Below are 53,931 nucleotides of genomic sequence, written 5' to 3' on the forward strand. Positions count from 1 at the left end.
CCCGCATCAATAAAAAAAAAAAAAGAAAAAAAGAAAAAAAAAAGTATATAGGAAGGATATATCCCACCTTGCCCCAGACCCTCACTAACTCTACCCCTCCCAGAATATAAAACAAAAAGAGGATCAAATTCAAAACCTGATTCTAAGAATCCTTTTGACGTGTTGCCTTAAGTCCAATCTGCTGTTATATATAGAATCTCAAATGACCGTCTTCTATGCCATGTTAGCTAAAGCATCCCCAGCCTTGTTAATTCATTTCCCTGTAAGCATGAGACAATTAAAAAATGATATTTTTATTGTAGACCAGACCCATAATGCTTTGAAAGCAAATAGTGAATTTCCCAGGCCTACACATCATGGGTTGTTTGTTTGGGCTTAAATGCCTCCTAAACATCAAAACATAGAGCAAATTAAGCCAAGTCAAGAGCCAATTTATCGAGGAATAACTAACCGAATTCGAATGGGATAAGGTAATATTCAAATTCAAATCCGATTAAAAAAAATTGATATCCGATTTTGATTTGAAATTCGACGGATATCAAAAATTAATATTTTAATTTGAATGTGATTAAATATTCGAATATTCGATTCAATTCGAATTCAACTAATTAATTATTTTAGGTAATTAATAAATATTTTATTTATATAATTTAATTAATATATGTATACATTATATAAAACATTTAAAAATTTTATATATTATATATAAGAATTAAATAATCAGTTGAATTCAGATATTTATCGAATCGAATCAGATTATATCCAAATTCGATTCGATTATGTTGAATCTCAAATTCGAAATCGGATTTTCAAATACCATTGACACCTCTAAGAATAACGAATGCCATCGACACTTGAACCCAGCCCTATCTTGGTAGGTTCATCAACGTTGGAATCGGAATCGCTTTGGTTTAATGGTTTGACCATCCTGTTTGAATGAATGATCAGCTACAATAAAAAAATAAAAATTGGCTAAAAGACATTATTCGAATCGGGTTGATGATTCAAGACTTCAAGTGGTCGAATTAATGAATTATTGACAAAATCAACGGTTTTCGGCAAAGTAACGATTCATGGATGAAACGAAACCGATTGCTTAAGTTAATTGATTTGCAGGCCGAACAAGGGTGGCCTTTGCCAATTGCCATATAGATGTGCAGAAACTTCTGACTGTTGCCCGAATTGACCAAATGCTGGGCGATTGGACGCGGTGAGAGACTGGGAAAAGAGAGATAATCAGATATACCAAATTCATACATCAACCAAAACCAGTTCTTCTCGGGCACCATTTTTCTTTCTCTGACTCCATTTTTCTTGAAGCTTGACTTGTTCGTTCATGGACCGACCGACGTGAATAAAATGCATGTAACTACAGAAAGGTGGGTGTCCCATTTTCAAGCTGTTGAAAGAAATGAGATTCTAGATTATAACAATACATAGATTAGGTAAGTTTGGAAAGGTCAAATATTAATTAAAAATTGTGTTCTTTTCTATAATGACTGACTGAAGAGATCACTATATAAAGGGCTAGCACATATCCCTCATTTCAAGTCATCATTAAGCAGTTTTCTGATCTTCTCTACTAAAGGAGTTCGGTTCAGCTCTTGTTTTCCCTGAACAGGGGACTTGTGGTTCTTGGCCTGGTGGCCATTTTGGCATTTTCAGTTGCCAGCCATGGCCCAGCTTTGGCCTAGTTTATTGTATTCCTTGGTGTTTGGCTTGGTAGTCACTAGCGTCGCTGCAGACGATGAGCCTTATGAGTACAAGTCCCCACCACCACCATCTCCATCTCCACCTCCTCCCTACTACTACAAGTCTCCACCACCTCCTCACTACCATTACAAGTCACCCCCTCCGCCATCTCCGTCGCCTCCTCCTCCCTACTATTATAAGTCTCCACCTCCTCCATTCCCATCACCTCCCCCTCCATACCATTATAAGTCACCCCCACCACCTTCACCCTCACCACCTCCCCCATATCACTACAAGTCACCACCTCCACCTTCACCATCTCCACCGCCTCCATACTACTACAAGTCGCCTCCTCCGCCATCGCCATCTCCTCCTCCACCGTATTACTACAAATCTCCACCTCCACCTTCACCATCCCCTCCCCCTCCATACTACTACAAGTCCCCACCTCCTCCATCCCCATCACCTCCCCCTCCATACTACTACAAGTCCCCACCTCCTCCATCCCCATCACCTCCCCCACCTTATTACTACAAATCACCACCACCTCCTTCACCTTCACCACCTCCTCCTTACTATTACAAATCTCCACCTCCTCCATCAAAATCACCACCTCCACCAACCTACTACTACAAATCTCCTCCACCTCCCGAAGATGACTAAGACATATAGTTAACTCTATGTCTAGTGTTTAATTCTTCATTTATAATATTTTCTATGTTGCAGAGAGATCGATGATTGTCGGAGCTAATAAGGATAAGGACATTTGACCCCTGTCCTTCTGATCTCTGATACAGGAATAAAGGATCTCTAAGCATATTACTGTCTTGCAGTTCTTTTACATACACAGTACTATAAATAAGTTAGAATTATTTATATATAGACAATAAAGCATAATGTAATTAACTTTGGTTTTGAGTGAATTGAAATAATATTGGAGCTCAGACTCCTTCAGTCATTTTGGTATGTTTTCATTTTCCATGATTCTAGAATTATACGTCACACTTGTTTTAGTGCTGGAGTTGTTGATTTTTCTTTATATAATTAATAATTTGCTTTGCTTTTATTTCTTCCTTATAATTGTCAAGGTTTGAAAAGGGGATAGATTGACCAATTAGCACTTTTTTTTCTTAGGATTGAGTCCAATTTGTGCCATGACCGTTGACCATGTAGAAGCCTGTGTATGGCTACTACGATTACCTACTTAATTTAATATATAATACACCCGAATAAATTAATAATAAACTAAATTGTTAAATGATAATTAGCATACGAAGCAGAGATATATAGAAGCTAGCACACTCAGAACCACGGACGGCTGTTGATGAGAACGTTTACAAGGGAACTCTTTTCTCTTGATCATTCTTTTGACCCAATTCGATCTAATATCGGAACCAGTCGGTATAATAATCCTGGCAAAGGTATAATAATTTCACAAGGGTGCATGTTTGAGAATAAAAATCTATTCACTAACAACCTTACCTAAGTCCTCGAAAGAACATCGGGCGATGAACATCCATACCTCATGCTCAAGTTTAATTAATTAGTCAATTATAATAGGGCGATGAACATCAAACACTATATCACTTGGTTTTGGGGGGCTTTGCAGTTGTTCTAACCTAAAAAGTTCCTAGTTATTAGATGAAATCGTTGAATAATGGTTTCTTGATATTATCTAAAAATTCTTGCGACTCCAAAAGGGGGAATGTTCTGTGGGTAGCCCAACCGAATTTCTGTCTGAACCCTTGGGGAAAGCTTGATAGAACTGAAAGGCGGATGACAGTATATTGGATTGGACCCCATCCAGTCCAAAATCAATTTGAACGGACCAACAAGATATATTGGATTGGACCTGGTCTGTCCGTAACAAATTTATATTAGATTGGGTTGGATTAAGCTGATATCAGATCCATTGATATAAGATAAGAATATATTTGTCAATGAATCGGTTTTGGGTTGAAAACAATCTAAATCAAAATGAATCTGAACAGATTGAACAGTCCAGACATTGAATTGAACATTCATTAGATTGGATTGCACCCGGTCCATTTATAATGGACTCACATTGGACTGGATCGGATTGGACCAAATCCAGTTCAATATTTGATATATAAATGTATATATATATATGTATATACACCAAAATAAGCATGTTGGGTGCTGAGAATATGAATAACGAAGGAGAATGGAGATGGAATGACAACTTTTTGTTCTTTCAATTATGATGCCATCTCCATGACAGCACACGACATGGCACATTCAAACTAGACAAGAATTGAAATCCCGTGAGCCATAGCAATTATTAATGGGAGGTCCCATTTGGCTTCAAAAATTCTTTCATTTTTTTTTCCAAAATAAAAAATGGTATCTACAACTAATGGCTATCTGGACATGCAAGAAAAGAAGTAAAGACAAAAACCATTTTCACAATAATCACAAGTTACACGTACTAAGCTGGCAATCCAATTGTTTTCTCGTTTCTGATCAACTTCAGAGTATATTTCACGCAGTCGGATGTTGTGCAGTAAGAGAAATTATATTAAAGGCAGTCCACAGGAGAGAGAGGTTGCAAATGGAGAATTTATTTCCAATTAATTAGTTCCAACATCTTCAAAAGATGTAGAATGCACATTCAAACAAAAGCGAGACGTACAATAACTATTTTCTAAACCACTGATACCAAAACAAAATAACAAACCAAATGATGATTTCCAGGCTGAATCTGGATAGCTCCTTTTAATTTCACCTGATCAGTTCTCTTGCCCAGTACATCATCATCTATGCTTAAAAGCCGTTTACAACTTCTTTATTCTCAAATAGGCTCTTCTCCAAATGGAACTGATGTAATCCTGCATTATGCATCATCTCTTTGGATATAAATTCATGTTATTAGATATACATATATAGACCAGTTGAAGGTAGAGTAGGAATTTGCAGTAAAATATATATGGAGGAGGAGGAGATGGTGTGTAGTAGCATGGAGGATGCGGAAATGGTGATGACTGAAATCAGACTTTAGTAATATAAAGGCAGCAACCAATTAGGTTGATTCTTTAGTAGTAGGGTGGTGGAGGTGGAAGTGGTGATTTATAGTATGGAGGAGGGGAAGCTGAAGGTGGTGGTGGTGACTTGTAATAGTATGGAGGGGGAGGTGAGGGTGATGGTGGAGGTGGTGATGGAGGTGGCGGTGAGGGAGGTGGAGGGGATGGAGATGGTGGTGGTGGGGATTTGTAATAATATGGAGGAGGAGGTGATGGAGATGGTGGTGGAGGAGATTTATAATAGTAGGGAGGAGGAGGTGATGGAGATGGTGGAGGTGGTGAGGGAGGGGGAGGTGAAGGAGGTGGTGGGGATGGAGATGGTGGTGGAGGAGATTTATAGTAATAGGGAGGAGGAGGTGAGGGAGATGGTGGAGGTGGTGATGGAGGGGGAGGTGAAGGAGGTGGTGGTGGAGGAGATTTATAGTAATAGGGAGGAGGAGGTGAGGGAGATGGTGGAGGTGGTGATGGAGGGGGAGGTGAAGGAGGTGGTGGTGGAGGAGATTTATAGTAATAGGGAGGAGGAGGTGATGGAGGGGGAGGTGAAGGGGGTGGTGGGGATGGAGATGGTGGTGGAGGAGATTTATAGTAATAGGGAGGAGGTGATGGAGGGGGAGGTGAAGGTGGTGGTGGGGATGGAGATGGTGGTGGAGGAGATTTATAGTAGTAGGGTGGAAGCGATGGAGACGGAGGTGGCGGAGAAGGGGATGGTGGAGGTGGGGATTTGTAGTAGTATGAAGGGGGAGGTGATGGCGGAGGTGGAGAATGGAAATAGAATGGTGGAGGTGGGGATGAAGGTGGAGGTGGTTTGTGAAATAAGGGAGGTAGCACAATCTCCAAAGCCACAACCCTGCTGGCTATCAAGCAAAATGCCATGGCATAAAATAGGATAGGCCAAAGGGGAGCCATGTCCGGCCACTTCAAATGGATAACGACCAGTCCCTTGTTCAGAAGCAGACCTGAACTTCTAAGTAGAAAAAGAAAAGGAGATAGAAAGACTACTAGTTAATGATGAATTTGCAATGGGAGGCTAACCTTTTATATATAGTGATAAATCAATGAAGACAAGAACAGTGGATTAACATTAGATATCTTCAAAGGAATAGAATCTTCCTATAGTTCCACAAATTTACTATATATGTACATTCTCAAAATTACATGCTTTATCTAGCCTAAATGGATACAAAATAAATGCATAGTAGTCGTTAGTTTTATGTTGTGATAAGCAAAGCATTCTTGCACTATCAGATTGTGTGTATTGATGTGGTGAACTGGGTGATTCTAAAGAGGTCAATTGAATGTGGGAGACATAATTTGAGCTTGAAGTGTAAGTTAAAAGAGTTGGGTGTTCTTCTAGTTAAATTGTTTGAGGAATCTCCATAAATAATGCTGGAAAATTCCATGTGTAAAATGGGTTTGAAGTCCAAAAAAAGACCTTATATTAGAAAATAAAAAGTCATGAACAATTAATTAATTATGGATTTTTTGAAAACTTGGATAATTCAAATACTATATGTTAATTTCTTTTTACCAAAAAAAAAATACTATGACTGTGTTTGGAAATGATGCAAATGGAGTGTAAACCTCGATTCAAGATAAATTTGCACTCTGGTTCACTTTTGTATGTATTTGGCAACATTACATTTATGCATTGCCAAATGATAGACCAATACATATTTACATTGATAAAAAAGAACTAAATTTGCATTCAAGTGGGCTTTTGATAATATATATATATATATATATATATATATATGCTTTATTGAAATTCATATTTGCATCCATTACAGCTAAAAGTATGTTTGGTAAGAAGGTAAATTTGTCAGTGCAAAACTAACCCAACTTTACAATTTATATGAATCGTTTTACACTCTACATATTTGCATTCACACTTACTTGCATCATTTCCAAACACAGCCTATATGTTTATTATGAAAAATCTACTTTTAATTTTTCATATTTTTAAAAGGTATGCATTTTCTTCAGAAATGCATATTCTACTTTCAGCATCTATGATGCATACATACAGAAAAGGAGTTTGCCAGATTCTTATCCCTGCCTAATAACTAAAAGCTATTCAAGTAGTGATTCCTAATTTACTAAGAACAACTGGCAAATTTGGAGAAATCATGCAAATTTCTCCTTCCTCCAATATTAATAAAGAACACAATCTTTATCATATGAATACTGGGCATATATTAACCAAATTGAAATGTCTCTGATCAACATATTATTATAAATAGCAAGTAGTCATCTTGTACCGAGAAAACAAACAATGTTACAGTTTGAATGAATCAAGAACCGAACTACAAAGCTGGCAACTATGTTCCAAATTTGAAGTTTGAAACTGAACTACCAAGCGAACCCCACCTTTTGTTTTAATGAGCCCACTTGCTGCACTCATCACCCCTAATAAGTCAAGCGTCAAGCAACTGAACACTACTATATTGCCTGTATCATCAGCTAGTCGTATAGGTTCTCATTTCACTGTGCCTGGGCGAGATAAAACTACAAAGGCATGATATCATTTAATTTGTTTCCAGGAATGCAGACTAAACGACATCCAAGCTTTGTCTTGCATGTATTTAGTTGGTGAAGCCATCCCCAACCCACCAACCTCTACCAATGGTTGGTGAACGATCTGGGGTCTATGGATTCAGTGCATCCCGTGACACATGGCCCAACAAAAGCCATTTCATCTCGGTGCCACAGATTTGATACGTCATGTATCCCCCATTGTTTTAGCTGCAGGTCAATAAAATTTTGATTGACATCCTTCAGCCACGTCAAGGATCTCACCTAATAATTTAAGTTTTTAGGTTGAATAATTCTTTGAGATGGTATCAGAGTTATTTTGATCAAATGGTCTAGTGTTTGATCTCCATCTTCCTATTATAATTAATTAAGTTTTAGTACAAACTATGAATGGCCATGTGCTTGTTCACACTTTAAGCCCGATGGCCTTTCGTGTAAGGAAGCATATTAGAGAATAACAATTTATTCAAGGGCCAAGCTTTTAGGTTGAATGGTTCTATGAGACTGATCACCCTAGAGAGGCCATTACCCAATGTTGATTCTATCTATGATCTATCTATCTTGTGTCTTGGAAGCGTAGATTGGATATATATAGTTCTAATTTTTGTTTTTTTTTTCTTCTTTATTTTCCTTTTTTCCGCATAAAATGGCTGTCCTCAGACTTGAACTCACATTCTCACGCTTGCCAGTTTAACAATTCTAGGGTTTGTGATAAGAGATCCAGAACCAGCCCAATTGTTAATCGGGACTATTAAGTTAATCAACAGCTTAGTCAGTTATTTTGACATGCAATTTGATAATAAACTTACTCATTTAATAAATTGGCACATTTAAACAATATAATGCATATGATATTATTAGTACACCTTGAAAAAATTGGGACTACTTCCATAACATAACATGCATGGTTGGTTCAGGTCTTGTTTGGTTCGGGATAATAACCAAATTCAATCCAGACCCAGTTATAATTAGAACATATAATGCGACCCCATATAATTGGATTGGTTCAATTCGGTTCTGTCGGGTCTACCAAAACCTAACACCAATCAACTAATGGTCAGAAACATGATTGTAATCCTACATATTTGAAGGAGCCAGAGAGTGTTGATTTCGATTATTGGTCTTCACTGTTGCACAGAGAAAATTTGGCCCATCGGCTGAAGCCTGAAGTTGACTTGGGAACGCAAATGGACGCGGCTACATTTGGAAGGAAAGAAAAAAAAGTGGATAAGAATTACACGGCCAACCAGAAGAGGGTATTCATTCTGGGCACTGTCCTTGACCTGTCCATGGACTAAGAGACGAGATGGTGGGATCTCAAATTACCCCGATACAGAGCTTTCTGTGTGATATATTATTGTCAAGGCCAAGTCTTTTCCGAATGGAATCGAAAGAAAGAGTAGGTTCGAGAGCTCAAGTTGCACCTTGTGGGACAACAAGTTGCACCTTACTCGTTCACAATTTCAGCCCTCGGTCCCACTTATATCTACATGGGGTCGCATCGATGATCATGTATTCACCGCGTGATACAGGAGCCCAATCTCCAATGGCAATTCGTTACAAAAGAGAATGTTTGTTTATACTGCAATTTGCATTAATATCAACTTAAGATGGAGTAGTTGGGGTAGACCAGAATACCAGATTCAGTGAATATCATCAAAGAAACAAGTTGGGATCAGTATGAAAATAACTAATTTTTGTTAAACAATTATTCAGTCTACAGGGATTGAAAATATCACTATATAAAGAAAGAGTCATAGTTCATAAGTCTGTCATTGCAATTTGTAAGTCAGCTCTAAGGAGTCCTTTGATCTTGTTTATTAAACAACTTGAGGTCTACTTCCTTCTAAGCGCAAGGGGTTAATTAAGCCCGGCTGCTGGCTCTTTCTGAGTTGCCCAACATGGCACGCCTTTGGCCAAGCCTGTTGTATGTTGTGGCATTTTGCTTGGTAGCCACCAGCTGTGCAGCTTTGCAGCTCCCCCCATTGTTTTATGAACCACCGCCACCTCCGCCCTACTATAAGTCCCCACCTCCACCACCATCATCAACATCTCCCCCTTCATCCTACTACCAGTCCCCACCTCCACCCCCTCCGTCGCCACCATACTACAAGTCTCCACCCCCACCATCTCCATCCCCTCCTCCTCCCTCATCTCCACCTCCATCACCACCTCTACCATCTCCACCACCACCCCCTCCATACTACAAGTCCCCACCACCACCGTCTCCTCCTCCTCCATCACCACCTCCACCATCTCCATCACCTCCCCCTCCATACTACAAGCCCCCACCACCACCACCACCTCCACCATCTCCATCGCCTCCCCCTCCATACTACAAGCCCCCACCACCACCTTACTCTAAATCCCCACCCCCACCACCACCCCCCTATATATAACTAGAAGTCACTATCTACCATCTCCAAAGATACCACTGCTGCCTACTCTATGCTAGTTTAAATCACATCTTCCAATCCAGTGTGAGAACCTCCTCTCCCACAATCACCACATTCTCCTTAGTAGCACAACTCACCAATCCCTCCATATCTATCTCCACTGCCTCTTTATCAAGACAATGCCCACCTCCTCTGTCTCCATATCTCCATGAATGTACTAACAAAGTTCTGTTACCACTCCCCAAAGTCTACAAGAAGTTACCTCTGCATTTCCAATAGCATGAATAAGGATATCTGAATTCTGAAATAGTGCGTGTTTCAAGCAAGCTTTCAGCTGCTCTAAAGCTTTGATTTGCGAATAAAGTAAAGAGAAGTTTGTGTTCTATTCTGCGTGCAGTATACAATATGTAATTTTCATTAAGAAAAATAATTGGCTGAAGCCAGAAGCTGTTCAAGCAAAAAAAAAATCATTTCGAACCGTTGTTTTTCATTTTTCACAAAATAGTAATTCGAATGCTTTCACTGGTTTAAATAGCCAACTGCCAACTACTGCTGGTGAAGATGTTTGGACCGTGGGAATGAAATCATTGTTTGTGTTGCGTATGTCTATTTGTGAGATTCTTATTGGTTTTCTTGTTCACTTGGTCAGACAGAGAATTCCCCTATTAAAGCATAGAATCAATCGATCAAACGTGAACAAATGAATACACCAGGTGACATTTTTAACATAATTGCACGAAATTTTGATGAACTATGTGCAAATGTTCATAAACGCATCGAATTGGACTTTGGAATAAATACAAGTACTTGGTCTATAAATACACATAAGTCGTGAAATTCTGATTGCAGTCTACAGAAACGATTCATTATTCATTCATTTTGCAATCTACGACGTTTTGTTACATCCAATAATACTCTGAATCTCTGATTAAACTCCAATTTCTTCTTACATGGGAGTAAAGATCCGATCCAACAACAACCAAGGGTTGGTTTTGAGAGGTTTGCTTCTTCGTTCATTCCGTTGGTAATTTGGTAATTGGAAGTTTTACTGTTGTTTGGACATTGGACTTCTCAGCTCAGACCATAATCAAAATGCCTTGTCCAGTTGAAGACGGAGGGGGGTGAAGAAGTGGCAAATGTAAATCTGACATTTAGTAAATGATCTTCACAAGGTATTATAGTAAATTTACATCTGCATGCGGCATTTTCAATCTGAAAAGTTAACGGGAGATAACCGTCTATGTATTTTAAAAAAAAAAAAACTTGGGAGAGATTTTGCTAGGGTCAAAAACATGAGAAGTTTATAATGATAATCAGAAAACCCAGGGAGGATTTCATACTTTACCCTAAAAATAATCACATAACAAGACCAAAAAGTTAAAAGAGCTTGATCTCTGAGCAGCAATAAGCAAAATTGCAAAAAAAGCTTTAATTAACTTGAATTTACAATGCTAGATGGAAAGTGCATCCTCGGGAAAAGAAGGGGGGAGGGTTAAGGCTATAAGGTCCTAAAGAAAATAGAATAACCTTGAGCAAGAATAAGCATGTTCTTTCAGACAGAAGTGGCAGCAGAGCAGCTGCATTACCGATCATCAAGCACCTAAATATTTACTCTTTAACTATGACATTTCACTGAATCTCGCAATAGCCTTCTTCTGCACGAGGATTCGGTAACTGTCACCTGCCTGCACCTCTAGGCTCGGGTCCAGCTTCTTCTGCTGCCTACTCCCAAGTCCTGCTCTATCTTCAACAGCTTGTGCTTGGACTGGTTCAATTATGCCACTGCCATCCTTTCCTAGTCCCTATATTTGTCAAAGAGCAATGTAGCAAACATCAAAAAAGGCCTCAAATCTCCAAATTAATGTCAAACTAGAGCATCAATCGAGTAACTGGAAGTCTGGAACACCAATAAAATATGCAGCTAAAACATTGAATTTCCAAAACATAAAATAATACAATTATATTACGACTAAGCTCAAAATACACAACTTAAAAAAATAGACCAAGTCCATCGGCTGCCATGGGACCTTAAAGTAGGACCACAAACACTCCATTATCATCTAGTTGCAAAATCCATATAACATTCTTTCCAGTGATCAAGAGGCCCATGACAGCCATGGTTCGTAAGGCTAGCAGGAAGGCTCTTACCAAATAATACTGCAACCAGGACACCAGGGCATCTTGGTCAGATATATGATATCACTGTTATTCTATGGTATGAAGCCATAACCATTTCCTAGTATGTTTCCTCACAAAATCAAAAATTTCAATTGATAAAGGTCAGTGACCATATCAAAGAATAATACAAACGAGGGTGAGCTCACCAAGCCTTCTTGCCAACCCATGCTACGGAGCATTCGGTTACCCACATTGCTCTCATCAATGGCTCTATCAGCTGTGATCACTTCATAGCTCTGAACATTAACATCACTAGCACCACGTCCTCCAACACCAGGGGGAAATGGCATTGTACCAACATCTGAACCTTTTCTATATGCCAAATCCCGATCTTCACAAAGAATTGTAAACACAGAACTCATTATAATGTTAATGAAAATCTTCAGTGAAAAGACTGAAAACCCACAGAACTGGTTTGACAGATTTCTCGTTAATCAAACTAAATATTTTCCCAGTTTAGAGCAATCTACTGTGGCACTTGTAAGCACTACCTCATGCCCTAATACATTGATGGCATGTCTTGCATATTATTCTTTAGCAAGACTGGCAATGGCATTTGATATATTCCTAGAGAGGAATGCATAACATGGGAAACCACTCAAATTAAACTGTTAAGCATGCTTACTTGAATCTCCAAGTCCAAGGTCTGAGATATCATCTCCAATAGAGGATGATGAAGATCCATAAAGGTTCCTCCTTTCAGCTGCACGGTCCCTATATGTTGTATGAGGTTGTTCCCTATGAGAAGAAACTGGCTGTTGTGGCATCTCAGAAAACCTCCTTTTACCACTGCCCGCAGCCACAGGTGAAACATAAGAACCCAGTGCAGATGCATCCGTTCTAAAGGGAGTCACAGTCATTGGTCCATCTGAATTTGCTGCTGATAATGCCTCTCCACTGCTTGAAACAGCCGTTAATGTTGAAGCCCCAGTAGAAGACCCAGAATATATTGTATCTGACTTTACTATTCCTCTTCCGGAACCTCTAATTACACCCATTAGGGTGCCTCCTAAGCTGTTACTTACAGGTTGTGGCTTAATCTGAGATTCCACAACAGTCTGCCCCAAAATAGGTGTAGTTGAGGCATTACTATTTCCACGAGCAGCAGCAGCAGAGGCTGTTGTCACATTTTCCTTTACCGAAACAGAATCCGTTCTGAATTTACCCTTTCCAGACACTCCTGCAGCACTGGACCTGTCATCTGTTGAAGCCAATGGCTGACTATCATCAAGAACAACACGAGCCGCCTGACCCTCATGATTTCTTTGTTTCCACATGGTTAAGACATTAGTCATCTTCTTCTTGCTTGCCAGAATACTGCTCTTTGATGCAAGCCTTATCTCTTTCATCTTCTCCTTCTCTTTCTTCTCTGCAGCTAGCGCTGCAGCAGCAGCAGCCTGGACAGCATCTGGTAGTGAGGCTTTCTCACTTGATTTTATGGTAGCAGCAGGAGCAGATATAACTACTTTTCCTTTACTGGTGCTATCTGATGTTTTTGAAGCTTCACTTGTTGCCTTGTCTGCTGTCTTGTTATCATTCTGATCACCACAGGGAACGTACTGCTGAGTTTGATGATCATAAGAATACCATGTTCCATTGTTACCATCATAATATAGGCCTGCATTGCATTTCAAAAAATTAAAACTGATAAACAGCTACAATAAGATGCAACTTGTATTATAGCATAGAGGACCAGTGATAACCTTTGACAACCATTTATGCACTTCTGGAAAAAGAGTTTATCTTTCTTTCATCATGTAAGACTAATCAAAGAAGTATCTTTTTACGAACAAATCAAAGATGTAAATTTAAATGCCAAAATAATACAGATAGAATGAAATCGTCAAGCTTGATTTTAAAACTATTCTTTGGGGTGATTGGTGAGGGAACATTTAAAGACGCTACTAATTTGTCTCAAACAATATGGTTGTACCAACCAAATATTAGGGAACATTAAGAGCCAATTCAATAGCATAATTCCTCTCTACAAATCCTCAAGAAAATTCTAGCACAATTTATAAGAACTGGGATCATGAAAAAGAAGACAGGAGGCTGATGCACAGCAATCTGTGTGACAAACTACATAACACATTAACCCCCTCCCACCCAACCAGCCACCAGACAAGTAAAGATGGTTTTATTTGGCAACATTTCGGGAAAAAAATTGCCTTTCTGTTCCAGGGAACAGAAAAATAACTATTTTTATCTTGCTTGGATCAATAAAAACATGGGAAACATGTAAAATTATCAAATGCTGGTGCATGTAGACACTCACCTGGACTGAAGCACAGAGTGTCCAGGCACATGTCTTTGCTCTTTCAGTTCATGCATATTTTGTTATATGCTTTACACTATTCTAATGGTCCACTAGTGTTAAAAGCATTTGATATTCTTGCTTGGAGCCTTGTACTATGTACACTGATAATAATTTATTAAATTTTAAAATGAACAAAAGCATAGAGATGTTTATTGTTGAATATTTCAAGGCAATAAGCTCTTTGGTCCAGGAATAGATCTACTTTTTTTTTTGATAAATACAGGTACATACAATTTTCTTTGCTTCTTTCTTTGCTCTCCTCTTAAATGTTCAGAGTCGCATTCTTTTTTCAACTTTAAATTTTTTAATAAAATAGTAATTGAGTTGTTTAAGGTTATTAAACTGTTGAACATGCTTCATAACTTGAATGCTTTGTTTTTCTTGTTAGGTATGTCAAATCTTTTATTTTTTTTTCAAAAGTCACACCCCACTTCATTCTAGCTTGTACCTTGCACCTCATTTATTTCAACATTTGGAAGCCACTTCACTTTTAAAGGACTAAGAAAGTGGGACATAGTTGCAGGTCTACTCGAAAAAGAAGGTTGTTTGACCAAGATTAGATCGTGCCAAACGGTGGGAGGACCAAATTTAATGTGCTTTGTGCAGCCTTGGAATCGCAGGTACTGGTGGGGTTTTCAGAAGCCCTGAAGGTACTGTTCTCAAGAATTTCTAAGGTATAATCAAGGTTCAAAATATCAACATGAAGCTCGCATTTTTTTCCGGAGGGGGGTCGGTTTAGAGTCCTACCCCCTGAACTAGGTGGGACTCCAAAACACCAAGTATAGAGGTGCATCGGAGACCCTCCGACATGATACGTATCAGCCGATTTGTCCCAATATGTTGCAATATTCCGATCCTTGGGTATAATAGGAGAATGCAATTTCCCAAGAATCGAGTTGCTTGCTCTAAGCTAATGGAAACAAAGTAAAATTACCAGAACTACAAAAACATTATAAAATATTGGAAACCTAATATAAGTTATTAGAAAAATACAGACTAAACATCAGTATACACTTAGGAGTCGATAACCAAAACAACTATTAAAAATAGGAAAGATAAAATATAGAAAATGATGTACATCACTGCACATATCCAATAATCTTAACATCAAAAGAATATATAAATAGCTATAGTCATGATGATAAAGTAATGCATCTACTACAAACAAATATCCATTTATGGCCAATTGAAATTTACAGATAATTTTATTTTCTACAGTTTCCTAAGGTTTTAAATAGAACCTAACATTTTTTATTACTTTTTAAAAGTAGACCCTTCTTTCTCAAAATGTTTTTTAGGCTTTTTAGTTGGTACATTATTGTGTTGCGACAGAAATTATGTATTTTTATTATACAATTGTAAAAATTCAATTAGAACAATCAAAACTTGTTGTAACTTTAACAGAAGTTATGACAAGTTAGACTTAAAATTCAACCAGGTGTTCCTTAAGAACTAGAAGCATCCTGGTAAAATTAATTTGGTTTTAGAGCAAGTTCAAAGCCATGGACAGTGGTTGAAATGATTAATTGCTTGGATTTCTTGTAATAGCCTCATTCAACAGAAAGATGGGCCAAACAGACTTTAATTTAGCAGACTCACTTGAAAGACAGGTACTGCACTAGTTGCAGACTTGCAGCTGAAATACTTGAATTCTCTGGGGAGCTTCACATTATCGTGAAATTCAAATAATGTTGTTCATTCAATCATCCTAACAAAATGTCTTCTTAAAAAGCAATTAAAACTATAAAATTATTCATTTTTGTGTGAAAACTAAGAATTTCAGACCTAATGTGGACTTGTTTGGGGGCTTGCCTCTAGGGGCATGGCCGCGTGGCACAAAGGCGGCTCGTAGAATCGGGAATGTAACATGTTTTACATTACATTAGCTACTTGAAGTAATGCATATGAGTGAAAAAAGAGATTAGAGGTTTTACATGCTTGAAAATGTTTTATATGTTTGATTTTATTTTTAAATTCTCATTTGAATATGCTTTAGATCTTATGTTTATGTATTTTAATTTTAGATAATAGGTTTTTTAAAACATTATTTTCAAATTTAAGTTTAGATTTTTTATTATTATTATGTTTAATATTTTTATTATTTTGAATTTTTTGGCTTTTTTAATTTTCTGACATTTTTTATATTTTAGCTTTTTTTTTGTATTTTTGCACCTTGCTTCAAAAAGGCGTGCGCCTCGCCTTGCGCCTCAGGCACAAATTGACCCCTGCGCCTTGCGCTTTTAAACCACTGACTGCACTAGTTGCAGGCTTGCAGCTGAAATTCTTGAATTCTCTGGGGTCAGCTTCACATTATCGGTTGTTCCCTGCCATTAAGAGTCCCTTAACAGCAGATGTTCACTCTAATAATATCTTCATTAATAAAACCCCTCTTGATTCTTGTGATTTACTATGATTTGAATCAATTCCTTAATCAGAAAATCATTTATTTACATTATTTGAGACCATATATTGGATTTATCTTTCATATATGTAGGTTAAAGAGTCGTTGGATGTATATTATTTGAATTTCAAGTCAAAATTGATTATATCATTTAGGCTTCTATTGTAGAAGTGGTAAATTCTAATGCTTTAGGATATGATTATGATTTTCAAAACATTGTTGTACTCTTTTCTCTTTTAGCAAAAAACCCTTTGTTGATTTATTACTTTCTAGTAACAAGATAGCATACATTGGAAATATCATTTAATTTTCTAGTCATAATTACCATTCAAGTGTAAGAAATTAGGAATCATTTGTATGAAAGTTGGCCTCTTGCTCTTCTTTCCTGTAAGAGTGTCTCATTTGGGTTTCTTGATTTCAAGCAAGGTTCAAAATATCGATACGAATCGATACAGTTTTTCAGGCCTTTTTTGTATTTTTTTTTCGCAACCAGTTCAGGGGGTCTGGTTTAGGTCTCCCCTACCCCCTTAACCGGTCAGACCTCCAATACACCCACTGTAGGGCGTACCAGAGGGGTCCTGGAATGATACGTATCAACCGATACGGGCCGATATGTGTCGATACTTTGAACCTTGATTTCAAGACACCCACGTATCGACTGATACAGGCCGATAAAGCTCATGATGGGAGACTCAAGAGAAAAAGGTTAAGATAAGATGGAATAATGAGTAAAGCGTAAATTCTACCTGCAACTACTTCATAAATGTAATAAAAAATAGACACCAACCTGTATTTCCATCATAGTAAAATCCAGAAGCAGCATCATAGTAATAGCCAGATGCTTCATCCCATACAAACCCAGATTGAGGGGCTGAGCCATCTTTATGAACAGCATTATCAACACCACTTTTCTCCTGCCCAGATCCAGATTGTTTATCATCTGGATTATACTCTTTTGGTGCCCATCCAACAGCATCATACTAAATAGAAGAAAAAAAAAGGAAGAGATATAAAATATAAAGTTAAAAAAATACTACCACGCAGTCTATGAATGATAAACTAATAAAAAATAACAGTTTAACCTCTAACCTCTAAAAGGGTGGAAAACAATCAAATGCTATACAAGGAAATTGGACATATAGGACAATCAGCATTAACCCTACTAGAGAGCTGTACCCAGTGCTTTTTCCCTTTTTCACATCACCTTTTTTATGGATAACAAAATTCTATAATATTACAAAAAGAATGGTTTAATTATATAAGATACACAAGTGTTTTTCAATCTTTTCATGAGGCTGGCAAATGTCCCCTCCCTTGACCATATATTTGTTCCCTTGTAACAAAGAATGTCCCCATTTACCTTTGTCTAACCAAAGCAACGGCCAGCCCATTAGCTGATCAGTAGATCACATAGAAACAAGCTACCAGTCCTGTTGAAATAGCTCTCATCTCTCTCAAGTATTTTCAATAGTTCCAGGGCCATTGCTTGTTTTATGCATTCCCATAGAAGCCTGCTTTCCTAATATTCAGGTTCTTTGCCAATCTTAGACCATGCCATGTTGCCAATACCCCATTGTTATAAAGTCGCCATTACCTATTGGTCTTGAGTATATGACCATTATTACATTCCCAATTATAATCTCAGAAGACACCACCAATACCTAAAGCTCCAAGGTTGCCCATGCTACAGCTATGAAATTTTAGTTTAGCTTAACTACACCTTCTTGAGGAGGGTATCAAAGGTGAGAAAATAGCAGACCTTTTTTGTAATTAAGAATTATTGTCATGGAGCAAAAAAGAAATATACAAGTATTTGAGTTTTGACACTCCAGCAGCCATATAGGAGACTCCCAATTATTACCTACAAAAAAGTGAAAGAAACAAAAACACAACCAACAAATCCAACATCCAAATCCCGAATTTACATACCACACCAACAGCCAAAACAAAGAATGACAGAAAAACAACTTCACTCCAGACAACATCCTCATCAAAAGTAATTCTCCAGTAAGAAACACCATTCCCAACTTTGACATAATGAAGAAGAACCACTTCCCAATCTCAATTATCAAAAAAAAGAACCACTTCCCAAATAGATGCCTCTGGATTCTTCACTTATCCACTTTGTCCATACAATCAATTTTAAGCTGTCCTATGGTACACATATCATATGATTTTGAATTTGTCACTCTCTCATGTCTAATACCATAAATACTCTTGTGAGTCTAGAAAAAGCAAGCCTATTTTCTCATCATCAACAACAAAGAAAGCCTTAAAGAATGAGAAAAAATAATAGCCCCACCCCTATAAATTGGTCGCAGGATCAAATAAGGTAATGTACAACTACAAACACAGTCAATTTGAAAAGACTATAGCTAATCGGAACAATAGAAGCCCAGGGCTACAAGCATCTTCAGGAAGTTATTGAACAGTAAACAGATTTGTCTCAATGCAATTACATGGAAGTTGATCTCAATCATGAGACCATAACAAATTGTCTATCGTCACTGATGCACCAAAAGAAGTTTCTAACTAAGCTCTGAAATACCATAGAAAAGGCAACTACATTTCATGCAGCACTCCCCAACAATAACTACATAAGTCAACAACATTAAACATCTACTGAAAGTTTAAAATCATCCTTCTGATAAAATCAGGATGTGAATAGACAATACAAGTACAACAACAAAACCTGTTGAGCAAATGTTGCAGCCTCAATTGCAGCAGCAGCAAGGCTGCTTGAAGCCCCAGATGTTCCTGACCCTGGACCATGGATGCTTTTAGCATATGCAACACGTAAAACTTGACCATTCTTCTCCAAGGTCATACCATTTGCAGCTTCTAGAGCTTTGGTAGCATCCTCTACCTAAAACAAACACATACAGGAGGGATGAAATAGACATAAGAAACAACCTCAACTTGAGAGAGAGAGAGAGGAAAAAAAGAGCTTAGCTAAATCAGTGGATACTGAAGAGTAGACCTACCGAGTGAAAATGGACAAATGCAAAGCCCCTAGAGACATGGGTAAATTTGTCTCTAACAAGTCGAAGGTCCTGCAGATAAAAATTAGTAAACTTCTGTGATCTTGTCAGAGGAAAATGCACTAGATGATCAATTAACGAGCATTTACTACCTTGATTGGAGCATGTTTTGAAAACTCATATCGAAGCATTTCCTCGTCAGCATTTTCATCCAGCCCACGGACAACAAGCACATGAGTAGGACCTGGTAAAGGTAACCATTTTTGTTATCAAGACAACAATAAATATAAAATGCATAACATATCAGAGTAGTAACCTGAACCTACCAGCCTCTGGTCCCTTTTTTCCCAATGTTGCTGGGTTAGATGATCCCACATCAGCTGCTGGAGCATCATCAGCTCGTGCCTCGTTACACTGCATTTGCAAGAAAGAAACAAAGATGACATTAATGCAGTGCTAGCCAAACACGAACTCATTAACAATGCAATTATATACATCTTATGTCAAAGAAAGCTAGTTACATTGTTATGTATCATAGATTTATATGGCACTTTATCTAAACCCAATATTTAGGGGAGCCACTGAAAAACAGCTTGTCTAGGCTGTAAAATCATCACCAACTAGATACAAACAACTTAGTGTCATACAAGGAGGCATATTTAAAACTTCAGCAAGCAAGATCTTAACAATTTATATTAGAACTTCAGCAAGTGAGATCTTTAACAATTTATATTAGTCCAATTGGAATGAGTAGTCCAATACATGCTGAATTTGGCTAGCTTTATGTTATCACTTGAAATAGAAGGGTACTAGTGTTGTAATAGGTTGAGTAATGTGAGTACCTTGGATCCATAATCATAGTACGACAAAATCAGTACCTTGAGTAATGTGACACGTGTTTTATCAGTAAAAAATGTATAATTACTTTATAGATGTGGTATATGTATATATATATATATATGTTTAATTTATATTTTTAATTCAGTTTTTAATTTTTATTTGTAAAAAATGTTAGCAATTGCAATTTGAGGCAAAAAATAGGGTTTTTTGGGGGGAAATAGCGGGCCAAGGTGTCTTTAGCACCTTTGGATGCATAGATCTCAAAATGTTACCCGAAATAAAAAAAAAAAAGTCAGTCAGATTGGACATCCAAGCGGACCTCCATAAGTTTGCACATACATTGAGTGTGCAACCCATGACTTGGTGACCGGGTCGAATGGGTTGAACGATTCAACCAGCCAGATTGAACAGCTTTTGACCAAAGACCAGGTTTTGGGAGAACCGGACCTAGAATCATGGTCGGGGTGATGGTTGGAACGGTTCAACCAGCAAGGTCAACAGTGCGTTGAAAACACTGGATAGGACATCTCAATACAATGGATTCTGGGAAGTACAAATTTCTAGGCTGACTCCATGGCAAAGGAAGAAGCTAACAGGACTGAATTATATTGGGGGCCTGACCTCAGACTCTCGGAGGCATGCAACTGTAATAGTTTTAACTCTGTACTTGAGACTTGAGAACCAAGTCAAGCTAAGCATGCCATATTTTATCATTCTTTAATGAAATACAATATAACAGTTAATGATAAAAAATGTTCAGGCAAAACAATTAACATTACAAGAAACCCCAAATAGAAAGTTAGAAACTCATAACATAAAATCCTGATAACTTAGGATCCCAGCTTCCAAGTCAAAACGGTTAACATTAGGAAACATTTCAACCATTCTCAGATCCTTTAGTATCACAAATATTCAAACATCCGAGGTATGAGAAAGAGAGGGGGGATAGATGGAAGGAGGGAGCTCAAGATTTTTAAACGCTAAAAAGCAGGGGTGAGACAGCTAGACTTGGAGAGAAGAGGCATAGATCCCCATGTGTTTTGAATAAATAAAAAAATATGAATCTAAAAAGGAACATGCAAGGTTTGTTAGTGATAGGACTAACAATAGGGCTGTAAATCCAATCAGGTGATCCATTATCCACGAGAGATGTCTATAGTACCATTTTTCAACGTTTTTTTGTGAAACAGATAAATTTTTGTACTAAGTATAATGAGAAAATATTTTTTATCTTATTTTTATTAGGAAAACATATTAGATAAATATACTTTGAATAAGTTATATAAAAACCTTTTGAGAACTTGGTATTTAAAAGGTGGCTTCATTAGTCAGAGGTGTACAGCACCAGCAACCTGAAGTGATTTATTACAAGTTGAAAGAGATAGTAGAGCTAGGGGCAGACAAAAAACATGCACTAAAGTAGTGAGAAACGAATTAACGACCCATAATACAATAAATGACATGGCACTGAAAAGGATAGAATGGTAGAACAGGATTCATGTAGCCAATCTCATATAGTTGGGACAAGGCTTAGATAGTGATAGCGATGGCGACGATGATATGTTAAAAATTAAAGAGATTTTAAATAATATATAGCAATTATGTAATTGCATTTTATAAAGGAATTATAACTTAAATAGAGATTTCAGGAAAAAGAGAGATGCATAAAGAAAGAGTTAAATGAAAATGAAAAGTGGGATGCATACTGTAATAATATCCACTGGATAAGTTTTAGAACCCTCTTTTCAAAAGGAGATTGAGACTTTTTTATTAGAAAAATGAGATTGACAATACGAACTTAAGATATTATGTTCTTTGAATTTTGATTTTTGATAAATTTTGTATTTTGATTTTTAGGAGACATTAAAGAGAATATGTATGGCATTTATTGAAGCAATGACCATGTAAGAACTTCTATAAGCTCTTTTCCACATACATTAGATTAGATCAAATCCATAAATGAGAGTAGTCATGGTTTGGTTACTGCAAAAATCTGCGAAGTGTCAACATGCATGAAACAAAAAATAGCTTTCTTTATTTTAAAAACAAAGCTTCCTTTTAGAGGTACATTCCTCTTACTATTTCAGCCAAAAGGCTAGAGGTTCATGACTTGGAATTTCTGTGGCCTGAACCTCTTATGAATTATGCAAGGCTATTAGGGCAAGACATCGTGCACAATAAAGAAAACAGAATAAAGCATCACCAGAACAGCAAGGAAACAAACCTGAAAACAGGACGTTCGCCGTGCAAAATTCACACAGCCACACATCGTGCACATCCAATCAGATGGTGGTGCAGCACTTCTATGATTCCCATAACTTGATCTTGCTGCACCATCTTGACCATAAGGCCCACCTGCCCCACCAGTTGGCTTGCTACTGTAGCACAAGATAGTTAACAATAAAAGAAGGATGTTCAAGGGTGAGAACATGTCAAAGATGTGAAACCATAACACATGCCAGTCTAGAACAGCAGAACCAAGGTTAGTTTTAAACGCTTCTAACTGTATTGCAAAGGAGAATAGGAACAACATTATTAGACTCAGACCAGACATAACCAGTTAGCTCATTCAAACTGTGTAAACCATTATTTAACTGGGATACAGAAATGTCACTAGGTCAGTGGTTCAACTTTCTGGCCAGGTCTGAGTCTTACAACACTCAATAGAAACCCAATGGTCTTCGATTACTATGCCAACATTATTAAAATCATAATAGGGGATGAACGGAAACGTGATAGACACGGCCTCCACAATACAAAGATAACCAAGATGAAATGTAATGAATGAAAGGATCAACAGCTTTATATTGAAGATGAGGAATAAAAGAATTCCAATGTTCTAAAAAAACACCTACAATGCCATATGCTCTTCTATCATCATTAAATGACCATTAACAAATGCTACAAAAAGTGAAAAACTAAACCCTGTTTTTGACTTGTCAATACAGGGAATAACAATTCTCTTCCACAAATCCAAGTCAATCAAAAAACAATACAGTTATAAGAAAAAGTTAGCCTGTGTTATAAAGCAATGATAAAACCAGACAAATCCATAGAAAACTAGCAAACAGACCACTGTTTGTTTAAAAACCAGCATTAGAACAATTGCTAGCAGGACTTCACATGTTTCATATAAAGAATTTAAAATCAAGCAGGCCAATAAAAGGGTACTCAGGAATCAGCAAACTGTTTCCATTTAAAATCATATACCTGTACTCAAAGAAAAGCTTCCTTCCATCCACAACAAGACCATCATCTCCAATTCCATCCATCATCTTGCGTGCATCTCCCTATGTTGAAATTATGAACTTCAGCATGACCAGCTTACAGTAAATAAAATTTTTAAACAACAGTCACATGATGACATACCACAGAAGGGAAATCAATAAAAGCAAATCCACGAGAAATGCCTGAATTGCGTTCTTTAATTACACGCACATGACGAAGTGGTCCCCATTCAGCCTAACAGAATCAGTAATTCACAAAGAATATATTGATGAGAAAAGGCAGAAGAAGAAAGAAACTATTTTAGTAACAGGTGGAAAAGAGGCATACAAGAATTTGGTATAAATCCTCTTCGGTGGTCTTCTGGGACAGACCCTTCACAACAACAGTAGCTGAAGGGGCCTACAAAAGAAATAGAATCCACTAAGGTCCTCGAAATTGCAACTATGTAACAAGCAAAGTAAAATTACAATGTCACATTTCAGACATACCACAGAAGAATGCTCATGATGACGTTTTTCATCATGATCCCTTCGTTTTTCATTTCTTTCATGTCGACTGTCATCATAGCTGTCCTCACGATGACTTCGACCATGGCTGCGGCCTCGGGGAGACCTTGATCTAGGCCGTTCATCACGCCCCCGAGACCGAGAGCGCTCATGCCTTCTATGTGGACTCTGATCCCTTTCACGACTCAGACCTCTCTTGTCACGGTCACGGTCACGGGAGTCACGCCTTCTCCAACTACTGTCCCTCCTGCTACTCCTTTCATAGTCAGAATCATAACTATACCGCCCATAGTCATAATCTCTCTCACGGCTTTCCTCTCTACTTGGGTGGGAACTACGGTGCCTGAAATCATAATCATCAATTGGAAAATCATCACGATCACGTCCTCCAAACCTAAAAGGTCTATCATACCCATAATCACGATAGCCATCAACATCACGGTAGGTATCAATACTGCGATAGTTGTCACGAAACTTATCAACTTCTTGATATTTATCCAGCTCACGATAATTGTCAGCTTCACGAAGATTGTCGATCCCATGAAAAGAATCAAGGTATGGCTTCTCATGTCTTCTAGATTCCCTAATGAGTGCATATTCTTCATCAAAGTTTCTCCTTCTTGGTTGAGGCCAAGCACCAGCAACAGATGGTGGTGGTGGATAACTATCCCTCTCAAGTATGTCCCGGTGGAAGGTTTCCCTTGGATAGATACTATCCCTTGAGAACCCCTCATCTAAAAACCTTCTACCATCATATGAACCACCAACCCTGCGAGAAGCGTATTAAGCGGAGGGAAGAAAAAAATACAGTGATATAACATGCATAACATACAAAATTGAAACTTTAGTAGTTAGAAATGATACTAACCATGTAACCATAAATCTAAAAGCAGCATGAATTGTTTCAATAGGAAACAGAGAGAGCACTTCCTTAGGTATACAAAAAAGGAGCACATGTGTGCTTTTAGACGAAGAAAAAATGAAAATATACAAAATGAATCCTCCATGTACTTGTGAACGAAAAAGGAGCAAAATGACATAAAAAAAAAAAACACAGAGCAAACAAGCATCATATATACTATATTTATTAGTTTGAAACATATCAAGGAAAATGAACATTGCATATGTCACACTATTAATACATTAAAACATCGTAAAGGCAAATGAACATCATATAGGGAATTCTTAGTAAAACAGAACTATGCACTCCTGCTATGAGAAGCATCCATCAGCACTCACCGGTAATCTGGCTCATGCACTGCACCATACCCCTCCAAAGCCTGTGGATTCAAGAGAATAAGTGAAGTCAGCAACTAATAATTATATACGGGGTATGCAAATCGATTCCATATCCTCACTGGCCCACAACTTTCTCTCACTGTTCTTTTAGGATGAGATGCAGTAAAAATGGAGGACAATCACATGAGCCCTAATTTCTTGTGTATCATCCCGGATAGGTAATTAAGGAGGAAACCGCAATTACGCTGTTATTATCCCATCCTTGCTGGAGTACATAGCGTCCAGGATCCATTTCTTGCAAAGCGCACTGGAGTTAGCCCTGCAAGGCTCTTGCTGATCTTTCAGATTTCGGAAGCAGATTGTTTGAAAACCTTTCCTGTAATGGATGCACAAATAGACTAAGTTATGCCAACTTGAACCAGGAACCAATTGTCATGGTTGGGCCACCCTTTCTATTGGAGTCCTCAAAGCCCAAATCTTCCCATAAAAACCAATCTCCAAGCTCTCACAACGAAAAAGGTATTATAAGGTCCTGATTGTTGAAAGTCAAAACTATCTTGGAATAATACAAACCAATGCCATTCTAATACATCAACCAAGAAAAATAATGTCAAAATCAACTTTCAAATACACACACATACAGACTACTAAGCATTATACTTTGCAAATTACAATAAAAATTAGTAACACAAAATGGATGCGAGCACAAGGAAAGAACCACTTGTTGGATAGAGTAGCTAAGAACTAGCAGTAGAACATCACATAAAATTTTTAAAAAGCATCTGCTCCTACTTAATAAACAGTAGATTAATGCTACTATAAACCCAAAGCCATAATAATAACACTAAGATTCTTAAAACCAACACAACCAGATCTCATGTATTGGTTTGGTAAAGAAATGTCATTTTGTGAGCTGGGGAGGGGACCACAAGCTACACTAGGACATGCAGAAGATATCCATGTTCCATATGGAAGGAGAATCTTGAATAGATGTTTCCTCCAACAAATAAACTCAAATTCCAAATTGCACCAGTATAGTGCATTCAATCATAAGTTTGCAATGTACTCCCTGGAACCCAGCGTGCAACTAAAGAGCCATAGAATATAGAACATGGGAACCAGTTCAACCCCATTGATGAGATCAAACTAGAAAGATGATGAGACTACTGTCTCCACTGGTCATTCTGCCATACTTACCAGGTCATCAGCCCCCAGCAGTATATATATATACCAGATAGTTGATGCCAAGATAAAGACAACTATTTCTTTTCCCCCTTTGTACATATAAAATTATATGTAGAACTAAAATAGATCCCAAGAAAACTAAATAAGCACAGTCTCGACGACAGAATGCCTATTCAGCCACAGAAAATACTAATGAAAATCAATCTTTCTTTTATTTTGATCAGCAAATGGTAATGGAAATCAGTGAGATTCAAAATAACAGAATAAATCCATAATGGTGGAATAATTAGTAGACAAAAAATGTTAGAGAAGATAGTTAATTATTACTAATTATCATAGCCCCTTCCCCCTCACTAGAATAATTCATTCTCAAATAGAAACTACAAAGGCTTGCAGCAAGGAGCCAAGGAGATGATATATCTATTCCAAAATAAACTGCAACTTCTGATAAGAAATCACAAACACTTCTGCTTACTAATCTCCTGCAAGAGACAGAAGACAAAATCAATAACATCTTGGCTCATCTCTTCCCAAATCACAAAAAAGCAATCTCCAAACTTCTCCGGTTTCTAACTCCCCCTTCACTAATCTGAGATTTCAAACCTCAAGGTAAATGTTCCTCCTTGACCCTTTATTTTCTCTCCTAAAAGGTAGAAGATAATGTTGAGAATGAGACAAAGCAAACAAAAATGTCCTCACTCTCATTTTCCTTTCTTACTAGCAATGGCCCACGCAATGCACAGATTGCTGTTACAAAATGTTATTGGGATCAACTTCTTTACTGTTTCTGCTCCATAGTAACTAAATATGAAATCATTTTTCCAAAAACATAAAAATAAAAGAGACAAATGTTCCATGACATTTCATTGAAGCTCACCTTTATCTGAGTAACTTGGGAGGGAACCCACATTAGAACATCTTTTATGGACAACACAAAATTAGAACATTTTTTGATAGGTAAAACAAAATTAGAACATTAAATAACAAGGAATTTCGATTGGACTTAGTATCTCCGTCGGTTGTAATATAAGTGAGAGTTTTACTCCAATATTAAGATTTTGGGATTTTACTAGGGCTACAAATGGATTTATTCGATAAGGTTTCAGGAAATCCAAATTTGAATGAAATCTGGTGAATTTGTATAACAAATCTATGATACCCTACATGCCTAACATAATGTTGTTGGATACAATACCAGATACAGTATGAATACTTCTATATGTACTTTATGCCATTAACACTCTTAAAATAAGTACAATGGTTTTTTTGTATGTACATTTTAACAAATTATACTGCAAAAATATCTACACATGTTAGAAATTTAATTAAAGGTGGTAAATGTATTCATTGTATTGTACCATCTTTCTTTCTTAATTAATAAAATGTTGAGTTATTGATCAAAAAAATTATTTAAAGGTGGCAAGTCATAAGTCTTCAAAATGACATTTAGCTTCAAAAACTAGATATAAACACATGATATAAGCATATTATTATATAAGATACCCAAACCCATATCAGTGTCCAGGAATGTACGATATTGAGAGTTGTATCCCTGTTTCCCATATCTATGTCCATCTCCACATAAGTGCTTGGGCATCATAGCATTTAATAGTCAAATACAATTCAATTTATTCTGGGATATCCAATTGAAGTGGAGAAAAACTTCTGGAGAGGTTTATCAGCTCCATTCTTTATTTACAACAAGAACAATTAATGAATTCAATACAACCAACGGTCTCCTGAGTTCACACATCATCACTCCTTTCAAGCCTTCCAAATATACAACAAACCAACAATCCAATCTCAGACCACCCAAGTCAAGTGAAAATTCACAAAACATATATATCCTAACAACTGGGTCAAACTCTGAGGTATTTCCTTCCAAGTAAAAATAAATAATATCTCATAAATGAACCAAACTTTCATAAATACCCTTCCAACATGAATACACAAAGCCATGTTCAATTGAAGTCATCCTCTTATATAGGGTATACACCTTAAACCTCATACCACCAGTAGCTGCAAAATGAATCAAACTTGCAATAACATCCTTGCAATATGATATATACAAAGCCATGTTGAGGTTTTCTCCACTTCTCTTATATAGAATGTACCCTGTGAACCTCAGACGGCCAGTGGCTGCAACCCCAAGATGAAAAAGAAAAATAACCATCCCAGATGACATCCTGTTGTGTTTTCGTACATGTGAATTACTGCTACTAAACTCTACAAAGTTTATAATTAATGAAATTACAGGGGTCATGGCACACATTTCTTCCCCAAAGAACCTACAATCATTTACTGAATAATGCCAGATGGATAGATCTCCTGTTACCATAAAACATTCTATATCTCAATATCAAACCCCACCATCCGGAGTTAATAACTAAATCCATGGTCCAACAACCCACTTGAAAATTTCTCCATCTGCCCTCAACATTCACTAGAACACCCATGTGTTGCACACCTACTATCAAATATTTTGACCATCAAAAGAAAATTTCCAACATGCCCATAAATACAATAAAAATGTTTTGATCAGGAAAAGTCGTTTTATAAGCTCCATTCCTAAAGAGATGTGGCAGATGGATTATGCTGGTTATGAATTTTCTATATAGTTATACAAACATTCTAAATTTAAAAATACCAAAATCAATCTAATGAGAACAAGGTCCACCTAGCAAAGCAATGCTTCAAAGAAAATCCTGAAGTAATTCTTCATACATGATGTCATCAATTGCCCATGCAATTAAGGCTTGATTCTACAAGTTTCTGCATCAATCGTGCAACTATGAATACTAAATCTTGTATCCCGTTTAGCATATAATCTGATAACCTCCATATCAGGCAGATGAGATTTGGCAATCAAAAACATTTTTAGTTTCTGAAGTGAAACTATATACAAACTTTTCCCTTAGTAATGGAAGAGATTTATATATTGTTGCTATCACTAATATTGTGAGTAATACCATAATTCAAAAGCAAAATACCATTTCATACTGTAAGAGGAAGGCCCACTGTCTGATTATTTTTATCAATACCTACTGTCTGATTTATTGGAATTTCTATTCCATGATAGTTATCAAAATGACAATGTCAAATATTCACAGGGATTAAAAAGGATCTCTAACACTAAACAACAAGAGCAACAAAGCAATTTATTGCTCACACACATTCCAATATATATAGTTTTACAAAAATCAGCTGCATGCAAAGAATTAGTGCGACAGGCACATTCTGAAAAACCTATTTCTGCCCTTATGCTAGGTAATTTCCACCATGTAGGACAACATTCAGAAGGGGACATTATTTGGTATAATAGTAAAATCTTGGGCTGGTGAGCATTGAAAAAAAAAATGTCAAAGGTTAGTTAGACCATACCCCGTCTACCACTCCCAAGACCCAGGTAACAGGGACCAACATTGGGTAAACCATTTTAGGATAATATTCAGAAACTGATATTTGTAGGCCATATGATGAAAGAAGAACAGAGAAGAAAATGGCACATTTACAGATCAATTTGAAGTCCATGCACATGTATTGAGAAGAATTAACATTATGAGTATAAGTAAATAACACAATTAAAGGATACAACACAGTGCATGCAATATCGCATCTCTATAAACATGTGGAGAATAAAATGGCAATTATGATGTTCAAAAAGTTGTCAACTCCCACACCACAAGGAAGAATGAAGACAATACAGAAAATTAACATATGCAATAAATAAGTCTGCCACTCCAATTAAGAGTATATGTTATGCACATCCCTATTGTTATGACCGAGGAAATCAACAGGTTTACGTCATGGAGAATGTAGCAGAAGCTTTAATATATAAAAATAATATTAACTCACAAAGGATCTTAAACCCAGAGTGGCATACAGTAAATAATTTACACGACCAACTGGAAAAGGCATAAAAAATGTAGTGATGCTTTTATTGCAGCTAAGTGTGAAAAATATATTAAAGCCTCCCCATCGCCTTAAGGCCCTTAAACAGATAATTTCTCTTTCATTCAAATCTGAAGGTCACACTTTTCTGTGCCTCACAAAGCATTCTTGCATCAATAAATAAACATGGAAAATACAGAAACTTACGCATACTCCATCTTCGATCTAAAAAAAAAAAGAAAAGCTAGCTATTGCAATTCAAAAAGGGTATTCCCACACCCGCCCTAGACAAAATTGTTTTAGCAGAGTCAAAATCTCGTGTTAGTAAATTCTATCTTACCCCGTGAGTAGTCGTTCGTCCTTCGATTCCTCAGTTCTTGTGATTAGCCGATGCGCCGTGCCAGCGTCGCTACTGAGGAAGAAACCAGCACAACACAGCCGTCGTGTTAATAAAAAGGAAAAAGAAAAAATCCCAATCCGAGAACCCATTGAGAAGAAAAAAGATTGATCCGTACCTGATAACACCGTGAATAGGACTTTTGTCTCTAGTGCCGTTCAGTGAGCGACCAACTGTGGTTATTCCAATCTCTTTTCAGCCGATGGTGGGATGCTATGGAAATAAGAAACTTCTTCCTCTTCACAAACTCCCAGCGAGATGGAGGAAGAATATGTCTGGTAACCCTGTGCGAGAATGAAAGAGAATTGTAAGAGGAGGAGACTTCCGTGCTTTCAACGGGTGATTTTGATTGCCGAAACGAAGAAGACGAGAGAATGGAACGGACAAAAAAAAGAATGAAACTGAAACAATGACCTAGGGTTTTCTTTCTTGTTCGTCTCAATAGCTAATGGCCGTAATCAGGGAGGATTCAGATCGGGTCAATCTATATTCGGGTATGATTTATTAGTAATATTGGTTTGAATCCGATTGGATCTAGAGCTATGGTTCGGGCCCTAGCAGATTTTCAAAATTTCATGTCCGATCCGAATAAAATTTATATATATAAATATATAAATTGTATAGTCCATGTCAGCAAGAGGTGTAAAACGGGCCGTGCTGGGCCGGCATGGTCTGCACAAAGTGCGTGCCGCCCCATGGGTCGTCCCGAGCCTGCCTCCCTCCCTACGATATTTTGGGGGTTGACCCAGCACGGTCCATGGTCCAAGCCCGTGCAAATCCAAGCCAACCCAGGTCGTGGATCAAGCTAAAGTTATTTATTTAAAAAAATTGAAAAAAAAAACTTAAAATTTTAATTTTATATGAATTTTGATGTATACAATTGCTTATATATACAATAATTAAATAAAATTGAAAAAAATTGTTTATTTTATTAATATATTATATACTATACATTATTATATAATTATAATTTATACAATATATTATATATTATATATAAAATATATTTTATATAAATTATATATATATATATATATATATTTGTATATAATATATGGGCCATGGCATCCCATAGGCCACGAGTAGCACGGCACAATAGTGTGGGCCGTGACAGCCTAGTCCATTGACCTAAAACCCTAAGTCGAACATGGCCCATCAGCCCATACAATCGTGACGAGTCGTGGCACGACCCACGGACCATCGAATCAGCTCAAAATCATGTCAAGCCATGGGCGGCACGACCCGATTTACACCTCTATCAGCAAATCTCTCATTTGAGATAAGCTATTTATCTCTTTTCTCAATTTTTTGCATTTCTCCTATTTTCTTTTGTTTTAAAAATATAAAAAAGTAACAATTGCTTATCTTGATTAGATTAATAAAGTTGCACAGTATTAGAGAGAGACCTTCGGATTTTCCAAATCCTCTTATTTTAATGCGTTACTATTACATTTAAAAAAACACAATAGAGAGAAAGAGAGAGAGAGGAGGGAGCGAGTACTAATAATAATTAATGTATTTTAAATTTTAAAATATTAATAATAATTACAATATTTTTAATAATTAATAGTATTTTTATTAATTAACAGTATTAATTGTATTATTAAAAATAATGTATTTATTAATTAGTAGTATTTATTCAAAACCAATATTAAGTAATGTATTTATTAATTAATATAATGTAAGTTATAATTTATTAAAAAGAATTATAGTAATTATTAATTAATAGTAGTTAAATAAATTACAATAATTTATTAATTAACAGTATTTTTAATTAATATAGTACTTTAATAACTACAACATTTTTAACAATTACTATATTAATAATTAACCATATTTTACAGTATTTTCAATAATTGTAGTATTATTAATTATAGTATTTATTAATTAACAGTGCTTATTAAAATATTGAATTTATTAAAAAAATATTAATATTTTTTATTAATTCATTAGTTAACAGATTTTTAAATTTTTAATTAAAGTAAGTTATAATTTAAATTGTATTTTAAATATTATTTAAATTATATTTGAAACTATAAGTAAAATAATTAAATTTTAAACTATTATTAAAAGTAATTATATTTAAATGAACAAAAATTAGCCAAGAAAAAAAACCAAAAATAAAGTACCAATAATTTTGTCATAATTACCAAAAAATATCCAATAAATTACCAAAAATGGATTAATATGATTTCTAATAAATATGATAAATTACCAAAAATGAATTAATATGATTTCTAATAAATATGATAAATTACCAAAAATCTATTTATATCTATATATACTAAAGTAGAGCTTGTCATGTCACTAGCCCTCCCCAGGATGCAAGATTCCCTTTAAAAGCACTAGGAATTGCCAACTCAACAACTATCTCACCCTTTCCTTTCACCCTTTTAATAGGATAATCACATTCGTGAGAAGTTAAAGTTTTATTGGGAAACCACATAATTGGGCATTAAATAGGAAACTTCGATACTTGGATTTTGTTTAACTTGATTGCCTCTCACACACCTCTCTTCTAACTATTTATTCGCTGGCTTCTAATTACCTTTTTCTAAAAGACTAGGTGGTCTATGTTTATATCCTGGAAATCTTACTATGAAAGAGGATATATTACTATAGTTCTGAATGTCTTATTTTCTCCCAACTAGACTCTTTGAAGAAAGTATGAGCCGTGCAACTATTGTTGTATTTGAACAGCAGCAACCTTGTTCAAATGTTGCTCTGTGTTTGAACAATGGTAGCCTTATTTAATGTAACAAAGTGATTTTTTTAGTAAAAATATATTGATTCAATTGGTACAAAGTTTGTATTGGCACCACTAATTCTCTTTTTTTCTTCTAATTTTAGGATTTAATAGAACTCGGAAGAATTGCATATTGAAATGGTTGAATTATATGTAACAAAAGTCAAACAAGGATGCCCATTTTCAATCTCACACTGCCTAGGTATGTGTTTGGTTTCGTTTACGTTTTTTCATTCAGTGTTTATACTTTATTTATTTGCAAAACCGAGAAAGGTAATAATTATAATCGTTTATGACAACTAGGCACCACATCAAAGTAACAATGAAAAAGCACTAACCATTTGTGGAAGCTTTAAAAAATAACTTCCCAAAATGGTAGGCATGCACAAAAACTAAAGTCCACTTTTGCCATTCTTCATGTGTACGAAAGAGCAAGAGAGGGGAACTGCTGAAGTGGCGCCTATGTAGCAACGTTTATTGAATAAATGCCCATGAAACCAAACGCCCACAAAAGAGCAAGAGAGGGGAACTCCTCATTCCATCCTCCTCATGAGTGAATACCATCCTCCTGTGAGTGAATACCACCCTTCTTGTGAGTGAATACCATCCCCATGATCACAAAAGTTTCATAGAGTTTTGATCGTGAAATTTTAACCTAATTACCATTCCCACCAACAAATCACTTCCTTTACACCACCTACCTACCTTCATTTACTGTTGAAGGTGTTGCTGTAAATAACCAATAGTCCCACCGTATATCCAAATCTCCTCTGCCCTCCACTCTCAATCACCCTTGCTCCTCCCCTTTCCCTTTACAAAAACCTAACTTTTTCACCGTTACTCGCATTTCCTTTTACAGAAACCCAACTTCCATTGCTATCCCTCTCACCTGAATCGACAGCATGTCGGAGCCGTACAAGGAACACACCCTGCAACTAACTGAGCAACTTTCTCATTGCATGTCCTTCTTTGGAGGTTTTTGGGAAGTATAAGTCCCACCATGTTGGGAAGCCTTACGTGTCTCTCAGCACTTGGCACAAGCTAGGATTTTTCCACATACCCAGGCTTCCATATCACAGATTGAGGCCTGTGTAAAGGCAACTTGGAATTAAAGAGTTCGCTGAAAGTTAACTCAGCTGAAGGAGGCGGGTGGGGAACTCCAATTTGGAGATTTAAACGAGCAAGAGCGTATTATCCAGGGTGGCTCATGGTTCTTCTACGCAAGCTGGTTCATGGTTGAACCTTGAGAAGACAACTGTAGTGGAAAAATCCAGTAGGTATGGCATCAAAATGTCTAGCTTCAGATCCACCACATCCCAAGGGCTTATGTAGAACACTCTCCCTGCAAAATATTTGCGACTGTAGCCGGCGAAGTGCTACCACAAAAAGAAAAAATCCCAACCAAAAACCCATCTGAGGTCAGTTTGTTTGCCTTCGCGTGAAACTTTATATCAGGAAATCTCTTTTTACTGGAATGTTCTTAAAAGATAATGGCAAACGAGTGTGGCTACATATCTATTATGAAAATCTCACCAAGATGTGTACATAAGTACATTATGTGGTCTCATGGGGCATGTCTAGAAGAAATACCAACGTCTACCGGCGGATATGACTCTTGATCTTTGAGATCTTATGGACAATCACACCATCGCCCTCACATGAGAAAGGCTTTGAGCTAACTTCAGGCCTGATAAACAACTAAAATTTCCTATATATAGAGAGGATGCACCCCCTAATCCCTGTGTGACCATCCATTTTCGGGAGGAGGATGAAGATTCAGAAGATGAAACAAGGCCAAAAAAAAGAAGAAGGGTTGACGAAACAATACTAGAAGGCTCCTCCATGGTAAACTCAGCTCAGGGATCGAGTCAAACTCAGCAGAAACGGGATTTGAATCTAAACCCAAATCAACTACCAAAAACATTAAGTTCGGCTCTACAACCCTTTAATGCATATGTCTTGCTCGAATCTTCTTCTGAAGAACCCTCAACTCAGTAAAGACTCTCATTTACTCCTACCATAAATGATGTTGCACCCAACTCTAGTAAGAAGCGACAAGCCCAGACCATAAGTGGTGGGCCAAAGAACAAGAATAGGAAGGCAAGTAATGAAACATCCATCGAGAAGATCATGCCAAGCTCAATCAATATAGAGGATGTATATTATCCTCTCCTTCAGGAACTTATGAAAATGGGTCCATCATAGGAAACTAACCTACCATCTACCACCCTTATTTGCATTAGAGGAGATTTCGGATGGGTTGACCTTGAAGCAAATGATTGGTGGGACCGCTGGTTAGAAACAACAACGTCTCAACAATAAATGGAGCTCCTCACAAACGTACTACTTCAAGTACAATTCACAAAACCTCATTCTTGTTTCCTATCTCACAATAATATAAAGTGTGCCATTTGCATCTGCTTAATTTACTATTACCCTATTTGCTTGATTTTCCCTAGTTCCTTCATCATGAAAATCCTTGTCTGGAATATAAGAGGTTGTGGCACCAAAGACAAATTATTTGAATTAAAGCACAAATGCAATATCCACCAACCGGACCTCCTCTTCTTGATGGAAACAAAATTAAATGAAGTCAATGCCAAAAAAAACTAGTAAAAAAACTTCACTTTCCCTCTTGCAAAATAGTTCCATCGATTGGAGCAAGTGGTGGCCTTCTGGCTGCATGGGTTAGTAGCCTCTCTATACAACATCTCCTTAGCACTAAAAACTACATTAGTCTATTTATAGATGAGCAGTCTGTGGATTCACCTTGGCTACTAACCCTTCTCTATGGCCCTCCGAGGAAAGAAGAAAGAGAAATCTCCTAGAACAATCTAGAAAATCTCAGCATCAACACAAGTCAACCATGGGCTATCATAGGAGATTTTAATGCTCCAGTTGACATCCATGATTACAAGGGATTGGTCCCTACACACAAGAAAATATCAATTGTGTTCCAGCACTTCATGAATTCTTGTAACATGGTTGATGTGGTTTTTCATGGACCACCCTATACATGGTCAAACCGGCAACAAGGTGTGGCAAATGTAAAGGAACGACTGGATCGAGCAATATCCAACCTACAATGGCTTCAATCTTTTCTAGAAGCAAAAGTCCACCACCTCATCGCAATAAACTTGGATCACAGTGCAATTCTCCTTGATACTGATCCTCCACAAAACCATAAAAAAGGAAGATTTCACTTTCAACCCTTTTGGTTGCGTTCTCGGGAAACCTGGTTACTACAAGGTAACAGAAACATGAAATACTTCCACATCACCACTAAGTTTAGAAGGAAAAAAAAATGCAATACATTGGCTGTAGTCATCAAAATGGTGAGGAGGTTGTGATACAAACACAAATTGTAGAAGAGTTACAAAAGGAATATTTAAGGGCTAGTGGAGCAGGGGAGCATACTACCCCCATGTTGGAGCACCTAAATCTCCCCAAATTAACAGGGGAAGAAGAGAGGAAATCATGCGACCACCCTCATTGGAAGAAGTCAAAAGTGCCACTTTTCAAATGCATCCACACAAGGTGCCAGGCAAGGATGGCTACACCAGCTTTTTCTATCAAAAATATTGGGAAATAGTAGGGGCAAATGTGCTTAAAATTATTCAAGACTTCTTCTCACTCAACATTGACCTCCGCACAATGAATGAGACCACCCTTGTCTTCATACCTAAGATACATAGGCCAAGAACTATTGTTCATTATAGGCTCATCAGCCTATGTAATGTGGCCTATAAAATTATTACAAGGTGCTTGCCAACCGCCTACAACCATTGATGAGGAAGTTAGTAGCACCAAATCAAGTAGGTTTTGCCAAGGGTCGACAAATCTTCGATAACATCATGCTAGCTAGAGAAATAATACATTTTATGCGCAAGAAAGAAAAAGGTAAGAAAGGATGGGCTGCTATTAAAGTCAACATGTCAAAGGCATTTGATCATATGGAATGGAAGTTTCTAACCTCTGTGCTCCAGCAAATCAATTTCCCAGAAAATTAGTGTAGAATGATCTATAACTGTCTCTCCTCCACTTCCTACTCGATAGCCTTGAATGGAGGATAGTTTGGTAAATTTCACCCCCATCAAGGCCTAAGACAAGGAGATCCAATATCACCCAATTTGTTCATTATTGGCATGCAAGTACTCTCTCAACTGCTTGAAAACAATGTGGAAAGTGGGGCTCTCCATGGTACCCGGATTGCAAGAAGAGCACCTCCAATCTTTCACTTGCTCTTTGCAGACGATTGTTTCATATTTTGCCAAGCCGAAGCAAACCAATTGAGAAGATTGCACGACATACTCTAGGAATTTGAAGAGTGGTCTGGACAAGTAGTGAACTTTCAAAAATCAAGTATATTCTTCAGTCCCAATACCCCTCGACGACATCAACAATGCCTAAGACACATCCTTGGAATGAAACACATACTTCTACAAGACAAATACTTAGGAGCCAGACGATGGACAGGAAAAAAGAAACAAGAAGCATGCCAAGAAATCGAGGCTACAATCAAGGCTAGACTAGCAAGTTGGAAAGCTCAGCTCCTCTCATAGGCAGGACGAGTCACCCTAGTACAATCAATAGTCTCTACGGTGCCTACGTACCAAATCGGCATATAGATCTTGCCTGCAAACAGATTGCTGAGATTGAGAAATCTACCAGGCAATTCATTTGGATGCATGGAAACCAAACCCGTCCTATGAGAGGTTGCATGGGAAAAGGTCATGAGACCTAAAGAGAGTGGTGGCCTTGATCTTCGCAAATTACAGGAGATGAACCAGGCATTATTTGCAAAGCAACTTTGGAGGTTCCTGAAGGAAAAAAAACTCACTATGGGCCCGTGTCATTCAAGCAAAATATTATGATAAAAAAAAAAGCATTTGGAGGGTAGAGACATCAAGAGAGGCATCCTACTGGTGGAAACAAGTCCTCAAATTGAGGAGAAAAATCAAGCCTGAGTTTGTCTGGCTTCTTAAAAATGGAAAAGGATATTTTCGTTTTCCACAACCCGTGGCTACCCATGCTAGGTGGGGGCACGCCAAAAGAAGATGAGGTTGTTGATCACATTAGGGAGAAACTCAAAGTAGTGGATTTGATGAATGCAAATGGTTCATGGAACAGAGCCCTCGTGGACTCACTCTTCAATGCCAACGATGCGACATGCATTTTGTAGATCCGCTCAAATTAGTCCCTCTCAACTGATACCATCCTCTGGAAACACACAAAGAATGGAAACTACACAGTAAAATTTGCATATAAAGCTTTCAGTAACCTCTCTCCATCAAGCTCAACTTTGAATCGCCTATGGCGAGATATTTGGAAACTACAAGCACCACAGAGAGTCTGTCTATTCATGTGGAAGTTCCTATGGGAATGCCTACCACCAAAACTAACCTCCTCAATAAAGGTATCACTCAAGACACTGCATGTCCCTTCTACACCAAGCAGGAAGAAACATTCAAACATCTTTTCTTTGAGTGTGACTTTGCTCAAGCAATATGGCTTCATGCACAAGCTGGCATAAGCTCAGCTAGAATAACACAAACCTCCATGATCCAACTACTATCTAATTGGAAACAACAACTGCCAACAGACAAAGCCACACCGGAGCAATTCTTTGTAAGGTTGGCTATAACTCTGTTATGCATTTGGGAGGAATGATGCAAGCTTGTCTTTGAACTACATCATCCACAACTCCACAAGCTTCTTACACGGGTTGCACTATTAACATTGACACCTGAACATCAAAACTTCTGCACATAGAATCTCAGCATGCTAATCCCCTTACGCATTCAGTTACCTCACATGATACAGCTTATGTTTTCATTGATGGATCACATCGCAACCTAGTTGACGTTTCCTATGGATTTGTAATTCTTAATCTTGAAAGAGTTTTTATTGTAGCCGTAGGAGCACCATGCAAGCTGTGGTAGCCGGTTCAAGCTAAATGGAAAGCAAACTTCGAAGCACTAAGCTATGTCATCAGCTCCCTCAACATCCAAAGAATACAAGTTTTTTTGCGATGCATCAGCAATAGTTACTCAACTCAATGCTCAGGAGGCGGCTCTCCCCAGCTGGTCTGATAATGGATATTTTGTTTTGGTTAAGAAGCTAGCTGAAGGCTTACAGTTCTGTAATTTTTCATACACAACGTATACTTTTAACATAGCTCACACAATGGCTTATGAAGCATGTATAAATGATGGATGCTATGAGTTTCATGATGTTAAGGATAATTCCTATCCCTTTAGGATAATCCCATCACATTATTCCAATCCTGTTGTAACTGATCTTATCTATACATTCTCATAACCTCTATAGAACTCCTCTCATATGTAAACACCTTAATTATAAATACCAGTCATATGATGGTCTCAAATTATCATTCTCAAATTATTTCTTCTTTGCTTCAGTTATTATTTTCTTAACTTCGTATCAGAGCAATGGCTCGTAATGGCGTGCATTCAGCAGGGAGCTCAAACAACAGCGGCTCTAACCCCTTCCTAAGTTATGTTCTGGGATCATCAGTAGCCAATGTTCCCAATATTTCTCATTCTCTCCCCATCAAGTTGAATCACGACAACTATATTCCTTGGAGGGCGCAGATGATTCCAATTCTTAGGCCTTACAAGCTGCTCAATCTTGTGGAGGGAACCATGCAAGTTCCTCTAACCCGCACCGATGGTCCTGACGGACAGAGAATGATAAATCCAAACTACGACAACTGGGTACAGCTGGATCAACTTATGCTCCGATGGATTATTTCTTCGCTCACTGAGAGTGTTGTAATCGAGGTGATCGGTCTAACCACATCAACCAAAGTTTGGCAGGCCCTATCTGCGACTTACTCCACCATATTGAGGTCGAGAGTGCTTCACCTGAAATGACAGTTGTAGAGCGTCAAGAAGGGTTCTCAGTCAATAACCGAATATGTCAAGAAAGCCAAGGTAATTGTCGATATCCTAGCTACAATTTCTGAACCTATAGGAAAAAAAATCTTATACTTTGCATTCTTTCTGGATTGGGGACTGAATATGAGTCCATAGTTATTGTGATTACTAATAGGACTGACTTTGATCACCACACTATCAATGATGTACTGGAATTGCTATTAAGTCATGAGGCTTGGTTGGAACAACATAATCAACCTACCAATGATAACCCTCCTTTAGCAAATCTGGCCACACAAGGCAAAAATAAAAATAATTGGGATTCTAAAACCACAAATCGTGGTAGTTCTTTCAATGGCAGGGGCCATGGTGGTGGCCGCAATCGTTGGGGTTATTCCAATCAGTATAACAACAGCAGGGACAACAATGGTGGTTGTGGTAGAGGTAATTTTCTTGTAATTATATGTCAGGTCTGCAACAAACTCGGACATGGCGCTCTTACCTGTAAGAGGTGCTATGATTTATCCTATCAGGGAGAACAACAGACTCCCTCAAATCTAGTTGCATATCATACAAGTCTTGGGAATGAACTTGATCCCACATGGTATCCAGATTCAGGTACCAGTCATCATCTCACTCCGGACGTAGATAACTTGCAGAGTCGATCTGATTACATGGGTCAGGATCAAGTTACTATTGGTAATGGATCATGTTTGAGAATTTTACGTTTCAGGTCATCATCATTGACACATAATAATCATACCTTTTCTCTAAATTCAGTTTATCATGTTCCTCAAATCACAAAGAACTTGATTTCTGTAAGCAAATTTACCAAGGACAATGATATTTATCTTGAGTTTCATTGTGATTTCTTTCTTGTGAAGGATTATACGGGGAGAGTTTTAATCAGAGGAACTAGTAGAGATGGACTGTATCAATTTCCTGGAGGGACTCAAGTCAATAATAAAGTAGTTACCTTCGTTAGAGAACGCACAACCTTCTCAGGCTGGCATCAATGGCTGGGTCATGCTACATTCATGGTAGTGAGTCAAGTGATTTCACAATTTGGTTTATCTTGTCAGAGTCATAGTAGTACTATTATTTGTTAGTCATGTCAAATGGATAAGAGTCATAGACAACACCTTCCAGTTTCGTCATTTACTTCAACACATCCATCAGATCTTGTTTATTCTGATGTATGGGGACCAACCCCAATTCTTTCTAATAAAGGCTTTAGATATTATGTTATTTTTGTGGATGACTTCTCGAAATTTACTTGGTTGTATCCTCTCACAAAAATCTGAAGTCATGGATGCCTTTCTGAGTTTTAAACGACATGTAGAATGCTTATTGTCTATGAAAATAAAAAATTTCAATCTAACTAGAGAGGAGAATTTCGTACTCTCTCTCTCTCTCTCTCTCTCTCTCTCGATACCTTTACTCTGAAGGTATTAATCATCATTTGGTGTGCCCACGCACTCATGAGCATAACGGTACAGTTGAATGAAAACACTGACACATCATTGAGTCCACATTATCTCTACTAGCTTCCGCCTCTCTCTCATTTTCCCTCTAGACTGATGCAACACATATGGTAGTATATCTGATCAATCATCTGCCCTCTCAGACTCTTCAAGAATGTTCTCCGTATGAGGTATTATTTCAGCGAACCCCGGATTATATCTTTCTTAAAATATTTGGTTGTACTTGCTATCTACTTTTGCAACCTTATAATGACCACAAATTTGAGTATAGATTACAACAATGTATTTTTTTGGGATATAGTTCTGGTCACAAAGGTTACAGATGTTTGCACCCTGCCAGTGGACGAAAATACATCAGTCAGCATGTCATCTTTGACGAATCCCAGTTTCCCGATACGCAAACTTTTTTTCCAGTTGCCCAATTGAGTACTGATAGTATCTCTTCTTATTTGGGTATCACGTCAAGATCGGTTACGGGTCCACTGAACCTTTGTGCAACAGCTCCACCATCAGCGGACATCTCCCCCCCATTAATCGACATCCAACAACCACTATTAGCTGATCATACTTCCTTTGATGACCCATCATTCGCTTTTGAGCCTCCTCGCCAAACTAGTTTGATTCAAGAGATTCTTGATAACACCTCTGTTGTGCCTCCTCCTCCACAACGAACTCATACCATGGTCACCAGATCGATGATCTCTTCGACATCTTTTGCAAAATCCACTACCATGTATCCTATTCCATCAACACTTATTGCTGATGTCACACAGGAGCAGTGCGAACCAACCACATATTCCAGTGCAGCCAATAGTCCCTAACGACAACATGCTATGCAACAAGAATATTGTGCCTTCATCGACAATGATACTTGGCAGCTTGTTCCTTACCATCCAAGCATGAATGTAATCGACACCAAATGGACTTACAAAATCAAACATAAATCCGATGGCACTATTGAGCATCACAAGGCTCGCTTGGTAGCACAAGGTTTCAGTCAAGTACTAGGACTTGGTTTTTCTAACACTTTTAGCCCTATGATTAAACTAGTCACAATCCATACAGTCATTGCATTAGCTCTCTCTTTTGGGTGGAATATTCGGCAACTTGATATTAACAATGCATTCTTAAATGGGTTTGTCACTGAGGATATTTATGTATAGCAACCTAAGGGGTTCGAAGATCCTTCAAAGCCCACACATGTCTGCAATTTGCGCAAGGCTCTGTATGGACTATGGCAAGCTCCAAGAGCTTGGTTCTCTCGTCTAAGTACTACTCTTCTTAGCCTTGATTTTCGATGCTCTTAGACTAACCCGTCATTGTTCATCTATAAGCATGGTAAGGTCACCATATTCATTATGGTTTATGTTGATGATATCTTAATCACAGGGTCCTCCCCACATCTTGTATCTCGTTTCATCTCCTCCCTCTTAGAGACCTTTGCCCTAAAGGATTTGGGTAATCTGCACTTGTTCTTGGGGATAGAAGCTTACTCCACTTCTACAGGGTTGGTCCTGATGCAGCGTCACTACATCCTTGACTTACTTTGGCAAAGTAAACTTGCTGATGCAAAACCCATTTCTTCGCCCATGGCTTCCTCCTACAAATTGTCATCTTTCCAAGGTGTAGCTCTACTGGATCCATCAGATTACAGAAGCATCGTTGGTGCTCTCCAGTACATTACAATCACTAGTCCGGGTATAGCATATTTTGTCAATAAGGTTTGCAAGTTTCTCCATGCCCCCACAGATGCTCATTGGGTCGCCGTCAAATGGATTCTTCGTTATCTAAAGGGCACGTTGGATGTGGGTCTTCATTTCACTAAGTCGATCTCTCTTAGCTGCATGCGTCAAGTGATGCTGATTGGCTCGGATGCCCTGATGATCATAAATCCACTAGGGGATATTGTGTGTACTTAGGAACAAGCTCATTGCATGGAGTGAAAAGAAACAAGCAACAGTAGCTTGTTCCAGCATAGAAGCAGAATTTTGAGCCCTTGCGAATTCGATGACAGAATTAATGTGGATTCAGTCACTCCTCGTTGATCTGGGTTTCCCGTCCACAACTCGTCTAGTTGCTTGGTGCGACAATGTGGGGGCCACACACTTAGCTGCTCACCCGGTGTTCCAAGCACGCACAAAACATGTGGAAGTTGATTTTCATTTTCTATGGGATCTAATTCTTAAACAAAAACTACTGGACAAGTTCATCTCATCAGAAGATCAAATAGACGACATCATGACCAGGGCTCTTCCAAATCGCGGTTTCTTCATCTTCAGTCCACGCTTCATGTCTTCTCGAAGTTGTTTCGCTTGCGGGGGCGTGTTAAGGGTAATGATGCACAACCTGATGCATCACGCATCCAAGAAGATCAGAAGCTATCATCCTAGGATAATTCCTATCCTTTTAGGATAATTTCTATCCTGTTAGGATAACCTCATCACATTATCCCAATCATGTTGTAACTGATCTTATCTGTACATTCTCATAACCTCTGTAGAACTCCTCTCATATGTAAACACCTCAATTATAAATACCAGTCGTCTAATGGTCTCAAATTACCATTGACATTATTATTCTCAAATTATTTATTCTTTGCTTAGTTATTATTTTATTAACTCATGATATCCCACCTCCATGGCTCAGAGAGAACTTTTTGCTCTCAGCTAGAGAAGGTGACGACCAAAATATGTACAATTTAAAGTCATGAATGGCTTTATTCAGAAAAAAAAGGTAAAGTTTCTTGTGGAGATGTCTACCTATGTTTTCACACATTCAAACAGGGGCTTTTACATGTGAAAACAGGGACTCTGCCCCTATGTTTTCTCAACATTTTTTTTTAATATATAATGGCATCCGTGGTTCTGTTTTCTCATTTTAAAAGAGTATTAAGAACTAAATCTCTATAGAACGATTGTTTAAAGTTTAAACACCTAATGCACTTGCTATGCTCAGCGACACTATAGATGGAAACGGGTGAAGGAGACAAGTTAAGTGGGTTGGATTATCCACCACACGATGCATTTAACTAAAGTGACGTGTTTGATGGATCGGGTATTGGTTTACCATTAACAGTTCTGACCCATTATGTAATTTTGGATAATTTATTTATTTTTTGATAATTTTCTGTATTTTTAACTAAAAATTTAATTAAAAAGATAGATATTTTTTGGTAATTTACTATTTTGGGTAATTTCTAACTAAAAAATAATTAATGAAAACTTACCAATAATTATTTTGGGTACAAATTAACTGATATTTTAATTTTTACTAATAACATTTTAATTTTGACTAAAAATAATTTTTAGGTAAAAACTAAGAAATAATTTTTGGAATATACTGTTTTTAGGTAATTTTTAGTTAATTTACTGTTTTTGCTAATTTTTAGTTATAAATATTATCATATAATTTTCATGAATAGCTAAAAATACCAACATATATTATTTTTTAATAATTAATAATTTTCATTTTATTAATAAATAACTTATACCAAAATTAATTAATTATTTTCGAAATTAGTTAAAAAAGTCCCAAATTTCAATTAGAAATCTATTATTTATATTCTTGATTAACTAAAAGTTACCAAAAGATATTACTGTTAGAATACCAAAATTAATGTTATTAATAACTGTTAAAATTAGTGTTATTAATTATGTACAAAAAATAATTAATTACTTTCATGATTAATTAGAAAATACCAAAAAACGTTAATAGTTTTATTAATCATTTCTATTATTAATATTACAAGAAATATTTCTGTTATTAATAGTTGTAATATACCAACATATATTACTTTAATGATTATAACTGCTAATAAATTAATATACCAGATAAATTATAAAAACTACATTAAAATTATTAATCGTTGTAATAAATTAATAACTATAAATTAAAATTATTGGTGTTAATTATGTTAGTTGATGAATTCGTGCTCTTAGTGTTTGACTTTTGCTTCACTTAAACTTATGTTTTTGAAAATGTTATATATTTATTTTAAATTATTGTTATTTAAAAAAATTGTTGTTAGTTAAATTTAGGAAAAATTCCCGATTAGTACTCTGTACTTTGTGCCTAGTGCCAATTTGGTCCCTGAACTTTAAAATGCGACAATTCAGTACCTGAACTTTCAAAACGTGACAATGTAGTACCCGCCATTAATCAGTAATTAATCTGCCATTAAGTGACATTTGAAAAGGACACAAATGCCCTTTGAGTGTCATTTAATTTTCTTTATCAATCATCTAAACATTGACAAAAAATTAACAGTCCCAAATCCTTGCCTCTTATATTCAAGAAAGTTGGGGTCACCAAAATGCCCACTCAAGCGTAACCCCAACTTTCTTGAATGGAAGAAGTAGGGGTGAGCATTCAGTTAAAAACCGAACCGAATAAACCGAAATTTTAAAAACCAAACTAAAAAAATAAAAACCAAAATTTTTGGTTCAGTTTTTGATTATTTTGGTTAAAACCGAATTTTAATAATATATACTTTATTATATATATTATAAAATAAATCAAATTTCAGTATATTATATATTAATATATAAATATATAATATATTATATATTATATATAATAATAAAAAGTTTGGTTAATTCGATTAACCAAAATTCTAATTCTAAAAACCGAAATAGCTGAACCGATTTAACCAAAAACCGCAAAAACCGAACCGAAAAAACCAAAACTGAAATTTTCAGTTCAGTTATTCGGTTTTAACCGAATTATGCTCACCCCTAGGAAGAAGCAAGGATTTGGGACTATTGATTTTTTTGTCAATGTTTGGATAGTTGATAAAGAAAATTAGCTGACACTCGACGGGCATTTGTGTCATTTTAAAGTGTCACTTAACGGATGATTAATAAAAGTTTGGGGACCAAAGTAACACTAGATCCAAAGTATAGGGTACTAATCAGGAATTTTCCTTTAAATTTATCTATTAGTGACATAAATAGAGAACTTATTACAAATTAGAAAATAAATTACAACAATTTTAGCTAAATAAATAAACAAAAATTACCTTAAATGTGTATAATTTAGCAAAAAATACTAGTAATTTTCAAAGCATGTGTTAAATTTCCAAAATCTTCATAAATTACCACAAATGATGATAAATTACCATTAATTAGCAAAAATTATCATGAAGAATATAAATACCCACGAAATTGTAAAAAATAGCACAAAATTATATTATTAGTAAATTCCACAAAATATGAAAATTACCATGTCCACGAAATAGTAAAAATCAACACAAAATTATTAGTAAACTAGCAGGGACCTATCTTTTGCATGGGCTTTGTCAAAAGAATTTGAGGCCAAGGGAGGTAACTGTGTAACTTGGGTGGGCCTAACTTAAGTCTAACCCAACTTAGCCAAAGCTTTTGCACAAGTTGGCCTTGAGTTTTCAAACTTGGAGTCGCACTATGCCAAAAAATTCAAATCTAATTTAAACTCATGTTAGGCTTGGGTAGCCTAAGCTTGACCTAACGCAATTTGAGCTCGCCTGACATTTTATGATATGCATATCTACATATTATCAACATATTTTGCTTGGAAATTAGGCTACAAAACTCAACACGCCCAATCCCAAGCCTAACCCAAGATGTTGGGTTAAGTTTGGGTTGGGCTTGAGTTGGAAAATTCGAATTTAAGCTTGGTCTGGTAAACTTGGGCCTTGGTTAGTAAATTATTTATATATTGTTATTCTATTATTGTTATTTATTAGTAAATTATCATTAATTATTGAAAAGTACCATTAATTTTCCCCTTACCAACTTGGGTCCAACATGAGATTAACCCAACATCTTGACTTGGGCTTGGGTGTTTTTAGATTTGTATCCCAATTTTCAGGTGGAATATATTAATAATATGTAGATATGTATGTCATAAAATGTTGGGCAGGCTCAAATTGAGATGGGTTGGGTTGGGCTACTTGATACCTCAATCCAGATCCAACCTAGGTTTAGGTTAGGCTTGAGTTTTTTTGGCCCAAGCCCTGTTTAAAGTTCAAAAACTCAAACCCAACTTGTGAAAAAAACTTTGATCGAGCCAGATCAGGCTCAAGTTGGGTCCACACAAGTTGCACCCCAATCTCCTTTTGCCTCAAATTCTTTTAACAAAGCCTGGGCATCGCATGGTTCCCCACTAGTATATATACTAAAATAGAATAATACTATGTCATGGCCTGAGCTTTCTCCATTACCCCAATGGAGAACTCTTAGCCCCTCTCATTTTAGCCTTCCTTACTCCCTCATGAAGTCACCTCATAACTCCCTCCTCCCTCTCTCATAATGACACCTCATCATGCCTGGCCCACCCCTCTTTCCCCTATGTTTATCCCTTTGGATGTTACTTTCTAAAATCTCTTTCTAATAAAATCTAATATAATATAGCCAAGTAGCACCATTATCCCCCACTTTCTCCTAAATTATCTATAATTCCTCTTTATCTCCTAAATTATCTCTAATTCCTATTTATCCTCCCCCCCACTTTTCATCTATATCTATCAAAAGAAAGTTTAAACTAAAAAATTTAAGAATTATTTAAATATTATAATGAAATTACGTAATATATTAAAATATTTATTAAAAACACAAAAATTATCATAGAATTAATAATATATATATTACTAATAATTTTATACTTCTATGAAATTCATAATGAAATTATGTACTAATAATAATTTTATGAATTATTCAAATTAAATATTATTCAAATAATGAAAATTTAAAATAAAAATATTTTTTAAAATTTTCAAAAACTAAATATTATGTAATAAATTTATAATAATTAAAAATTTTAAAAATTTTACATTTTATTTAAATAATTAAAAAACTAAATATTTAAATAATGAAATATTTAAGATAACTAAATTTTAAGTAGTTAAAATAATGAGATTATGTAATGAACTTAAAAAACTTTATTAAAAGTAGAAAATCGTTATAATAGATTTCATAATATTTGAATTAATAATAATTTTGTATTTTACAAAACTAATAACAAAATTATGTAATAATAGTATAACTTATAATTTTATGGACTATGAAATTCAATAAGTAATATTGAAATAACTAGATCATGATATTATTTAAATAGATAAGTAATATTGTAAATAACTAATTTTTAATACTTTAAATATTAAAAAATTAATAACTAAATCATATTTGAATTATTATTTAAAAATAAATAAAATAGATTAAATAAAGAATTTATGTAATAACCTTAAAATTGTATAAAAAACACAAAAAAATAATTATAATAGATTTAATAATATTTGATAATAAGAATATAAAATATTAATAATTTAAAAATTTTAAATATTATTGAAATAATGAAAAATAGATTAAATAATTTAGAGGTATTTCAGCTTTAAAATAACAAAAATTGGTAATAACTTTCAAAAATGTTTTTAATACATATTAAAAAATATAGTAATAATTGAAATTATTAATGTACTAATAATAAAAACATTATTTCACTTGTACCAATTAATAATTCTAGAAAATAATTTTTAGAAAATTGATATTTATTAATAATAAATTTAAAATCTTAATCTATATTTATTATATATTTATATATACTAAAATTTATATTTATTGTATTTTTGTGATAAATATATTTTTAATAATTATGTATAAATCTATTTTTGTTTTTTTATTTAGTAGAAAAGTTTCAATAATTATTGGAGACTAAACTATTATTATTTATTAGAGATTAAACTATTAGTTTAGCTACAATTAGGAGTGTTCACCGGTTAGTTATGTTCAATTGTAGGTTGTCTGGCCAACCAAATTGACCTGACTGGGTTGGGGAGTTGGTCATCCGGAACCAGCCAACCATTAGTGAAAACTAGCCAACTTGGGTTATTTTGGTTTTGGTCAAATTTCGGTTTCGTTGGTTGGTTCAAAAGATTTAAACTTAAAAAATTAAATTTAAAAATTGCAATGGTATAGTTAAAAAATGAATTACAATTTTTAAATTTATAATAGAAAATATTTTAGACTAAGGGAATTGAGAATTCTCAGCTTTCCATATTAAAAAGTATATATATATATATATATATATATATAGTTAGGTCAGTTTGGTTTTTGTCGATTTACAAATGGCCAAAAAAAATGACTGGACCTGGTTAGGTTGGGAAATTGTTGAACCGAAACCCACCAAAAATACTAGAAAACCGGTTTGGTTTTGGTTGATTTTCATCGGTTTGATGACCAACCTAGATGAAATTAATTATTGTTATTTTTTGTATTGCAAGAAATGTTAAAAGTAGTATATAAAATATAACTAATTATTAGTTACTTAAAAGGTTAAAATATAAAACAGTTGTTTACTCTTATGTGCTTTTATTTTTTAGCTTTCGCTTAACAAAACCTGTGCATTGCATGGGTCCTTACTAGGTGCAACTTGAGTGGGTTGGGTCGGCTTGAGGGTTAATCTAATCCTAAGTCTCAAACCTCAAGCTCAAGCTTGGTCCAATTTAAGGTTAAGTCTGACTTTACCAACCTAGGCCCTACTCAACCTTAACTAAGCATCTCGAGCTTAGGGATGACAATTTCTACCCTACCCAGTAGGTATCCACCCGTACCCACCTCAACGAGGCGGGTCTTTTTTTGTTTGAATAATGGGTTTTGGGATTCTACAACTTGTGTGTTACAGGTAGGGTACGGTATTTGGCTAAACCTGACCGGCCCCTCAACCTGCATATTATTGGAAAGTATATAAACTTTATGTACCAAGTGTTGAACTTAATAATATTTTGAATTAGATGTAAAGGATAATTGATAGTTTATGTATTCTTTTACATCTTAATCAAATAATTGGAAATTTTGTTGTTTATTTATGTTATTAACTTATTTATTGCTTTTATATAACAAGAAATAATAGGAAATTAGATGGGGGTTAAACCCAACCCACCCCTACCCTTGAATACGGGGAGGGTTTTGCATTTTTATGTCCAATGAGAGTTTGGATTCTCAAAATCCAACCCACTAGGCGGGTAGAGTTTGGAATTTACAAAACCCTCCCCAAACCCACTTTGTTGCCATCCCTACTCAGGTTAAAGCTTGGGCTTGGGCATATATATATATATATATATTCATAAAATGTTGGGCAAACTTCAAAAACTCAAACCCAACATATGCAAAAGCTTTGATTGAATTGGGTTAGCTTGAATTGGGCACACCCAACTTGCACCCGTAACTCTATTGCCTGAAATTGTTTTAACAAAGCCTGTGCATCGCACAAGTCCCTGCTAGTATATATAATAAAATTGGACGGTCCATGTTAGCAAGTCTCTCCTTTGAGAGAAGCTATTTATCTATTTTCTCATTTTTTTTTGCATTTTTCCTTTTTTTTTGTTTAAAAAATACAAAAATGTAATCATTGCTTATCTTGATTAGATTAATACATTTGCACACTATTAGAGAGAGATACCTTTGGGTTTTCCAATGCCTCTTATTTTAATGCATGTTATTATTACATTAAAAAAAGGTACTTAAGAGAGAGGGAGGGAGGGATGGAGGGATAGTAATAATAATTACTGTATTTTAAAATTTACAATATTAATAATAATCACAATATTTTTAATTATTAACAGTATTAACAATATTTTTAATAGTTATAGTACTTTTAATAATTGTAGAATTATTAGTTATAGTATTTATTAATTAACAGTGTTTATTAAAATATTGTATTTATTAAAAACATAAATATTTTTATTAATTAATTAATAGTTCTTTAAAATTTTAATTAATGTAAGTTATAATTTAAATTTCATTTTAAATATTATTTAAATTATTTTTGAAATTGTAAGTAATATAATTAAATTTTAAACTATAATTGTATTTAAATGAACAGAAATTAGCCAAGAAAATAACCAAAAATAAAGTACCAACAAGTTTTTCATAAATACCAAAAATTATCAAAGAAATTACCACAAATGGATTAACATGATTTCTAATAAATATGATAAATTAGAAAATCTCCCCCTCTCTCTCTCTCTCTCTCTCTCTCTCTATCTATCTATCTATATATATATATAAAATAAAATTGGACGGTCCATGTCAGCATGTCTCTCCTTTGAGAGATGTTATTTATCTATTTTCCCCATTTTTTTGCATCTTTCCTATTTTCTTTTATTTTAAAATTATAAAAAACTAATCATTGGCAATTTTGACTAGATTAATAAAGTTGCACACTCTTAGAGTAGGGGTAACCACGAGCCGAGCTCTTCATGAGCTATTTCAGCTCAGCTCAACTCGGTTTCAAGCCTAATTTATAGGCTCGTTTATTAATTGAGCCAAGCTTGAGCCTAACAAAGTTCGACTCGTGATTGCAAGAATTGAAAAAAAATATTTTCGGTGTACATGCTTTCTAATCGCTTTGGCTTCATTATCCTAATAGTTAGCAAGCATTAGAGTTGGCCTAAAAAATGTTTGGTTAGAAAACAGTTAATGTTTTGAACAATGCGATACAATCAGATTGAAACTAAGCTTTAAAAGGACAATGAGAGTTGAGAGGTGGGCATGAATGTTTATGCAATTATTGTGGTTTTTAAAGAGTTTGAAATCTGAATGAGTTAGAAACAACATGCATTATGTGTGTGAAACTCTGGTATGCTTGTGGGTCGATTTGGATTAGGTAGGCACAATGCTGTAAGCACATTCAATGAGCACTTAGAAATTTTTTTGACACCTTCCCTTAAAATACCCCCAATCTACCATTGAAAAGATTAAAAAACACTTTTGATAGTTGTCAAAGTATTTATCAAGTGCTTATTGAAAGTGCTTACTATATTGTGTCACCTATCCTTCATCCTCATTTGTTTTCAATTGGTTTTTGGCAAGAAGGTTAACTTTTGTACATGTCTGATGCTTCTCACCAAGCTTTTTGACATATATTTGTTATGCAAATTGTGCTTTGAATGTTGATGACCCTCTTATGCATATGCAACAACTAATATCATATCTCTAATCAATTTGTATCTATCAAATCAAAACATTTCAAGTAGAAATATCAAAAATACCAAAAAACAACCTAAATCATGAGGATGGGCTGAGCAAGATTTTTTTTTTCAAATTTTGAGAGGTTCATGCTCTAACTTCCTAAAATCAGTCGTTAGCTTAGAGGAAATTTGGAAAAATTATATATATATATATATAATCTTGGGAAAATTCCCGATTAGTATACTATACTTTGGGCCTAGTGCACTTTGGTCCCCGTACTTTAAAAAGCGACAATTTAGTACCCAAACTTTCAAAACATGCTAATTTAGTACCTGCCGTTAACCAGCCGTTAAGTGGCATTTGAAAAGACACAAATGCCCTTCGAGTGTCATATAATTTTCTTTATTAACCATCCAAACGTTGATAAAAAATGAAGTCCCTAATCCTTGCCTCTTCTTTCAAGAAAGTTGGGGTTACATCTCAGTGGACATTTTGGTGACTCAACTTTCTTCAATAGAAGAGGCAAGGATTTGGGATTGTTCATTTTTTGTCAATGTTTGGATGGTTGGTAAAGAGAATTAGATGAAACTCGAAAGGTATTTGTGTCTTTTCAAATGCCACTTAACAACTGGTTAATGGATTGGTTAACGACATGTACTAGATTGGCATATTTTGAAAGTTCGGGTATTGAATTGTTATGTTTTAAAGTTCGGGGACCAAAGTGGCAGTATGCCCAAAGTACAGGGTACTAATCCAGAATTTTCCCTTTAATCTTCGGATATTGTATCTAAAATCGCAAATAACTATAGGGTGTTCATATCTACTTTGTGGAACAGGAAAGAATTGAAATCCAATCTGTAGCTAAGGCTATGTTTGGTTGAAGTGCAATTTTATTTGTATTAATACAAATGAAAAACTGTAATTTTTTTGCTGAATTTTGTTTTAGGTTTTATTTTATTATGCTTCATGTCTTAATTTACTTTAGGTTGTGTTTGGTTGCAATGCAAACACAAATATGTACACTACATACTTACC

General features: G+C 36.0%; 2 protein-coding genes across 6 annotated transcripts in view; one reads left to right on the plus strand and one right to left on the minus strand.

The window, feature by feature from the left end:
- LOC104597752 (uncharacterized) overlaps positions 1-2,650 on the plus strand; it is a 9,928-nt gene extending 7,278 nt beyond the window's left edge. The window contains exon 3 of the mRNA XM_088891457.1: positions 1,622-2,650. Coding sequence (XP_088747583.1) covers positions 1,622-2,355 — 734 coding nt within the window. The 3' untranslated portion in view covers positions 2,356-2,650. The remainder of the gene's footprint in view (positions 1-1,621) is intronic.
- An 8,406-nt stretch (positions 2,651-11,056) lies between these two features.
- Positions 11,057-31,249, minus strand: SUA (suppressor of abi3-5). Of its 5 annotated transcripts, none has more exons than XM_088891597.1 (18): positions 30,943-31,249; positions 30,768-30,839; positions 25,596-25,727; positions 25,352-25,392; positions 24,525-24,881; positions 24,095-24,455; positions 23,934-24,005; positions 23,748-23,840; positions 23,589-23,668; positions 22,603-22,756; positions 19,865-19,952; positions 19,691-19,782; positions 19,538-19,610; positions 19,250-19,419; positions 17,345-17,537; positions 12,465-13,457; positions 11,986-12,170; positions 11,057-11,463 (listed from the first exon to the last, which is right to left on the minus strand). In XM_088891597.1, the coding sequence occupies exons 3-18, from the start codon at positions 25,641-25,643 to the stop codon at positions 11,281-11,283; spliced, it is 3,183 nt and encodes a 1,060-aa protein (XP_088747723.1). In that variant the 5' UTR covers positions 25,644-25,727; positions 30,768-30,839; positions 30,943-31,249; the 3' UTR covers positions 11,057-11,280. The 5 variants fall into 5 exon arrangements, with proteins under 5 accessions (XP_088747723.1, XP_088747724.1, XP_088747722.1 ...); XM_088891598.1 differs by having other exon boundaries at positions 22,603-22,753; positions 30,943-31,245; XM_088891596.1 differs by having other exon boundaries at positions 22,603-22,753; positions 24,095-24,881; positions 30,943-31,245.
- Positions 31,250-53,931: the final 22,682 nt, after the last annotated feature.

Source organism: Nelumbo nucifera, chromosome 7 (assembly GCF_055504915.1).
Source record: "Nelumbo nucifera cultivar China Antique chromosome 7, China Antique-T2T, whole genome shotgun sequence".
In the NCBI taxonomy this organism is placed as follows: domain Eukaryota; kingdom Viridiplantae; phylum Streptophyta; class Magnoliopsida; order Proteales; family Nelumbonaceae; genus Nelumbo; species Nelumbo nucifera.

What these genes read in the sequence shown, in the direction of transcription:
- SUA (XM_088891595.1), bottom strand. Translation starts at nt 25,643, where the DNA reads ATGGATCCTGGACGCTATGTACTCCAGCAAGGATGGGATAATAACAGC. An exon ending in AAGGATGGGATAATAACAGC is followed by an intron (nt 25,393 to 25,595) that starts GTAATTGCGGTT and finishes TTGAATCCACAG; the next exon opens with GCTTTGGAGGGGTATGGTGC. An exon ending in GTGCATGAGCCAGATTACCG is followed by an intron (nt 24,882 to 25,351) that starts GTGAGTGCTGAT and finishes CGCTTCTCGCAG; the next exon opens with GGTTGGTGGTTCATATGATG.